The following is a 72,089-nucleotide window of genomic DNA, read 5'->3' as shown; positions in this document are numbered from 1 at the left end:
ATATACCTAGTGAGGATATTTTTGAGACTATTATTCCTATTGATGTGTGATGCATTTGTGGTTAATGCTACTCTAGAACTTGCTTAATTCTTTTGAGATCACATTATCATAGGTTTGCATGATTTTTATGAAGGCTATCTCACTTTCTTTTATTCATTCATTTTGTTATCACATGTTTTTTGAATAAAATCCATGTCATTTATCATATTATTCTTTTCTCTCTTCATTTATTTCCCTCTATTCTTCTTCTTTTGGATGTGGATATCTTGGATGTTACATGATGAGTGTTTTGCCCGAGATGGAAAAATATTTAAGTGTGGGGGAGAGAAATAGCTTAGTAGAATTTAGGGGAAGCATAGGTGAACCATGCTTGATCACCATAGATAAACCATGCTTTGTATCTTTTTATTTGAGCTATTGATGATGTTGTATAGTGATGCACAACATGTTGAAAAAAAACAAAAGAAAAAAAAAGTGAAATCATAAAAAAAAAAAAAAAATTAGAGCAAATGAAAAAAATGGAAACCAGAAACGTAAAAACAAGGGAAAAAAAAGAAAATATATATATATAGAAAAAAGAAAAATACTTTTAACATGTTGTGTTATTTTATATTCCTTTGTGATAAAATTTTTGGGAGAGAATCTTTATTGTAGCAATATTTTGATTCTATTGTATATTATGAGTGATATTTTCATTGAAAAGTTGTAGTAGAGGTTGTCTACATGTTTATTAGATTTGTGAAAAACTTTGACATGTGATATTTTGTATTCATTTATGGTAGAATTTTTATGAGTGACAATTTTTACTTTAGCGATATTGAGATATTATTGTATATCATGTGTAGATTTTTAGTGTGAAATGCTAGAGTAGGAGTTATTCACATTTCTATTGTATTGGTGAAAGGTGGTAGAACTTTTTGTTAGTGACAATCTTTATTGTAGAAAAATTTAGATTTTTATTGTATATCATGAGTGGATGTTTATTGTAAAAGCTATAATAGAGTTTGTTCATATTTTTATTGAGTTGTGGAGAGCTAGCTTAGAAATTTGGATGGAATATCTTTTTGGGCATTGTTTACTTGTACTCATCTATGCAGCATTTCATTATGTCCATCTCTTCTACATTACTTTGCTTTATCTTCTTCATTTCTTCTCTTACACTATTATTTACTTGATTTATGTTTCTCTTACATTTCAAATAATGCCTTCATTATTTTATTGTGCACTCTTGTGTTTATAGTGGTGGAGATTAGAAGCAAAGCAAGCATATGGTAGTGTATAAATCATGAGTAGCTTGAGTGAGCTCCACTATTACATGTATATGAGAGGAGAGCCACCATTCCTTACCTTGTGAGGTTATTTTGTTATCATCCTCAGTTTATCTATTATGGATTGAAGTTATCATGCTTGTTAATTAGTGTATGAATTGAATCCATGAATGCTTTGGTCATTTGAATTGGACAATCCTAGGTAACTTTCCTTTCACTATTTTCTATGTATGATTGAGAATTTCTAGAGAATGCATCTTTAGTTATCTTTCTTATTTTATTTACTTGCTCGAGACGAACAAGAATAAGTGTAGGGGAGTTGATAACTAACAATTTTATCGATTATTTTGGCTCTTAGACTTAGCATTTTTTTTTGCCTTCTCACATGCTTAATATTGTGTTTATGTTATGTTTTGTGAGTAGGATTTATTTTGGACTTAAATATAAATTTCCTATTATTGTGGAATTTAATTACATGTTTTTAAAGTGCTTTTGTAGGAAATTCAAAGAGCCATAGATTAGGATCGAGCTAGATCAAATTTGGCTTGATTTGGAGGTCAAATGGAGGAGATCAAGCTGAATTAATATGAACCGTTGATCAAGATCCAATGAGATCCTGCCCCTTCAGTCAAATCAAGTGATCCAGCCCTTTATCCTAATTTAAAGCGATCTGGACCATTCATAGAGATCATCCTCATCCAAAGAAGTCAAGCTCCAATTTAAAACCAATCCAATGGCCCATTCCTCAAGCCTACACTTCTAAGCCCAATTCTAAAAGCCTAATTCATTAACCCAATTTCAATCCTTATTGATTATTGGATCAGGATCTCACTCAAACTTCTCAACCCAAAATCCAAGATCCGAAACCCATTAAGAAACCTTACCCCTCTTCCTCACGCGCACAGGATCCTCTTCTGAGTTCGCGTTCTCTTCCTCGCGACAGGGCTAGGGCATGGACAGATCTGCCTCTCCTTTCTTCCTCTTCTCTCTGATCGACGACCCTACTTCTTCCCTTACCTTTATTGTCACCGGCCGGCAATCCACAGCCCACCACTTCTCCTTCTCAGATTCCAATTGGTGACGGTAGAAGCATCACTCTAGGCGGGGCAGCGAGCAACGACGACGATTCCTATCATCTTCACCTCACCAGAGGGGTTCTCCGGTGTGTCCTCCACCTTCCGGCAACCTTCTGGCAGCTCTTCAGTCTGGGGTTCAGACGGTGGAGCAAGGAGACAGCCGACAGTCCAATTTTTCTAGCAAGTTCCATCCGAGGGGGTTCTTCGTTGGAAGATTGTATTCATCTCATGTGTCGAAGCAAGGAACAAGTCCGACAGTGAGCTACTGTTCACCGTCTTTGGGGGTTCCGAAGTCGGGTGCTCATGTGACGACGAAGGATAGTCGTTGGTAATTTGGAGGTTGACGTGTGAATTGTGGATGGATTAGTTTAGTTTAATTCTGTTAATTTTGTCAATTTACTTGTGTTGATTCTTTTGATTGAATGTTTGTATCAAACTTGATTCCCCATGTTTAAATTGCACATATTATGCTTAATTAGTTTAACTCATACAAAGTGTTCGATGAATTGCTTCAACCAATAGTTAGGTTTATTTTGATGTATTTTAGTTTGGTTAATTCTTGCTTTGTCTTGTTCTTTTAATTTCTTTAATTTCTAGCTTTGATTTAATGCAATTAGGTTATGTTAAATTAGATTTCTTTAATGCTTTAGGGTTCGTTAAATGCTTTGCTTTACTTTACTTTATGTTACCATTTATTTTCTACAATTGTAGTTAGGTTAGGCTTAGCTTTATTACTCGCATTGTCTTTCATTTATTAGATTGAGTTTCATTTAATGTTTTGTTATTTCAGTCCTTAGTTTAATTGTGTTGATAATTAATCCATAGTGTAGTGTGACAATGAGTTGTGGATTAATTATTCACACTTAGTTAAATTTCATTCTAGCACTAGATTAATTTCCTACTTGCTTTGCTTTTCATTTGTTAAATTTAGAATCAAAATCCAAAACCCCCATTTCCATATTAAAACCCCCAAAAAATAGAAATAACATACAATCATAAGTTTACCATCCTATCGTTGCTTTCGTTGGCGGACGACCCAAGTCATTTCTATGCTACATTAGCATAGGAGGGGTTTGATACTTCATTGTTTAATGCCCAATTCACGACAAATTGGGCTATAATCATGGTGATCCATCTATTCTCTGTGCAAGCACTACTCCTATAGCAAAATTTGAAGCGTCACACATTAGCTCAAAAGGTAGGTTCTAATCTGGTGGCCTGATGATAGGTGTTAAAATCAAAGCCTCCTTTAACCTCTAGAAAGCTTCCTTGCACCTCTGATCAAAATAAAAATCCAAATCTTTCTGAAGCAACTGAGATAATAGAAGAGCAATCTAATTGAAGTCTCTAATAAATCTCTTATAGAATCCTGCATGTCCAAGAAAAGCTCAAACATTCCGCATGCATGCGGGGTAAGATAAAGAAGATATATCACTAACTTTAGCATGATCTACCTCAATACCTCTCCTAGAGATTATATGACCCAAAACATTACCATGCTGAACTATAAAATGATATTTTTCAAAATCAAGTACCAAATTCGTCTCAATGCATCTATCTAAAACCCTAGATAAATTTTCTAAACATACATCAAATAATGAACCATATACTGAAAAGTCATCCATGAACACTTCCATGTAATGCTCTAATAAATCATCAAAAATACTTACCATGCATCGCTGAAAAGTCCCTGGAGCATTACAAAGTCCAAATGACATACGTCTATAAGCAAAGGTACCGAAAGGGCATGTGAAGGTGGTCTTCTCATGAACCTCTAGGTCTATGCAAATCTAAAAATATCCTGGATATCCATCAAGGAAGCAATAATGTGACTTACCCGCCAGCCTCTCTAACATCTGATCAATAAAAGGTAATGGGTAGTGGTCCTTCCTAGTTGCTTGGTTTAGCTTCCTATAGTCCACACAAACTTTCCAAGAATTCTGAACTCTGGTGGGCACCAACTCATTCTCTTCATTAGCTACCACTGTCACTCCAGATTTTTTTGGAACCACATGGATGGGACTTACCCACTTACTATCAGAAATAGGGTAGATGATACCTACCTATAGAAGTTTAGTCACTTCATTCTTTACTACATCAAGGATCAGTAGGTTAAGTCTCCTCTGTGGCTGTCTCACTAGTTCACATCCTCCTCCAAATAAATCCTATACATGCAAATGGAAGGACTAATCCTAGGAATGTCAGCAAGTGTCCATCCAATGACTCTCTTGTGTTGCCTCAAAATTTCTAATAATCTCTTCTCCTGCTCTGGCTCTAAATTCTGGGCTATAATGACTGGTAGCTACTAATTTTCCTCCAAATAAGCATACTTCAAATGTTGAGGCAATGACTTCAACTCATCCTGTGATTGATCAATAGATGGTGATCCTGGGGGTAGTAATACTGTTGTGCAATCCCCTATACATAAGTCTTCTCTTTTGGGCGACCCTAGGGGTAGTGCTTCTCCTAAACAATCCCCTATAGATAAGTCTTCTTCCTCAACCGAAAATAATCCATATGAAATAACATCCACTCCCATGTCTGAAGTCTCCTCTAAAGCTACAGAGTATTCCTCACTATCTCCAAAATCAGTAAAATTCGAATCTAATTTAGTTTTTGAAAAGAAATCCATGTTGTCCAGCTCCTCTAAGATATCCATACTAAGAATAGAATGATCCTCTCTATGATGCCTCATAGCATCAAAAATACTAAACTAGACCACTAGATCTCCTATCTCCATAGAAAGTGTACCCGCATGAACATCAATCTTTGTCCTTGCTGTCTTCAGGAATGGTGTTCCCAGAATAAGTAGGAACCTATTGGCCAGATAGTCTCCCTTCATATCTAGGATATAGAAATCTGGAGGAAAAATAAGTTCTCTCACCTTAACTAAAACATCTTCAATAACTCCAGCTGGGTGAGTCTGACTGCAGTCAGCTAACTAAATTACAACTCCTGTAGGTTGTAATGGTCCAATCCCTAAAGTCTGAAAAACTGATCTTAGCATGACATTAATTGAAGCTTCCAAATCTAACATAGCATCCTCAAATAAATTGCTCCTAATATCACAAAGTATAGTGAACACTCTAGGATCTTCACACATCTGAGGTACTGGTTGAATAATGTTGATACATTCTTACCCATGCTAATCCTTTAACTTCTTTTTGTGTACATAAAGATCCTTTAAAAATTTTGCATACTTGGGAATTTTCTTAATCATTGTAAGCAAGGGACCATTGACTTCCACTTTCCTAAATAGGTTCACTAGCTCTTGAAATTCCTTAGCCTTCTCCTCCTCTACATTCTGTTGGTGCGGAAAGCATCCGACGATCAAACCGTTGTTTTGATAATGGCAAAGGAATTCAGAGTTAAGCTTATTTGTGATCTAACAGTTTGATTGAGTATTTCAGGAAAGACCTAGCTGCGGTTAGGCAGGTTGAAAACCCTAGGGGGTGGTAACCCTAGGTCATAGGGGGCGGTAACTCTATGGGGAAAGTCTTGGCGGGTCGAGTGCTTCAGGCAAAAATCCTAGGGGGTGGTAACCCTAGGTGGAAAGCCCTGGTGTCGCAAACCAGATGAAAGACTGGACGGGTTGGGAAGCGGGCGTCCAGCAGAAAGTCCGGAGGCATCGAGCGCTGAGCAAAAGTCCAGTCGATCGGGAGGATCGCACTGGCAACAGGTAAATCTCCTGAGTGGAGTAGGTGAGGACGCGTTCCCCGTAGAGGGAATAGTAGACGTCGGGTCGACCTAGGATTTTCGGTCGGAAACCCGAAGTCAGACCCGGACAGTCCGAAGGCTATCAGTTTATTTGTTTACATATTATCTATTGTGTTCTAACTCTATTTTGCAGGAGACTAACATTTTGTGTAGAGTTAGAAGTAACCTATAACGACCCAAAATTCCTCATTATGAGTCCTAATAGTAGTTAAAAAATATTTAGAAATACTTTAGAAATATTCTAGAGATTTTTAGAGTATTTTTATGTAATTTTTGGAGGTCGTTTGGTATTTTTACTAAACGAAAGAAGTTTCGACAAAAATATGTCCAAGCAGAGATTTGAACCCGAGACCTCCGGCCGAACCAAGCTTTAAGCGAGTCCAGCTGACCAAGTGTGCAAGCAGTCGTTGCTAATTAAAAGAAGCATGAAATATATTTAAGTAGTAGAAGTTGATAATAGGAAATAATAAGAAGAAAAAGGTTGCAACCGAGATTTGAACCCACGAGCCAAGCTTTAAGCAACACGCAGCTGACCAACTGTTCTAGCGGGCATTACAGTTAAAAGACGGAGAAAATTCTATTTAAGCAGTAGTTAAAGAATAAGAGATAAATTGGAATAAAAAGGGTTCGGCTGAGGAATCAAACCCACGACCCCTGATTTTAGCAAAACACGGCTGACCAAGTGTTCCAGCGAGCGATGCTGATTAAAAGAAGGAACAAAATTTATTTAAGTAGTAATTAATAAAAAGGAAATAAATAGGAGAAAAAGGTTTCGGCTGAGGAATCGAACCTGCAACCTCTGACTAGGGGCAAATCCAGCGGACCAAGAATGCAAACGGACAAATCTGTTTAGAAAAGTTTGAAAAATTTATTTAAGGAGTTAACAAAAATATTAAGTTATAAAAAGAGATAAGTTGATGCTCTGTTTTCCCGTGACTTAAACCATTCTCTCCTTCTCTTCTGCGTGCGACGGCGGAGCTCAGGCAGAAAACAAAAGGGAGTTAGGACATCGTCTCCGGCGGCCGGCCAAGGTCCTAGAAGCCCTTCTTGTTTGGTTATGAGTCCAAGAAGCAAGGTAAGTGCTTCTCACCTGCAGTAGGAGTAGTTTCGGACCTTTGTTCTTCTTGAATTCGAAGCATGAGAAGCGCTTATAGTGCAGATTTTTAATTAAGCCTATAGTGCAGATTTTAATTAAGCTTATAGTACAGATTTTTATGTAGACTTATAGTACAGATTTTAATTAAGCTTGTAGTGCAGATTTTTAATTAAGCATATAGTGCAGATTTTTAATTAAGCTTATAGTACAGATTTTTATATAGGCTTATAGTGCAGATTTTAATTAAGCTTATAATGCAGATTTTTATGTAAGCTTATAGTGCAGATTTTAATTAAGCTTATAGTGCAGACTTTTAATTAAGCTTATACTGCAGATTTTAATTAAGCTTATAGTACAGATTTTTATGTAAGCTTATAGTGCAGATTTTAATTAAGCTTGTAGTGCAGATTTTAATTAAGCTTATAGTGCAGATTTTTGGTGGAATTTATAGTGCAGATTTTAATTAAGCCTATAGTGCAGATTTTAATTAAGCTTATAGTGCAGATTTTTATGTAAGCTTATAGTGCAGATTTTTATGTAAGCTTTAGTGCATATTTTAATTAAGCCTATAGTGCAGATTTTAATTAAGCTTATAGTGCAGATTTTTATGTAAGCTTATAGTGCAGATTTTAATTAAACTTGTAGTGCAGATTTCTTAGAGCTTAAAATGCAGATTTCTTTAGAGCAGATTTCCTTAGAGCTTGTAGTGCAGATTTCTTAAGAGCTTATGGTGCAGATTTCTTACTACAAATTTTTGGTGGAATTTATAGTGCAGATTTTTGGTGGAACTTGTAGTGCAGATTTTTGGTGAAACTTATAGTGCAGTTTTTAAAGAAAAAGATTATAGTGCAGTTTGGTTAAGTATTATAGTGAAGAATTTTTGTTTGCATAGTATGCAGAAATAGTGTAGCATAGAATGCAGAATCTTGATTAGTATAGTATGCAGAATTTTGATTAGCATAGTATGCAGATTTTTGTTTATGCATTTCAAAGTTAGAATTTGTTTAAACATTTCAGTTTTTAAAGAAGCATTCTTTTATTAGAGGTATTAACAAGTATAAGAAAGATAAAGAAAAGAAAGAAAAAGGCCAATGCCTTAAGTAGATCCCAAACTCAAGACTTTATGGATTTTGGCACACAAGGTGCTCGTTAAAATGCCAAGGCATTTAAAGAAGAAGTAATTAAGATAAATCAGCTTATAAATCAATATTTTAATTTTATCAGTGACACTGTGCTAGACTCTCATGTAACGACCCAATTTTCCCTATTTCGAGTTCTAAATGTCCTCAAAAATATCTAGAAATGCTTTTAAAATGTTCTAGAGATTTTTAGAAATTTTTAGAGTATTTTTACACAATTTTTGGAGGTCGTTTGATATTTTTACAAAACGAAAAAGTTTAGACAAAAATTGTGTAAGCCGAGATTCGACCCGTAGACCTCGGACAAGTCATAAGCCTTAAGCAAAGCGAGGCAACCAAGTGAGCGGCGGGTCTTTTGTGAATTTATAGGGAACGAAATGTATATTTATTCAGTAGTTGGAACATTTAAAATAAATCGAAATAAAAAGGGTGTGGCAGAGGGATTGAAGCAAAGACCCTGGACTCGGTTAAAACCCAGCCAACCAACTGTGCTAGCGGGCGTTTCTTATTAAAGAAGGAGAAATATTCTAGTTAAGCAGTAGTTAATGATTACGGAATAAATAGGAAGAAAAATGGTTGCAGCCGAGACTCGAACCCGTGAGCTGCGCCTTAAGTAAAACGCAACCAACCAACTGTGCCAACGGCTGTTGTTAATTAAGGAAAGAACGGATTATATTTAAGGTATAGTTAGTAGCCGAATATCCTAGTTATAAAGGGAGTTTTATTTTCTCCCGTGACCTAACTTTCTTCTCTTCTTTCTCTTCACGCGCGACGGCGTTCCTGTGCTCGGGCGGAAACAACACCGAGCCTAGGGCATCGATTTCGACGGTCGGCCGAGCACCTTCTTTGTGAGATCTTCACATGGTGGTGGTCACCTCGTCGAGGAGAGCACACGGGTGTCAAGGGCTTGCCGAAATAGCCACACCTCCGAAGCCCTAGAGGTAGTCTCCGTCGGTTGTAAGTCCAAGAACATTCGGTGAGTTGCTACTCACCTGCAGTAGGAGTGGTTTTCGGATTTTGTTTCTCCTTGTTTTTGAATTGTGTAGTAAAGGTTGTTGTTTGGATCTTGCTGCCGTGTACTTCAAAGAGGGGAACTAATGGTATGAATTAGGCATGTTTGTTCTTTTTGATATAGGGCAACTGATCTGGAACAGGGGAAGAGCTGTGGTTTCGGGTTGCTTGTAGTGGTTGCTGCCATAACCATTAAATCCGAATTTGCTAGGTTGATTATGGGATCATCTTATTGTTGTGTAATTCGGATTTGGGTTTGTGCCATGCAATGGGTGTGGATAACTTTAATTTGGGAGTTCTGTTGAATTTTTAATGGCTTGGTTTCTTTGCTTCAGTTTTGTATAACATTAGGATGAATAAAAAGGTAAGAGTAGTAAGTGTTTCTTGTTGTCTTGCTTCCGGATTTCCTTCCTGAACAACATTAGGATAGCTTGGAATTAAAAGAGTAGTTTAAGGAATTATTTTGCATTGAATTATGTTTTGGTTCCTTATATGCTCTAATGTTCATGTATCAACTTTTGATAGCAGCAGCATTCTTTTTAGTAGATAACAATATTAAAGCCTTAATCAGAGTTAAAAGAGGTTGATGAGATGGTGATACTGTGCTCAGAATGCTCATGTTTCCTTTACAAGTTTTATCAGTTTTGGATTGGTTTTAATAAACAATGAACATAAGATAGCTTGATTAAATTTTGAGCATGTAGTTAGTTTTCTTTATTGCTGTTAGATTTAAGTTTGAACAGCCCTTATAGTTAGCATTTCAGATAGAGATTTCCTGATTTAGATTTCCTTGTTATGCTGCCATGAACCTCAATTTTAGATTTCTGTTAAGCATTAGTGCAGATTTATGTTTATTGTAGCATGCTAAAAGAAGTTTGATTTGCTTTCCTTTGCTTGAGTCTGTCGATACATGATTAAAGAATTCTGTTGCTCTATAAAAACTTTAGAATCTGCCTGTAGGTGGAAAAAAAAAAGAGTTCTAACAAATTCTTTAGAGGGTTATAAGAAGTTATAAGAAAGAGAGACCAAGGTCTTAATAGAATCCCTAAGTTTAAGAATTGGGGTCAGTGGCACATCAAGTGCTCAAAGAAATGCCAAGACATTTTTATTATAAGAGAACTAAAGAATAACAAGTATAAGGAAGCTATAGTTAAAAAGAAAATAAGTATTTTACTTTTAAATGGCATGTACCGGACACAAGGTCCATTGGGTGGGCTCCTAGATCGCCCCTAGGCACAAGATCGCCTAGAAGTAACTTAGTAGTTTCGGGATTAGCTACCTCGACTCTTATTAAGGATGCGCGTAAATTGGTACAATGTCGGGCCCAAGAGAAGTTTATTATTATTTTGAAGTATAAAAGTATTAAAGTATAAGTATTAAACAAGTGAAACAAGCTTCACATATATGTTTAGAATCAGTAAGTTTAGTTCTTCTTATTTCGAGCATGCAGTATTAGTTTGTATGTTTCCTTTATTGGTTTATGAGCATGATTAGCTATACATGTTTAGTATTTCAGTTAGTATGATTCCTTTATTGGTTTATGAGCATGATTAGATATACATGTTTAGTATTTCAGTTAGTATGATTCCTTTGCTATTTATGATCATGAGTAGCGTTATATGTTAGCATTCAGTTTTAGCATGTTTTTATTTATATACATGCATATCGAGTTTTTGTGAGTTAGATAGCGCTCACTAAGCTTTATGCTTATAGTTTGCATTTCCTCCTACTGCAGATAAAGGAAAAGCTAAAGTTTGAAAGGAAGGCTACAAGGTGGTGGTGATGAAGGTGTGTGATGGTTGGACTATGGGGAGATCAAGAGTTTGCTAAGGAATTGTCAAGACCTTTCTGTTTAGAGTTCTTTTTGGTTTTCCTTAAACGCTATTATGAAGTTGGGACTGTAATTGAGTTTATTCCGTACTTGTAGCTTGTTATGTCTTATCGTTGGAGTTCTATCTGTTTACTATTGCTAGAATAGTTTCCTTTGAGTTATTGTGTTATTATTACTGTGTGGTTGTGAAAAAAAAATGTGTTCCAGCCGCCTGTGGCTGAGTATATATTATTTGTATTGTTGTTTTGGACACTGGTACAGGGGAGACTTTGTCGAAATTTTTTGGTAGGGATTTCTCGTAGTTAAGTAGCGTACCGGTTAAGTAGAGTTAGTAGATAAGTAACGGTCATCCTTAGAGAGTAGTAGTAGTAAGAAGGGTGGTCGTTACAGTTGGTATCAGAGCAGTTTCCATTCTCCAGCATCACACACACATCAGCATCAGCCTTGCCGTCTCCAAGTAAGAAAGTATTTAAATTCTTTCTTTATTCTGCTTTCCTTATTATTAATTGCAGTATATAGTATTTGTTTTTGAATGCTTAAGTAAGATAGAAGATTTTGTTTCCCTTTTCTATATTCATATATAAGTATGATTAGAAGGGTTGGAGAAGCTATCAAGCCTTTTCCTCTGCATAATTAGATGCCAAGAAGAGGACGTCCCCGTACCGTTCATACTGAGGACCGAGTTCAGGAGAACGAAGAGCCTAGAATCCCTGGGCCTATTCTCTCTGAAGTTGTTGTCCAACTTCAGAGACAAGTAGCGAGTAGCAGCAAGTGATTGCCAATCTAATGGCCAATCAGAAGCCAGCTCCTCCCACTCCCCCAACCATTAATGTGGAGACCCCAGTGGTGACTGAAGTCCTATCGGTTGTCCTAGAAGTCGCCACAACACCTAGAAGACAAGAAGCATACCTCATCCAGTGGCTGAAGCTGAAACCAGAAAGATTCTCAGGCACGATTGAGCCCTGGGATGCCTAGGCTTGGTTCAAGACACTTGAGAGCACAATGGAGATTCTTGACTGACCAGAAGTCGAGAAGGGTAAGTGTGCCTTTTTCTGCCTATCTGGAGATGCTTGTATGTGGTGGGAGTGAGTTAAGAGTAAGAGAGCAGTCAACCAGATGAGCTGGGTTGACTTCGAGATAGAGTATTACGAAGAGTTCTTCCGCCAACGGATCACCAATAAATATTATGAGGAGTTTATAGAATTTAGACCAGGTGATCTACCAGTAGAAGAAGTGGTCAAAGGATTCGACAGGCTAGCTCACCTTTGCTATAGTTAGTAAGTACTGTGAAAGAACGAGTCAGACTGATGCTCCTAATGCTGAGACCAGAAATAACACCTAATGTGAGTAGTGAAGCTCACCGACCATAGATTGGTGAAGAGCTGGTCAGCATGGCATTAGTGAGCACTATCTGAACAGCAACAAGGCACAACAAACGCAACACAAGCCAGTCAAGATAGAAGACAAGATAGTGGGGAAACATAGACCCCAGTCAAGTAATCAGAACTGGAAGGACAAAGATAACAAGAAAGACCCAAGCAGGAAGATGTTCGGGTAGTCTGTGAATATCCAAAGGTATTTTTAGAAGAGCTACCTAGACTATCTCCCAACAGAGAAGTAGAGTTTGAAATTGAATTGGTTCCTGACACCAACCCAATTCCAAAAGCTCCGTACCAAATTTCTCTAGTAGAGCTAAAAGAGTTACAAGAACAATTTCAGGAGCTACTTGACAAGGGTTTCATCTGCCCTAGTCATTCACCCCGGGGAGCTCCAGAGTTGTTCGTTAAGAAGAAGGACGGATCTATGCGAATGTGCATAAATTACAGAGCTCTGAATCAAGTGACCATCAAGAACAAGTACCCTCTTCCCAGGATCGACGACTTATTTGATTAGCTGAGAGGGGCAACAGTATTCTCGAAAATAGACCTATGCTCTGGGTACCATCAGCTGAAGGTGAAAGAAAGAGACATACCCAGAACAGCTTTCAGAACCAGATACGGACACTACGAGTTTGTAGTCATACCTTTTGGTGTGACTAAGCACTAGCGGTCTTCATAGACCTGATGAACAGAGTGTTCAGAGAATACCTTGACAAATTTGTCATCGTATTCATCGATGACATTCTAGTCTATTCAAGAACTCCAAAGGAGCATGACACGTACTTGAGGATAGTACTGCAGACCCTTCAGCAAAAGTAGCTTTATGCTAAATTCTCAAAGTGCGAGTTGTGGTTGGAGCAGGTGGCGTTTCTAGGTCACATAATTTCTAAAGAAGGCATCCAAGTGGATCCAGCCAAAATAGAAGCAGTCAACAACTGGAGCAGACCCAAGAACGCCAGGGAGATCAGAAGCATCCTTGGTTTAGTTGGGTACTACAGGAAATTCGTGGAGGACTTTTCCAGGATAGCCTCTCCACTAACAGCTCTCACTAGAAAGAACAAGAGGTTTGAATGGTCAGACAAATGTGAGCAGAGTTTCCAAGAGCTGAAGAGGAGACTGACCAGTGCTCCCATTCTGACTGTTTCAGCTAGTGACAAGAGTTTTGACATCTACAGTGGTGCTTCCAAGATGGGCTTAGGAGCTGTACTCATGCAAGAAGGAAAAGTTATAGCTTATGCTTCCAGACAACTCAAAGACTACGAGAAGAACTATCCCACTCACGATCTTGAGCTGGCAGCTGTGGTTTTTGCATTGAAACTCTGGCGACATTAATTGTATGGAGTTCAGTGTAGAATCTTCACAGATCATCAGAGTCTTAAGTACTTCTTCACTCAGAAGGACTTAAACATGAGACAACGCAGGTGGCTGGAGTGGGTCAAAGATTACGACTGTGAAATCCTCTACCACCCAGGCAAAGCTAATAAAGTGGCAGATGCACTAAGCAGAAAGTCCAGTGCAACCCTGATGTCTCTGTCATCATTATCCCTGCCACTGCAGAAGGAGTTGTCAAATTTTGGACTTGAAATTATTTATGGACAGCTCTTCGCATTGACCTTAGAGTCTACCTTGCTTGAGGACATATAGAGAAAGCAAAGTGAAGATCCAGACATTCAGAAGATCAAGCAAGAGATACAGAAAGAAGACAAATCATAGTTTCGAATAACAGATAGCGGGATTCTTTATCAGGGAAGTCGCATTTGTGTGCCCAATGATGAAGAACTGAGAAAGAAGATTTTAGAGGAAGCTCATAACACACCATACTCCATGCATCCTGGTTCTACCAAGATGTACCAAGATGTGAAACAGAGGTTCTGGTGGTTAGGATTCAAAAGAGACGTTGCTAAATTTGTCAGTACCTGCCTGACATGTCAGAGAGTCAAAGCAGAACACCAGAGACCAGGAGGAGTTCTTCAGCCTCTCCCAATATCAGAATGGAAGTGGGAAGACATATCCATGGACTTCATAACAGGTCTTCCAAGAACTACAAAGGGATATGACGCAATATGGGTAATAGTAGACCGATTGACTAAGTCTGCCCATTTCCTAACTATCAAGGTGTCCCACTCCATAGAGCAGTTGACACAACTATATGTTAAGGAGGTGATCAGACTTCATGGAGTTCCTAAATCTATCATTTCTGATAGAGATGGGCGCTTCACCTCACACTTTTGGGAGTGCGTTCAGAATGCACTAGGCACCAAACTCAAGTTCAGCACAGCTTTCCATCCTCAGACTGATGGACAGACAGAGCGAGTAAATCAGATTCTAGAAGATATACTCAGAGCTTGTGCACTAGATTTCAAAGGAAGTTGGTGCAAGTATCTATGCTTAGATGAATTTGCCTACAACAATAGCTATCAGGCCACCATCAAGATGACATCTTATGAGGCACTGTATGGCAGGAGGTGCAGATCACCCATTTACTGGCAAGAAGTAGGTGAGAGAAAAGAAATGGAAGTAGAATTGGGCATTCAGAAAGAACTGATAGATGAGACTGCTCAGGCTATCCAGAAGATCAGACAGAGGATTGAGACTGCCCAGAGTAGACAGAAGAGTTATGCTGACACACGCCGTAGGCCACTTGAATTCCAAGTAGGGGATTCAGTCTTTCTCAAGGTCGCTCCTATGAAGGGAGTGATGAGATTTGGCAAGAAGGGCAAATTAAGTCCTCGTTATGTAGGACCTTACCTGATCACAGAAAGGATTGGGAAAGTAGCTTACAGGCTGGACTTACCACAGGACATGTCACCAATACATAATGTATTTCATGTCTCCCTGTTAAAGAAGTGTCTTCACGACCCTAGCCAAGTGATTCAACCTCAGTCAGTGCAGATCCAAGAGGATCTTAGTTATGAGAGCAGACCTACACAGATAGTGGACAGAGCAGTTAAGAGACTAAGAAATAAAGAAATACCACTAGTGAAAGTCATCTGGCAGAACCAGAAGCACGAGGAAGTCACTTGGGAGCGGGAGGACAGTATGAGACAGAAGTATCCATAGCTATTCTAAGTTCGAGGACGAACTTTTTATAAGGTATAGGGGATTGTAACGACCCAATTTTCCCTATTTCGAGTTCTAAATGTCCTCAAAAATATCTGGAAATGCTTTTAAAATGTTCTAGAGATTTTTAGAGTATTTTTACATAATTTTTGGAGGTCGTTTGGTATTTTTACAAAACGAAGAAGTTTAGACAAAAATTGTATAAGCCGAGATTCGACCCGTAGACCTCGGACAAGTCATAAGCCTTAAGCAAAGCGAGGCAACCAAGTGAGCGGCGAGTCTTTTGTGAATATATAGGGAACGAAATGTATATATATGTAGTAGTTGGAACATTTAAAATAAATCGAAATAAAAAGGGTGTGGCTGAGGGATTGAAGCCGAGACCCTGGGCTCGGTTAAAACCCAGCCAACCAACTGTGCTAGCGGGCGTTTCTTATTAAAGAAGGAGAAATATTCTAGTTAAGCAGTAGTTAATGATTACGGAATAAATAGAAAGAAAAATGGTTGCAGCCGAGACTCGAACCCGTGAGCTGCGCCTTAAGCAAAACGCAGCCAACCAACTGTGCCAACGGCTGTTGTTAATTAAGGAAAGAACGGATTATATTTAAGGTATAGTTAGTAGCTGAATATCCTAGTTATAAAGGGAGTTTTATTTTCTCCCGTGACCTAACTTTCTTCTCTTCTTTCTCTTCACGCGCGACGGCACTCCTGTGCTCGGGCGGAAACAACGCCGAGCCTAGGGCATCGATTTCGATGGCCGGCCGAGCACCTTCTTCGTGAGATCTTCACACGGTGGTGGTCACCTCGTCGAGGAGAGAACACGGGTGTCAAGGGCTCGCCGAAACAGCTACACCTCCGAAGCCCTAGAGGTCGTCTCCGTCGGTTGTAAGTACAAGAACGCTCGGTGAGTTGCTACTCACCTGCAGTAGGAGTGGTTTTCGGATTTTGTTTCTCCTTGTTTTTGAATTGAGTTGTAAAGGTTGTTGTTTGGATCTTGCTGCCGTGTACTTCAAAGAGGGGAACTAATGGTATGAATTAGGCATGTTTGTTCTTTTTGATATAGGGCAATTGATCTGGAACAGGGGAAGAGCTGTGGTTTCGGGTTGCTTGTAGTGGTTGCTGCCATGACCATTAAATCCGAATTTGCTAGGTTGATTATGGGATCATCTTATTGTTGTGTAATTTGGATTTGGGTTTGTGCCATGCAATGGGTGTGGATAACTTTAATTTGGGAGTTCTGTTGGATTTTTAATGGCTTGGTTTCTTTGCTTCAGTTTTGTATAACATTAGGATGAATAGAAAGGTAAGAGTAGTAAGTGTTTCTTGTTGTCTTGCTTCTGGATTTCCTTCCTGAACAACATTAGGATAGCTTGGAATTAAAAGAGTAGTTTAAGGAATTATTTTGCATTGAATTATGTTTTGGTTCCTTATATGCTCTAATGTTCATGCATCAACTTTTGATAGCAGCAGCATTCTTTTTAGTAGATAACAATATTAAAGCCTTAATCAGAGTTAAAAGAGGTTGATGAGATGGTGATACTGTGCTCAAAATGCTCATGTTTCCTTTACAAGTTTTATCAGTTTTGGATTGGTTTTAATAAGCAATGAACATAAGATAGCTTGATTAAATTTTGAGCATGTAGTTAGTTTTCTTTATTGATGTTAGATTTAAGTTTGAACAGCCCTTATAGTTAGCATTTCAGATAGAGATTTCCTGATTTAGATTTCCTTGTTATGCTGCCATGAACCTCAATTTTAGATTTCTGTTAAGCATTAGTGCAGATTTATGTTTATTGTAGCATGCTAAAAGAAGTTTGATTTGCTTTCCTTTGCTTGAGTCTGTCGATACATGATTAAAGAATTCTGTTGCTCTATAAAAACTTTAGAATCTGCCTGTAGGAGGAAAAAAAAAAGAGTTCTAACAAATTCTTTAGAGGGTTATAAGAAGTTATAAGAAAGAGAGACCAAGGTCTTAATAGAATCCCTAAGTTTAAGAATTGGGATCAGTGGCACATCAAGTGCTCAAAGAAATGCCAAGACATTTTTATTATAAGAGAATTAAAGAATAACAAGTATAAGGAAGCTATAGTTAAAAAGAAAATAAGTATTTTACTTTTAAATGGCATGTACCGGACACAAGATCCATTGGGTGGGCTCCTAGATCGCCCCTAGGCACAAGATCGCCTAGAAGTACCTTAGTAGTTTCGGGATTAGCTACCTCGACTCTTATTAAGGATGCGCGCAAATTGGTACAATGTCGGGCCCAAGAGAAGTTTATTATTATTTTGAAGTATAAAAGTATTAAAGTATAAGTATTAAACAAGTGAAACAAGCTTCACATATATGTTTAGAATCAGTAAGTTTAGTTCTTCTTATTTCGAGCATGCAGTATTAGTTTGTATGTTTCCTTTATTGGTTTATGAGCATGATTAGCTATACATGTTTAGTATTTCAGTTAGTATGATTCCTTTATTGGTTTATGAGCATGATTAGCTATACATGTTTAGTATTTCAGTTAGTATGATTCCTTTGCTATTTATGAGCATGAGTAGGTTTATATGTTAGCATTCAGTTTTAGCATGTTTTTATTTATATACATGCATATCGAGTTTTTGTGAGTTAGATAGCGCTCACTAAGCTTTATGCTTATAGTTTGCATTTCCTCCTACTGCAGATAAAGGAAAAGCTAAAGTATGAAAGGAAGGCGACAAGGTGGTGGTGATGAAGGTGTGTGATGGTTGGACTATGGGGAGATCAAGAGTTTGCTAAGGAATTGTCAAGACCTTTCTGTTTAGAGTTTTTTTTTGTTTTCCTTAAACGCTATTATGAAGTTGGGACTGTAATTGAGTTTATTCCGTACTTGTAGCTTGTTATGTCTTATCGTTGGAGTTCTATCTGTTTACTATTGCTAGAATAGTTTCCTTTGAGTTATTGTGTTATTATTACTGCGTGGTTGTGAAAAAAAATGTGTTCCAGCCGCCTGTAGCTGAGTATATATTATTTGTATTGTTTTTTTGGTCACTGGTACAGGGGAGACTCTGTCGAAATTTTTCGGTAGGGATTTCTCGTAGTTAAGTAGCGTACCGGTTAAGTAGAGTTAGTAGATAAGTAACGGTCATCCTTAGAGAGTAGTAGTAGTAAGAAGGGTGGTCGTTACATCTCAGTTGTCCTTGGGTTGGGCTCCCATAGTCGTCCCTAGGTTTAGATAACCTAGTAAACCCTACTAGATTCGGGACTAGCTAACTCGGGTCTAATTAGGGATGCGCGTATAACAAGTGTTGGTGCAATTTCCAGTAGGTCAAGGTTGACCTAGTTGACCAAGCGTAAACCTTGGTCATGGTTTCGATGTTTGACAATATAGAAATACATGTAGACATGGACAATGCAGGTGCAGTTGTCCATACGGAGAGATACTGATCAAGGTCTGATCAGGTTGAATGAAGAAGAGTCAAGTAGGTCAAGGTTGACCGGATACTTGACTGGGAAGTCCTAACTGGGATGTTAGGCAGTTCGTAAAGTCCTGGTGAGTGAAGCCAGGCAGTTCGGAAAGTCCTGGTGAGTGAAGCCAGGCAGTCAGGAAATCCTGGTGAGTGAAGCCAGGTGAAAATCCTAGTGAGTGAAGCTAGGTGAAAGTGAAAGTCCTGGTGAGTGAAGCCAGGCAGTTGGAGAAAGTCCTGGTGAGTGAAGCTAGGCAGTTGGGAAGACCTGGTGAGTGAAGCCAGGCAGTGGGAAAGTCCTGGTTAGTGAAGCCAGGCAGTTGGAAAGTCCTGGTGAGTGAAGCCGGGCAGATTGGAAAACCTGGTGAGTGAAGCCAGGTGAAAACCCTAGTGAGTGAAGCTAGGTGAAAGTCCTGGTGAGTGAAGCCGGGCAAGGGAAAATCCAGATGGATCAAGGGTGATAAGACATCTTGTATTGTGAAGGTCAAGTAGGTCAAGGGAGTGACCGGATACTTGGCACGAAGAGAAAAGTCCAAGTGGGTCAAAGGGATTGACCGGACACTTGGTGGGGAGTCTTAGCAGGTCAAGGGAGTGACCGGATGCTAAGCATGATGTATCAATAGGTCAAGGTTGACCGGATGTTGGTTTGAAAGGTTTGAGACTTGGTTTGGGCAAAAACCAAGCTCTGGATCGATCAGTGGATCGATCCAGTGATACACTGGGTATCTGGATCGGTCTGGTGATCGATCAGTAATCAAATAGTAGCCTATTGAGTGTTATCTGATCGGTCTGCAGACCGATCAGGAAACAATGATCAGAAGGCAAAAAGTTCGGGAGAAAAGGAAGGGAATGCATGCTGATCGGTCCCTGGACCGATCAGAGGAAGCTTTGATTGGTCCCCAGGACCGATCAGAGGTATCCTGCACCGATCAGGCTTCAGCCTGATCGGTCCAGAACTATCCGTTGTGAGCCAACGGTCTTCTGTCTTCTGGCTTCTTCTTCGCAGGTGGATGCAGGTATAAGAGGGCTGAGGGCTTCTACAGTGCGATAACTCTCTCACTCTTCTTCTGGTCCGAAGCTTCTGCTTCTTCACTGCTGTGCTCTTGAGCTTTGCTGAGCTTCGAAGCTTCGGGTGAGCTTCTTCGACTGAGTTGCTTGTTGGCATTTGTCCGTGAAGTTGGTGCTTCATCCGGGACTTCAGTCAACGAGAAGGCAAGCGAGTATTTGTACATTCATTGTGTATTTTGTTCTTGCTCTTCTTTGTATTTCCATATTGCTGTTGCAAGTTATTGTGGCGAGGTTTCTCCACCCACAAGGAGTACTTATTAGCCGGTTCTCCGGGGACTTATCCACCGACGGATTGATAGGGCTCGTCCACCTTACGGACACGCCGAGGAGTAGGAGTATCACCTCCGAACCTCGTTACATCCATCGAGTTTGAGGTTTGTTTTCTTCCTTTTCGTTTCTACGTTTCATTTCCGCTGCGCTAACCCTAATCGTAGGAAGAAACCAGAAGGATTTGGGGTCGGCTATTCACACCCCTTCTCTAGCCGCGACCATCGATCCTAACAAGTGGTATCAGAGCGAGGTTGCTCTTCGCCGGATTAACACCCGAGGGAGCACAAGCTAGAGATGGATCAACTCGGAGAAGACATCACCATTCCACCTTTCTATGATCGCGACGACTTCGCGTTTTGGAAGGTAAGAATGAAGTACTTTCTTATGACTAACCTTGAAAATTGGAGTTGTGTTCAATTAGGTTTCAAGCCTCCGATGGACAAGAAAGGAGAAACCCTAGAGAAGAAGGAGTGGACCAAGGAACAAGTCCATCAATCCCTAGTCAACGATGAGGTATTGAAAATTTTTGAATTTTCTTTACCTAATGATGTTTTGTGTAGGATAGGTGGATATAACGATGCCAAGGAGTTGTGGAACAACTTGGCAAAGTTCCATGAGGAGAACTCCACTTCAAGCCATGAAGAGGAGTCAAGCGAGCCAAGGAGTTCACATCATGGAGGGATGGATTTAGAAGTTGAGGGCTACTCAATATCTAAAGAAGAAGAGGAGGAGAGTTCTTTTTCAAGTTCGGAGCAAGAAGAAGAAGCGTCTACCTCCGGAAGGGATGAAGGAGAGAGCGTTCATCCATCCTCAACTCTAGGTAACTCAAGCCATTTAGTTTCTAGCAAATTACACATAATGTGATTTGAGTGTAGGGAATTTGGACATTACAAGAGTAAATGTCCAAAGAGGGTTAGAAAGACTCCACCGGCGCCAAAGGTCAAGGAAGCCGGAGTCCCAACACGCAAGGGCAAGGAGCACGTGGTGTGCTTCCAATGCAAGCGAAGGGGACACTATAGGAGCCAATGTCCGAGGGGGAGGCAATCTCACAAGGATAAGAGACCGAGCACATCGATAGGGGGAGCTAAGGCAAACCCTAAGGTAATCTCTAAGGCACATTATTACAATACTAGTAAGATGCATGCTAGTAGTTTGATTGCAATTGACAATAATGATAAGCATGATAATTATAGAAATCGATACACATGCTTAGGTGCCAAACATGTGAGCCTAGATAATGATAACACTAGGAAATCCAACCCTAGGATCAACTCATCTAAGGTTAAGGGAAACCTAGATAGGAATCCCAAAACTACTAGACACATGCCTAGGAATACCTCAAAGAAAAATGAAAAATTAAAAATTGAGGTATTAGAGAAGGAGAATCAAGTCTTGAGGTCAAGACTTGATACTTTGGAAAAGGCTCTTAAGAACTTGGAGAAGTCATCTCTAGGGTTTAAGGGTCAAAAACCAATGTCCAAGGACAAGAAATGTTTGGGTCACAAACCTAAGTCCCAAGTGGTCAAGCCCACTTATCACAATGTTCCATTCGATTATGGAACAAGATCTAGGGCTAGAAAGACCATCACCAAGGTCACAAGGAGAGTCACCCCTAGAGTGGATCTTGATGAGTCCCAAATGACCAAGACTTTAAAGCCTAGGAGGGTCATTAGGAGGGTTGCTAGGGAAGTCATCCCTAGTAAATATTTAGTGAACCCAATGAGCTCCAATAGGTATTGGGTTCCTAGGAGCGTGATTTCATCACGCTAGATTAGTTAGGGTGTGTCAACCTTACTTGAATAGGTAGTTAACCTAATCATGACAAAAGGTGGCACTTTAGGATTTTTCAAGGTATAATCAAGCCTTGAAAATGAAATTAAGAATTATTCCTAAGGTGATTAGAATGTGCCAATCAAATTTGAGGAGTTTTCTAGAGTCAATCTAATTGGCACATAGTGATCTAAAAATCTTTGGTATAAGATGCTAGGTCTATTACACTTAGGAATATAGAACCTATGGTAAAATGATCAAAATTATCAAAAATGGCAACTAAGGCTAGAATTAGGTATTTTCTATACCTCTATGTGCTATTTGCCATATATTGTTTGTCATATGCCATGTCATGACATCATATTTATTTTATGATCATTTAAAATGTCATGATAATGCTTAGGTTAGTTAAATGTCATGTTTTATTTAAATTTCATACTTTATGCCATGACATCATGACATTGACACATGTTTTCATTTATGATACTATTTTATGCCATGTCATCATCTTTTGCATTTATAATCAATTAATTTGATTTAAGGACAAAAACATAATTTGATATGGAAATCAAATTGTTATTTAGAAAAATGCATGAGAACTTAGATTAAGCTAACCTAAACTCATATCTCACATCAAAATTGACTTGGATGTGTTTGATACACCTTAGATGTGTGTGAGATATTAGGATTGTGAGTTAGGATCAAGGTGCATAGTTCTTGTACCTAGATGAGCCTAATTCTAATTGGGGATCGTAGGGAAAGCTTGTGTACAAGTCATGTACATTTAGCCCTAAGATTGTGGTCCCAAATTAAAGGGTTTAAAATCATTTTAAAATTGATTTGAAAAACCTTGATGAAGCTTTTCTAGTGATAGCATTCATCATTGAGCAAAGTGATACAAAGGTTGAGTTAAACTTGAACTATCTCAAAGTTTTTCGAACTTTGTATCAAGTTTTGAAAATGGAAGTTATTTTCATAGAAAACTATTTTTCCATGATAGTATATGGTATGAGGAATGTATCCTCAAAATTTCACAATTTTTGGAATTTTCTGTAATTTTCTAAAGGTTTCTGAATTTCGTGGAGAGAAATCAGAACTTATCAGACCTTTATCAGGTTTGTGGACCGATCAGAAGGGTTTCTGATCGGTCCAGGGGAGCCTGGATCGGTCACTGTGACCGATCCAGAGGGAGCCTGATCGGTCTGGTAACCGATCAGGGCGTGCCAACCTGCTGAATTTCGACTGTTTGTCTGAAATTGCAGCTATGGAAGTGGTGTTTTAGAGTTCTAAAGGTTTGAAACTCTCCAAGACATTGTTGGTGCAATGGTCAAGGGGGAGTTTTACCTATTAGTCAAGGAGGAGTTGACTTTTAGGGGGAGTTTTTACTCGTCGAAATTTTTGAGGATGAGTGATATGGGATTATCACTAAGTTGATTGTTGAATTTAGTATCAAGGGGGAAATTAAGGGTTTCAATGAAAGGTATGGGACTTTCATTAGGAAGAAACTCTTGACCTTGATTCACTCCTTTTGATGTGTGTCAAAAAGGGGAAGAATGTCTAGAGAATGTTCAAGGAAGAACATTGGAGTTAGTGGGAGAGTTTGTTGATCACGACGAGTGAAGTTGTGAACAACGATAACTTACTCTTCAGGGGGAGAGTTTGTTGATGTGTGCCAATAGGGGGAGAATGAAGGGTTTAAGTTAGATCTTCATTATCTAAGAAGGAGGTTGCCTTCTTAGAAGGAGAATGTAAGGTTGTAACTTATGTTTCATTACCTAGTGGCATGAGGAAAGTTGAGGCTATTGGATTAGCCTAACTTAAAGGTATTGTCAAACATCAAAAAGGGGGAGATTGTTGGTGCAATTTCCAGTAGGTCAAGGTTGACCTAGTTGACCAAGCGTAAACCTTGGTCATGGTTTCGATGTTTGACAATACAGAAATACATGTAGACATGGACAATGCAGGTGCAGTTGTCCATACGGAGAGATACTGATCAAGGTCTGATCAGGTTGAATGAAGAAGAGTCAAGTAGGTCAAGGTTGACCGGATACTTGACTGAGAAGTCCTAACTGGGATGTTAGGCAGTTCGTAAAGTCCTGGTGAGTGAAGTCAGGCAGTTCGGAAAGTCCTGGTAAGTGAAGCCAGGCAGTCAGGAAATCCTGGTGAGTGAAGCCAGATGAAAATCCTAGTGAGTAGGCAATAGAGACTCTCATTTATGGATTTGATTCCATGATAATCAAATAAGTCCAAGTGCAATAATTCTAGTATTGAATTGTTATCACTTCGTTATTCTTTGATTGTGGATGGTCGAAAAGAACTGTTAAAATGACTTAACACACTGTTCCAATGTAGTTTCTGGCCAAAATCAACTACAACCTACAATTTTTACAAATTTAATTTATTAACAACAAAATTAAAACTGGTGGAATATTTTCCAAATCGAGCTTCACATCGTTCTGGAGGGCCTGATATGGTAAAATATTAGGTCCATGTTGGCCCTGATATTATCTCATATCAGAACCAACGTGATGATCCCATATCAGGCGCTTTCTGGATATCTTCTATGATTTTTGATATATCCTATGTGTTGAACAAGTTCATGATACTTACCTTTGCTGTCGCACCTTCTTGTTTCATTCTGAAAGGAGAGTATTTAGGTGAACAAAACCCTAAACACTTAAATGGACAGACCTTTGTGTGAATTTCGTTGAAGACCCTTAACATCCGTCGCCTTAGATGTGCAGATTTCGTTTGAAACTCTTGGCGTCGCATTAGAGGGGCACACTGTGTGGGTTCCATCAAAAACCCTGGACGCTGGGACACACGAAGGCAAGATTTCGCTGGGGACGATGACTATGGATTTCCATGAGTTAAGAAAGAGGGGAATGAATCTCGTATGTATCCGAACTATTTTATTAATTTTATATTTAAAACTAAACAAATGTAGCTCGGATGTATTGGAAAACGACATCCAGAGGAAGGGGATTTAGACGGTTGACGGGAGGGATAGGAAGGGAATGTCACTATTTTTAATATATTTTTTTTGATAAATTTAAAACTAAGATGCTTATTGTAATAAATAAGAAAACCTGACTACTTCTTTTAATAAAAAAACTGCTAATCTTTCTCTTCTTTTCCAGCTTTCTTAAAAAAACAATCTTTTCTGCCTGGATCCGCACCTCAGCGTAAACAAAGCACCTTCAGATTGAAAGGGGTACAATTTGTTTGTTGATTTGAACAACTCAGGTGTAACTGAAGGGTTTCAATGGCTCTTTAGTTGGGCCAGAAAGGCACATATGAACCTTTAGTTGGGCCTTCAGTCGAGATCGAAGACTTCTGCTCGCGGAGAATACTCTCCCGGTCCCGACCGATGCCGCTTCCTTCCCCCGTCCGCCGACGGCGCATCCTCCTCCTCCTGTAGCTGGTCGCAGGTATTTCCTTTCTTTTCCACTCCGTTTAATCGTCGTTGGTATTCTTCCATTCTTTGCGGCTGTTAGTCGCCCATCGGCAGGCGAGGGTTTTGTTGCCAGCTTAATCATCAACATGAATCAATGTATTTTCGATTTTTTTTAATTTTTTGTTGTTTATGTGTTTCTGCTCATCTGGAAATCTTTTGTTTCTGAATAGATTGAGTGCGAGTCATGGATATTATCTCTCAGCTACAAGAGCAAGTGAACGCCATGGGCTTGCTTATCTTGAATACCTTTGGAACCCTGCAGAGAGATGCTCCCCCTGTCCGTCTGTCACCTAACTATCCTGAGCCAGCAGCTAATGCTTCAGAAGAGACCATTGACATTATGGAGCATCCAAAGACAATGAGTGCCGCTCTAGTTGAAGCTGCAAAGAAGGTCCTTTTTCCCCCTCTTTCTGATCTTACTGGATTGCTGTGAATTTCCCAGAAATCGTGCACTTTAAATGTCCTAAGAAGTGGAAAATTTAGTGATTGTTATGGATTTGTCTTAGTTTCTTGTGTGGAAAATGAGAGATTAAAACTAGTTGATGAAAACCAGCAGATGAAATTTTCATTCTAACTTTTAGTGATCAATGTTGGACAATCTGTTGTCGGAGATATTGGGGAAATTACAGAGTTGAAATTACTCAAAATCAATTCTAACTTATTTATTAAGATGACCTGAGCGGATAATCTCAGGCTGCCAGCTGGGCTAGTTTTGTCAAGCTTTCAGTGGTCCGAGTTGCAAAGCTGATGCAGTGTGTAGCAGATTTGGGAATCGATCGTCGAATCGGGAAGAAAATTCGTTGATTAAGATATCGAGGCTTTGTTCAATGCAGTTTTCTTGAAACAAATTCGTTCCACCTCCGGCTGTGCTTTGAGATTCTCTTGGATTGTCTGTTCCCAGGATACAACGGCAAAACCACGCATGCAACCAAGCACTGGTTGTTCGTGGCGAACTGAGAATGCACCCAAGTGCTATCACGAGTAGTTCAGTCGAACGAATGCACGACTGAGAGAAAAGAATCGGCGAACGAAGGTGGAGGAATTCTTTTGTTTTTGCTTTCGTTTTTGCTCTCGCTCTTGCTCTTGCTCTTGCTCTGCTCAAGATCTAGTCTCCTTATATAGATCTCACCTTCCGTGCAATGAATGATCAAATTATGGTCATTTAATATTGGGTTTAATGTTACCATTAATGAGTTTAATGTAATGTCGAGACATTACGGAATCATTATTAATGAGTTTAATGACATCATTAATGCCGAGACGTTATGAAGTCATCATTAATGAGTTTAATATCAAAATTAATGTCAAGATATTACGGAATTTTCATTAATTTTATATTAATACTTCCGTTACACTCTTGAGCAGGTAGTAAAAAGAGATTCAAGTGGCAAAATGATGGTTTATTCACTTGGGCAAATCGTGCCTTGACCGGCCCGACATTCAACATGCACAGGTCGTGCTCGTACACGAGTCAACCTTGGTTCAGTATAATCCGAGCCATGAATTTACACCCACTCCTGCGCACCCACGCGTGAGAGGGTCTCTCCCCATGCATATGTTTACAACATCAATGCATATGCCATAATTTAAACTAACAATAAAGCCAAAAGACTTCTAATGTCCGACTAACGATCCATGCACAATAGAGTCTCTTCATCTCTATCTTTTTATTCCATTCACATTTCCAATAATCCCCTATATGAATGGAATACATGGTATGTAATAGCATTCAATAGTTAAGTATAGGATAGGTAGATTTTACCCAGTCTTCCCTTTTGAAGATCTGTTTGCTAACTGGCTAACAATAGATATGATGTCCTTGAACTGTTGTGTCGTCTGTGTAAGCATTGACAAATCTCACCAAGACTCTCCCTGATACAGTTCAGTTCTCATAAGTATTTTCGTTCTTAACCATGAACACACTTGATTTTGTGAGAAACTCTAAATATTGTGCCTCGAATTCTTTTCGAAGCGGCTCCACTTATTTTTTATATAGGTGATCTATCGAGAGTAACCTTCTACTCTTCTTGATTATTAAAAGTCCATCAACTTACCCTAGTCTGGTCACTGTTTTATTGGATTATCCCCCACAATGTGTCTAGTCAGTGCAAATTAGTTGTCCCTTTGAACCTAGTTCTTGGGATCTCCAGTCAGTATAGGTTGGGTGTCCTCTGTATTGATTGCTGACAATGACATCAAACTCATTTCTCGTGATGAGCTTGCAACTAATTCTCGATTTAACCCTTTGGTTAACGGATCCGCTAGGTTATCCTTTGGCTTCACATAGTCAACAGTTGAGAGTAGTTGTCTGATGGTATTATGTCTACGACGTATATGCCTAGACTTACCATTATACAGATAGCTCTGTGCCTGACCAATTGCTGATTGACTATCGCAATGTATGCAAATTGCTGGCACAAGTTTCGGCCATCTTGGAATATCTTCTAAGAATTGTCGTAGCCATTCAACCTTTTCACCACATTTGTCAAGAGCTGCAAACTCAGATTCCATCATGGATCTAGTTATTACCGTTTGCTTAGAAGATTTTCAGAAAATGACTGCATCTCCTAGAGTGAATACATATCTACTTGTAGTCTTAGAGTCTTTTATATCAGACATTCAACTCGCATCGTTGTATCATTCGATCACAGCAGGATATCTCGTATAATGCAGTCCATATTCATGAGTATACCTCAAGTACCTCAGTACTTTTGTTATCCCTTTTCGGTACTCAACACCGGGATTACTCGTATATGTATTCAGTTTACTTACTGCGTAGGTCAAGTCTGGTCGTATATAACTTATCAGGTATATCAGACTTCCAATCACTCGAGAATACTCTATCTGAGAGATACTTTTACCTCGATTTTTCGATAGATGTTGATTCGTATCTATCAGCGTTCGTGCCAACGCAGTATCACCCTTAGTGAATTTCTCAAGAATTTTGTCCACGTAATGGGACTGACTAAGAACAAGTCCTTCTGTCGTTCTAAGAATTTTGATTCCTAGAATCACATTAGCTAAGCTCATGTCTTTCATATCAAATCTTGAGTTCAACATATCTTTAGTGGATTTGATTATCTTATCATTACTCCCAATGACAAGTATGTCAATTTATATATAGGCACAAGATGACGTAGTCATTCTCTATGGCTTTCATGTAGACACATTTATTACACTTATTGATCTTGAATCTACATTCTTTCATGACATTATCAAATTTCTCATGTTACTACTTTGATGATTGTTTTAAGCCATATAATGGCTACCAATCTACAAACCTTGTTTTCCTGTCCTGACATAGAAAATCCTGCATTTTGCTCCATGTAGATTTTCTCTTCTAAATTTCCGTTTAAAAAAGCTATTTTATATCCATCTGATATATTTCGTGATTCTACAAAGTGGCTATAGCTAACAATACTCTAATAGAAGTTATTCTCGACACCAGAGAATACGTATCAAAGTAATCAAGGCATTTTCGTTGTCGGTATCCTTTGATTATCAATCTGGTCTTATACTTATCAATTGTGTCATCTGACTTCATTTTCTTCTTGAAGATCCACTTGCAACCTAGTGGTTTACTTCTTGGAGGAAGATCCACAAGTTCCCAAGTGTGATTTTGCAAGATAGATTTTATCTTATATACAATTGTCTCTTTCTAGTGAGATCCGTCAGAAGAGCTTACGACTTCAGAATAACTTCGGGGCTCACTTTCCAATATGAAAGTGATAAAATTTGATCCGTAAGATTTTTTCACCCGAGCTCTTTTGCTCCATCTAAGCTCAACCTCGACTGATTTATCATCATCTTCTTCGTCTTGTGTTTCATATGCCCATTTTGAAGAGCTAACATGCTCTTGGGTTTTATACGGAAATACATGCTCGAAGAACGAGACATTTCTCGATTTTATTATCGAGTTCTTATGTATATCTGACATTTGTGACTCATACATAAAAAATCGATACGCACTGCTATTATGTGCATATCCAATAAATATGCAATCAACTGTCTTTGGTTCTATTTTAATCCTTTTCGGATCAGACACCAACATTTTGGTAAGACGCCCCCACATTCGTAAATATTTATAGGACGGTTGTCTTTCATTTCACAATTCATCAGCGCTCTTATCTATCTTATTCTGGGGCACCTTATTTAAAAGGTAATTAGTTGTTAACACAACTTCCTCCCACATGAACTCTAGCTGTTTAGAGCTCAATAGAAGAGCTTTCATCATCTCCTTTAGAGTTTGATTCTTCCGCTCAGCAACTCCATTTTGCTTAGGAATTATAAAGAGCTGTTATTTCGTATCTGATCTCATGTTCAGTACACAACTCAGCGAACGGTGATACATATTCACCGCTTCGGTGGCTTTGAAACACCTCAATCTTCTTATTAAGTTGATTTTTAACTTCATTCTTATATAGAGCAAGTTTCCCTATAGCTTCATCCTTACTTTTGAGAAGATACACATAATAATATTTTATGTTATCATTTATAAAAGTGATGAAGTATTTATTTCCATCACGTGTTGGCGTACCTTTGAGGTCGCACACGTCGGTGTGAATTAGCCCAAGTGGTTCGTTGCTTCTCTCAACATGTTGAAAGGATGACCTTGTCATTTTTGTTTCAACACAAATCTCACACTTGTATTTTAGGTCAAGGTGGAATGTAGGTATGCTTCGCATATTTATTAATTTATGTAACACATCGTAGTTAACATGTCCTAGTTTACCATGCTACAAACATGAAACTCAAGCATATAAGTGAAAGAGCTTTCATCTTTATTTATCTTAGGCCTAATGGTCATTACATTGAGCTTGAACGACCCATCAGATACATAATCCCTTTCTACAAACATTCCATTATTTGACAGTACAATTCTGACTCAAAAACAATGCGAAAGTCATGCTTGCTTAACAGTGATCCGGACATTAGATTCTTCCGAATCTTCGAAACATACAACACATTATTTAAAGTAAGGTGTCATTTTCAACACCACTTTTCCTTGGCTAATGATGTCCGAGGTTGCTGAGTTCCCCATGAACAGCTTGTTTCCATTGACTTCTTCAAAGTTGTAGAGCAGCTCCTTATTGTAGCAGACATGTCTGGTGCCTCCAGTATCGATCCACCATTGTCGTGGGTTTGAACTGACCAGGTTTAGTTCAGAGACCACTACGCAGAGGTCGTCCATTTCTAGTCTCTCGTTCAGGTTAGTCTCCTGTTTCTTCTTCGGCTTTCTGCATTCCGAAGATTTATGACCAGTTCGACCACAATTGAAGCACTTCCTAGAGAATTTCTTAATAACTCCTCTGGGTCCTATCTTGGAAGTCTTTGGGTTCTTTCGCTTCGAGTTTTGACCGTGCTCGACCACGTTGGCTTTCGTATCTTGAGAGAATAGCTTTCTCCCTGAATTCTTGTTGTCTTCTTCAATGCGAAATCTAACAATGAGTTCTTCCACATTCATCTCCTTTCGCTTGTGTTTCAAGTTGTTCTTGAAGTCCTTCAAGTCTAGAGGCAATTTCTCAATAATAGCAGCCACGTAGAAGATTTCACTCATAACCATCCCTTTTGAGTGGATCTCGTGCAAGATCACCTAAAGCTCTTGGACTTGGCTGATCACCGTCTTGGAGTCAACCTTTTGTAGTCCAGGAATCAACCCATGATAAACTTCTTGGCCCCTGCATCCTCCGTCTTGTACTTCTTGTCCAGGGACTCCCACAACTCCTTAGTCGTTCTCTTCATGCTATACACAACATACAGTGAGTCGGTAAAGCAGTTGAGGATGTAGTTTCGGCAAAGGAATTCAAAATGAGTTCATGCCTCCACTGCACTGATGGCCTGCACGTCAGTATCCTCAGCACGCTTGGGAGGGTCCTCGGTCAAGAATTGAGTCAGATTGAGCGTGGTCAAGTAGAAAAATATCTTCTGCTGTCGCCTTTTGAAATTCACTCTAGTGAACTTCTTTGGTTTCCCCATGGTTGATTGACATAGTTTCAATCGGGGCGGAGAGGGCCTTAAGATGTTGAGTCTGTTGCACCTTAATACTTTGTTCTGTGACCATGTCAATAGAACTCAATCTATTTCAAGATTGTTGGACAACATGTTGTCGGAGATATTGGGGAAATTACAGAATTGAAATAACACAAAATCAATTCTAATTTATCTGTTGAGATGACCTGAGCGGATAATTTCACGCTGCCAGCGAGACTGGTTCTGCCAAGCTTCCGGTGGTCCGAGTTGCAAAGTTGATACGGTGTGTAGTAGAATCGGGAGTTGATCGCCGAATCGGGAAGAAAATTCACTAAGATACCGAGGCCTCGTTCAACGTAATTTCCTTAAAACATATTCGTCCCACCTCTGGCTGTGCTTCGAGGTTCTCTCGGGTCGTCTGTTCCCAAAATAAAACGGCAAAACCACGCACGCAACCAAGTACTGGTTGTTCATGGCGAATTGAGAATGCACTCGAATGCTATCATGAGTGGTTCAGCCAAACAGATGCATGGCTGAGAGAAAAGAATCGGGGAACGAAGATGGAGGAATTATTTTGCTTTCGCTTTCGCTTTTGCTCTTGTTGTTGCTCTTACTTTTGCTCAAGATCCAGCCTCCTTATATGGGAGCTCTCACCTTGCCTGCAATGAATGACCAAATTATGGTCATTTAATGTTGGGTTTAATGTCGTCATTAATATAATGTCGAGATGTTACGGAATCATTATTAATGGGTTTAATGACGTCATCAATGCCGAGACATTACGAAGTCACCATTAATGAGTTTAATATCATCATTAATGTCGAGACGTTAAGGAATTGCCATTAATTTTATATTAATGCTTCCGTTACACTCTGCTCAGCAGAAAGAGATGGCAAAATGTTGGTTTATTCACTTAGGCAAATCTTACCTTAACCGGTCCGGCATTCAACGTGCGCAGGTCGTGCTCGCACACGAATCAACCTTGGTTCAGTATAATCCAGGTCTTGGATTTGCACTCACCCCTACGCACCCACACGTGAGAGAGTCTCTCCCCATGTATATGTTTACAATATCAATGCATGTATCATAATTTAAACCAACAATAAAGTCAAGAGATTTCTAATGTGGGATTAACAATTCATGCACAATAGAGTCTCTTCGTCTTCACCTCTTTATTCCATTCACATTTCCAACAATCAATGTCATACTTTTTTTGTTCATTGATATATTTTCTCGTGCCACTCTGTAGCCTTATCCGGTGTTTTAAAAATACTGATTATACTTTCAAGTTCTAACCTGAAGAAATATTTTGTTTTCTATGTCATTACTGTATCCTCTTTATTTCTACTAAGCAGAGTGCTTCTTTCATAGCAGTTTGATGTCCTTGTTACTGCCTTGCCCTTATCAGGGGAAGAGGCTCAGCTCAAAAGAATTGCAGAACTCCAGGTAAATGGATAATTTGGCTTAGTCTTCACAGTTCTGGAAATGACCTCTTGTAAAAAGCAGGGTAAGACTGCGTACAATGGATCCTTCCCCAAGATCCTGCAAGGCGGGAGCTTCATGCACCAGGCTGCCCTTTTTAGTCTTCACAGTTCACATTGAAATGAACTGGAGTTTTGGAAGGAAAAACAACATATCTCTATGTTACTACTACTTTTGTGAGCTCAAACTGTTTGTTTGTCACTTGATTTTCAGGCAGAGAATGAAGCAGTGCGTTTGGAGCTTCAAAAACAACTAGAGGCCACAGGCATGTTGTGTTCCTACCATTCTAGAATGGAGTTTTTCAGTTTTCTTGTTTGTAATGGGACTACATCAAATCATATTATTTTTTATATGATGGTTTATTTGATCCAAAGCCATACACTGTGTTTTATGAAATCTGGACCAAAGTTTGAGAAACTAGCATTAGCTCGCTTTTGTATGAAAAACACGATACAATAAAGGTGGTTTATCCTTTGATATTTCATTTTAATGAAAGATCATAAAGATAGACAATACTTGTTTCCATATTCTCATTGCAACTACAAATTTATTCGCTGAACAAAATGAAAGAAGATTCCAGTTACCTTTTTCTCTTCATGCCTTAGGTAACATTATGCCTTATTTTCACAGCCTACTTTCGTCTTGTTGATTCAGATATATTAATACTTGGGAAGTCAAAGAATACAGAAAACTGATGTTTCTCTAATGCACTCTTTGGTAAAAGAAGCATACCAAAGATACGGAAAATGCTTCCTAGTGTTATTTTTTTTGTTTTTGTATATTAATTATCGTTTACCAAAGTGTCCAATGTAAAGTAATTCTTCCTACAATTTACTATTCTAACTTGTTTAGCTTTTCTAATGTAAGGTACTAGATAGGTGAATTATTATAGATAACATGATATATGTTTAGCTTGCAAATGGTATATAATGGTGTTAAATTGTGGAGTCTCATGAATTTAATTCTTTTTGGACAATTTATTTTAACACAGAGAAAGAGTTGAAGCAGGTTCAGGAGCTCTTCGATGAAGCGGCAGATAACTGTTTGAACCTTAAAAAACCTGTTTAATCAAAGTGCCAGTAAGTTAATATGTTAATTTTTGATGGCCACTCCATTTCCTTATTGCAACTTTATTTACCATGCTGTTTGATTTTACATTTTGGAGATGTGTTTAGATGGAATTCATTTAGTATTGCAGAAAATATTTTTAAGGGTATTAAAATAATTAGGATGGTTTATTATAGAATAATTTCAATTTGAAGAATTTTTTGCTTCTTCCACTTCTCAGTCCATCCATCTTGTATTATTTGTTCCTTAATATATTAGCCGAACCCTTCTCTATTAGACATGACAGTTGCCATCCATATGTTCCAATTATTTAGGTTGGCTATGTTTCACCATTGAGCCATATCAATCTTATTGCGAATATTGTTGTGACGTAGTTTTTCATTGCTCATTAAATCCTTCATCTTTTCCTTCCAAACTTGTTAATAATATTGGGTGTCGATTAATTCCTTCAATTGACTTGTCTTATATACAGAAAAGTAATTGATAGTATATAGCATCTTGAATCTTCCCCTTGGCCTTCTAAATTTTTCTTTTTTATTTGACCAGAAACAATCAATCATAGTTGTTGGGTCACGATGGTCAGTTAACTGTTTTTGTTCACCATCAAAGCAAAAACATAACTAAGATATTAAAACTCCTACTTAATACTATATAATTATAGTCTCAAGACAAAAACTATAGTATTCTTACTTAATTTGGGTACTTTGAACTAGGTATCCGCATCCTACCCAAGATCCAAGTACGCTATATTTTTGGGATTTGTAAACCCACTCAAAACCTAAATATTCCAAATTTCTTGATCAAAGTAGACAAATCCATTTGATCAAATTTTTTGCCCACCCTTATATGTATGATTGAATGCCATATATGATATGAAATGTATCAATAATTCAAATTTGCAACATTCATAAAAAATGTCATCATAGTCAATGTTGGACAGTTTCTTTTTTTTTCAATTATACATTTTGCAATAATTACAAAAGAGTAAGAGATGAGTTTATTGTTGTTAAAAAGATTATGATATTATGTGCCATTTTTGAAATATCTTCATTTGATTTATTTTGTTGATGGCACAAAAATGATACTCTTGTTTGTTGAAATTGGCTTTCATAGCCAATTGGTCGAATAGGAACATGGATGACTATTTTGCAAGGAGGCTTTCATAAATTAATTTCTTGTATGAATGAGAAATTAATGTACAAAATTCTTCAAGTAATAAAGGGTTGGTCTAATTTTATCGGATGAAGATCTTGGCTTGAGTGTAATTCATAGATATGAATGTATGGGTGCTAACTTAAATACGAGCAAGTGTTAATTCTCATGAAATCAATATATGATGCTAAATTGTTTGAAAATAATGGAATTGATAAATCCCAAATTTGGCTTACAAACAGAAGGTTGAAAATTGGGTCACAAACAGAAGAATGGATTTAATAAAGCAGGGGTACTTTAATTAATTCCTAAATTAAATCAATGCTTACTTTCATGTTTGTGCCCACCACTACTTGTGGCACGTCCGTAGGTGCTCGACTACTACTCCCAATGAAAGTTCATTGTGCCTACACCTCAAATTTAGAGGAGCACGTTCTACCCATCAGTCATTAACTTATCGATGAACTACCCTAAACTAGTTGGATCAACTTCGACATATCTCATCTAACATTGCTTATTATTGGGTTAAATACTCAATTTATTATGAAAATTTGATGTTTTATTGAGTTGAACGAACTTTCAATTTTAATAAATCTATGCATGTACTTTTAATTTTATAACAAATTTATTCCATTATTAATTTAACACATTATAAAAGGCAGTCCAATGCACGAAGCAACCGTCAATATGGGGTTCCGAGGAAGAGTTTATTGTTCTCAACTTTCCCTGCATTCTAAGAAACTATTTTCGTGACTTGAATATATGACCTTTAGGTCATGGGTAACAATTTTATCGTCATGCCAAAACTCCCTTTTTAATTTAACACATTATATTTGATAAAATGATATTGTTGTTATATATGCATTGAAATATCAAAAATTCCTGCCATTTTTAGCAATTATTCCTTTATCATTATCATGGTGGCAAAAGGTGAATATGCTCGTCCCAACGCCCCTGCCAACCCGTCCCGGACCAATACGGAGGAGATAAATCGCGGACGGTTATTAACCTTTGGAATAATGACTAATACATAAGGGAGACATTATCACTTATATCACAAAATTGTCATGTTTTGGACTAGTTTGTGGCACTCCCAAGTTTAGGCACATATCATGGGTTAGTGAGGAAAGTTACTTGACTTTGATAAAGTAAAACAATTTAAATGGAGTTATCAAGTTCAAATTGAAAAAACAAACAAATCAAACAAATGACAGTTTATACACTAAATAGGTATGCTTTGGTTGGGTTGATAGAAGTAACATAAAAATTAGTTTTGGTTTTGGTTGGAGTAACTGTGAAGTAGCACAACAAGATAATTTAATCTAACATATTGATTATATAACAAAATTTTGAGTCATAAAGTTGTAATTTTATAAACTAAAATAAAGATCATGATGTTTGAATGCAAATTTGGTTCAAACTGAACCTAACTTGTACCAAACCAACAATTTTGGTTATCTTTCAATTTGATTTACATATTAATTTGCTTTTGTTTTATTTAAAAAATTAACATTACAATTTTTGGTTCAATCCAATTGGTTCAATTTGGTGTCGTTGGAACCGAATGAAAACTCATGATTGAAGTCAATTTTTAGCTTTAAAATGTAATGGTTAGTTCTTTCATTGGTTGATTTGTGATTTTCATGGTAAGGTGAGTGTTTTGGAAAGAGTTAGTTGTGTGATGGCAGTGCCACCATCAGAACCTCACTCGTCACCCATCAGGTGATTTTGGATTTGGTTGGATTGTATAACTCGATGAAAGGCATCGAACCTTAACTCTTAAATGAAGGAGATTACGATCATCCAGAGAATTGTGTCCTGATAGAGTTTTTAAAGTTATAATCCAGTGGTTAATTTTAAACTATGAATTAATTGACAACATTGTGATACTTTAGATTTAATCCCACATTTGAAGTAATGGACAAAACGAGGAGTTTATAGGTTTTGATGAGTTAACAATATTCAAAATCTTCATCTACCTTCTCTGCACTTGTATCTGTAACTTACACTGACGCTAACATTTGGAATAATGAAGACTTAATATTTCTATTGATCTCGCATAAAATATCTTAAAATAGCATTAGCAATGAACTACCATTGATTGGTATGTAATTGTATTCAAAAGTGTATGTTGCTAAGTCTAAATTGTTGTAGTGCAAGAATATGTTGGTGTTGTTATAAAATAACTTTTAAGAAATGATAATTGTAGTTCCAGATCAATTCATTTCTTCTCTCACCGAGCTGATTACATTTTTTTTCCTCCAAAATGCAGAGCACACATGGTACTAGAGATCCCTTCTTATGATGTGGGGGTTGAGCAGCAGCAGAGACATTCTTTGAGCTGTGGGTCTTTGTATATTGAGTTTTTGGGAACCTGAAGTTCCAAATTATGCGTGATTTGTAGTGCCATTCGATAGTTTCAACGTAAAAAATAGCTTTCAGCATAAGATTTGTTTGGATGTTAAATTATTTGTCCTTTCGCCAGATTTCCCATCACATTTAACAGCATGTTGCAAATAATAATAATAATAATAATAATAATAATAATAATAATAATGTGGTGTGGGAATTGGTCTAAAAACGTAGGGCATTGGGATGAGTTTTTATGAGTATTTTTTGATTAATTTAGGTGTTTGGTGAAAATTTTTCATAGGACTGGATGATTGTTTTTAGGATTAGTTAATAGGAAGAATTAGATATTTAGATTATTAAATAATAATAATAATAGAAAAAAATTCTGTTGCTAAGTGGTTTGTAAAAAGAAAATAATGATAAGATGCTTATATATGAATTTGTAATCGTGCTACAAAGATTATTCAATACACGTTCATACTCGGGATATACATAGGGATGTAAATGAATCAAACGGTTCGCGAGTTATTCGTAGTTCGATTCGATAAAAAACTCGTTCGAGTTCGTTTGTTTATTTTATCGAGCGGAGCTTGATCTTAAGGATATTCGGCTCGTGAACAGGTTCGTTTATAGACTCGCGAGCCAAAAAAATGAGTCTTAAATCGAGCCAAAAAAACGAGCTCTAAAATGAGCTAAAAAAACGAGCTCTAAAACGAGCCAAAAAATGAGCCAAAAAATGAGCTCTAAAACGAGCCAAAAACGAACCCTAAATGAGTCCGAGCTCACTTAACGAGTTAAGCTCGTTAACTTTGATAATCGAGCTAATAACGAGCTGAGCTCGAATTGTTCGCGAGCTTGATAATTCTAAAACGAGCCGAGTTCGAGCCTTGTGATAAAAGCTCGATTCGAGCTCGAGCCGAGCTTGAGCCCGAATATAACTTAAACAAGCCGAGCTCGAGCTTAATATTGTTCGACTCGATTCAGCTCGTTTACATCCCTAGATATACAACTCCAACGTAGCTAAAGCATATACCCGATCAAGAGGAGGCTACCTAATCCTAATGTTCCAGTTAAGAGAGGTTATATGATAAAACATTGTTATCAATCAAGTGCATTAAGGCTCGTGATATCTAAATGGGGCGTTCAATCATGAGATGCCAGAATTATAAGTCGTCCATCGTGAGCGCTTTCCGATTTATCTTGATGGGACCGGACCAGTCGTCCCAGGTTCAATGTTGTTGGAACCCCAAGGTTGTTTTGGTGTGATCAACAAGTTAAGTTAGGTCCTGTGCTGTTTTAACCTTGTGTTTAAGTGTGCAGAAGCTTAGGAACACAGGTAGTCGAGCGGAAGACGCAGCTAGCGAGAAGGACGACAGTCTGAGGGACGAGGTGTTATGGAAGAGTACACCGACGGACGAGAAGGAAGCGTGCGGTGATTCCGAGGGACGAAAGCCGGAGCGGAAGATTGCTCGGGGAGCAAGAGACGCAGCTAGCGAGAAGGATGACACGCGGTGCGTCTGAGGGACGAAGACTGCGGATGAGTACGCCGGTGGACGAGAAGGAAACACACGGCGATTCCGAGGGACGAGAAGCCGGAGGGAAGCCTGCTCGAGAAGACTGGAACTTGGGTTCGGGTGAGCCCTTTTCCGGATTGCCGAGATCACCCAAGCGAGCGGATCCGGAGCGGAAGAACCGGACCGAGGCAGGACTGAATCAGAGAAGAGGTCCCAGACGAAAAAGTCAACGCCTGTTGACTTTGGGCTCCGGGGCGCCCGGAGCCCTCCGGGGCACCCGGAACCCCTTCCAAGCGCCCGGACCTTGAATATTGACCAGAACGCGTCTAATGCATTCTGGACGTTGGGGGATAAAGTTTTATCCCCCCCAGGGCCCTCGGAACCCTTCCAAGCGCCCCGACCAAGGCTATAAATATAGTCTTGGTCCAGAAGCTTTTCAACGAACTCTGAATTGTAATTCCAACGCTTGTAAGCTTTAGTCTAGAGTTGAGCTTCTGTTTTCTGCACTTCAACGCTGTACAAGGCTTCTTCGCCTGAAGGAATTTTTAGTGAGCTTAATCTTCCTTGGATTAATAACCACATTGGTTGTAATCAAATAAACCTTTTGTGCCTCGCTTTTTCTTTATGCTTTTAATTTATCAGCTTACTTTATTATTTATGCAAGTGTTAGCTTAAAAAGTTCGAGAAGGGTTGTTTTGTTTTTTATTTTGCAGGACTAACCAACAACCCCCTTCTAACCGACCCAACAGTCCTACAGATGCTACCTGGTTCATTATATATGATATCTAAAATATAATATATCCTACCCCATGGGTACAATGCAATGATAATACATTCAAGTTTGTTTATATTTTATAATCGACTATCTAACGACTAATGTTTTGTATACTTGGGAGAACGGTAAATAAAATTAGGGAAAAGTTTTCATCGTTTACTTTATTAAAATTTTAAGAGTGAAGAGATGTGCAATCCATCAACGGATACTTTTTGAGCTAAAATAGATCATCTCAAAATCAAGTGGAAAGCAACGGATAGAAAAAAAATAATGTATGTACCTGATGCGGTGATAAGAAGGGGCCCACCTTGGGAAAAGTCTTCCCCACAATGGAGGTCAAAGTCAAGGTAGTCAACGCCCCACTATCACTGACTGGGTGGGCAAGTGGTTCGCTGACCAAGATATAAAAGGCCCGATCCGACATCACTACTAGCTCGCCCACCAGCTGAGCTAAGACGCTCAAGACAGGAATGAACGCCAAGTGTCTGCAGAAGCAGGCCGAGCAGCTACTCCGCTCGACCTTAGATCAATGCTCAGATCAGTAGAGTAGAGTCACGCCCGAGTGAACCACACACGGACAACGCTATTACAGCCGAGCGACTATCCCGTTCAATCAAGGTACACGTGCAACAACCAGACAACGAAAGTATCGACCAAGCGGCTACCTCACTCGGTAAGTAGTCACTCATCAGCAAGATAACGGACTCTAGGCGAGCGACCATCCCGCTCGGTCCAGCTATGGACGACACATGAACAGGGGACTTTCAGCCGAGCGACTATTTTGTTCGGCTGGGCAACAGACACAGTAGGATATCCTTCAACATCCTTTTGGGAGTAAGTGCCACCGATGGGCGGCATGGTCAGACAGAGGATTGTACGACGGAAACTTCCACTGTATATGTTCGGTCTGTTAAGGTACTATGTCAGGGATACTTTACTGACATGTCTCTTCAAGGAAAACTTGGATTTACGTGCCCGCTTTAAGAAGCGTGCACACACGCTACAGGAGCCTTATATAAAGGGGGTCCAGACATCAACGGAGGTATGCTTTTCTCGCAATTTCTACAGTTGCGCTATAGCTTTCTTTGCTTCCTACTTCGTTTGAGACTGACTTGAGTGTCGGAGGGCGATCGTCGGGGACCCCTTCCCCAGCTCAGCACTGACGCTGCTTGTGTCGCAAGCGTGAGTGAAGTCCCTCGGAGGTCAGCAGGAGCGCCACGTCCCCAACATCCACCTCCTCGACTTTCGGACAGAATCAGTACCCTTTTTCATTTACAAAATTACATTGTATATATATAAATGACACATGTATCTTTTTAACCCATAAAATTACATTATATACTTAAAAAAAAAATGATGCATGTATTCTTTTTCAATTATAAAAATTATATCATATATAGCCACTTTCCTCAATGTAAACAAACATCTAGAAAAAGAAATTTCTTTTCGTTTTTGTTATCTTCCAATACTCCTAGATTTATTTAATTTCATTTATTTATCATCCACTCCTTTAAATAAATAGGGTATAAGAGTTGGAGGAGTTTTTATCGGTCGATTATATTTCTATTCTATTATAATAAATTTATTATCCAATTGATCACAATTGCATCCTTGGACAAGTGGATAATGATTTTTAATGAGGATGCATAATCATTAAAAAAAAAATGAAACAATTTATTAAATTTAAGAAAACCTCGTATTGGTCATTTTCTTTATATTCATCGAGGATAATAAATCTGGTCAGGTCGGCTCATTTTCAGGAAGTCGGTCTAAGTCGGTAATTCAAACACGAAAATTCATTCATCTCTCTGTCTCTCTCATCTCAATCTTTCTCTCTCATCTCTTCTCGTTCGCCTAATTCGTTTCAGCTTGATGGAAAAGGATACGAAACGGTCGCCGAGCTCATTACGTCCCTCAGAAATCTCCGTCTTGCTCTGGAATCCCTCATCAGTGAACAAAACGACCTGCGAAAATACTTTCGTGATTCTTTCTGTAAGATTATCTTCCTATCCTTGATTTGCCTCTCTTTGGTTGTATTGGATTATTTTGTTTCTAGCTATGAGGGTTTTGTTGGACCTGATATGTTCGAGTGGTAATACCTGTACGAATTGTCAGTATTTTTTTTTTTTTGGTGCGTTTTGCATGAATGATAACTATGGTGTTGGAGGAATTCTAGGCCGCTTTATTACTAATAGGTTTTATGCACTGATTTGTGAGAATTATTGGGAAAGAAAACCATTCATGTTCTACTATTGAGCTATTCTATTAAGGACTTAGTGTAGGAAATGGGGAACGTGGGCAAGCCCACGTTACCCACTACTCTTAAGGAAAAAAGTCCCTTTTATGGGGTAATTCCCATATAAAGGGTGCGTCCAAAGGTAGTTCAAGAAGGGGTGTGGAAAAACGAGAGGAAGAAGAACATCCGAGGCTGCGGGATTTGGTCCGTGAAATTACGGAGAACTTTCCGTTTTTGTGATCGTTCTTCTGACAACAAATCCTGCCATCGCCAATTGCAGATTTACGAGAGATCGCTATAAGTTTTTATAGGATTTTATCATGCTATAGAATTGCTAAATTGGTATCAGAGCTGTGTTAGTTTTAAATGCAAATAAATCCCTAAATCCTTACCGCGGCATTGAATCCATTTTATGGTTTAGTTCTGTTCGTTTTGTATGCTGGGCAAAATCGCGACTGAGTCGTGATTAGCGACTGTTGCCAGACCCCAACGGAGTTTGTCTCCGTCTTGTTTTACCGTAACCAAGCAAGATTGCGTCCATGTTGCAATCTGCCAAAGTCGCCGACGCCTAAAGCAGCCATGATCAGTGGTTGTAATAAGGCCTCGAGGGAACACCTACGGAGTTTGTCTCCGATCGTGGCCGGCGGCGTGCTCATGGCCGCCTCTCACAGTTTTTGTGTAACATGGCACTGACGAACCACGTTTGTCGCGGGTGAGGCGGGTGAGGTGGTGTGCGGCATGGGCTCGTGGCGAAGAAATGAGCGGCGGCGAAAAACGTGGAGTTGAAAAAACGTAGCTAGTTTCTGTAGAGTTTTTTTTTTAACCATTAAGTTTTTTTACTCTTAGCATTAAACTCTGATTAATTAATGCATTAAAAAAAAAGTGTGAGATTTGATTCTCACGATTCATGCATGCAAATATTAAATCATTTGCAAAAAAGTAGGTTTTAAAAACATGTTTTTTTTAATCGATTAAGTCCAAATCAAAATGGGATTGAACCAGATAAGTCCAATCAGACCCAGATTTGATTTTAAATCAGTGATTGATTTAATTGGACTTAGACTAGATATGATCAAATGATCAGATTTGTTCTAATGGGTCAGATTTGATCAAATGATTAGATTTATTCTAATAGGTCAGACTTAATCCAATGGGCATTGGTTTGATCAAACGTACCTGAGTTTGATCAATAAGTCTGAAATTGACTGAAATGAGCTTAGATCAAACAGTAACAAAACATAGGTACAGAAAATCCTTGTCCAATTAGATTTATTCTAATTGAGGACAATGAACCAAGCTTAGGATCTCGATTCCCGACCGATCCGATGGGTCAGTAGACCTAGACTCCTGAAAATCGAGAAGATTTATTTTTCTTGATTTATTATGTTAGTTCTATGCCTGTATAAATTGAATTAAGCCGGTTTTATATTGGTTAATTGGTTTTGTACTAACTTACTTAATTTCAATTTTTTCAGATGGCTAGTCGCGATATACGACAACATGAGCTTTGGGAGGAGATTAAGGAGCTTGATTATGACCCGATTTACGGAGTCGTATGACTTATTGGTCGGCTCGATCGGTTGTTTTGGAAACTTAAGCGAGAAGAATTTCTAGGCCAAGACACACACAAAAGATGAGCTTTGGTTTATTCACTGTCGGAACAAATTAGACAGATAGCACTCCAACTTTAGGATGATTCTGAAGGACACATCTCATATTCAGAGATGTACAGACATTTACTTCATTTAGCTTGGGTCCTGAAGAATCAGAAGAGGGTCCAGATGAATCTAAAGAGGGTTCAAAAGAAGATCCTGAAGAATTAGAGGAGGATCCAGACGAGTGTGTGGAGGATCCAGAAGAGGATTCGATTGTAGATCCGATAGAGAATCCTGAAGTTGTCTCACCTGTGATTACGCTAAATGAGTCCAGGATGAAAGGAATTATGTTGGCCACTGCACTAGTGTCTGTCCTAGTGGGAGTGGTGGTAGCCTATCTAGTTTATTAGAGTTCTGTTATTGTTATTATGTATGAACAATATTAGTCCATTTTGTTTATGTTAGTTTGTTATATGTTAACAATATGAAGCATATTTATATTAATGATATGTTCATTCATATGTTTGTTTATGCTGTTTACTTTACATGATGTATGATACTATTTGATTAGTTCATTATGAGTATAATAAATAATGATTAGTTCATTAGTTAGAATGTGTGTAATAGTATTGATCAATATTGATTTGATTGATCATACGAATGATGAGTAAAAACATAGTTATAATTTGATTTTGTAAACCAACTCAAATTAATATTTAGTCAATCATAAATTGCATACATATGAATTAGAATACTTAATAATGTGTTTATTTACGATAGATTATGGCAACCAAAAACATTATAACTGAACTCAACAAGGGTGGAAAATTTAATGGGGATAACTATAAGATCTGGCACCTCAGGATACAGTATGTACTTGAGGAACAAAAAGTTCTGGAAACTATAAATCAAGTTATGATAAAACCTGTAGATTATCCCACTACACAACACAGACAAGATCTTGATGCCTATAAGGCATGGAAGAAAAAGGACTCCACTACGGGCATATTGATTAGTTCAATAATAGATGACTTAGCTTTTGAGTATGAGTCATATCTTTCGGGTCATGCAGTCTGGGTAGCCCTTAAGGAGAAATAAAGTGGAGTAAGTCTGAGCAAGTTTCGAAGCTGACGATCAAGTTTGACAACTACAAGAAGCATCCGAATGTGTTAATGGTTCAACACCTCAAAGAGATGTCGAATATGATTTGGGAGCTTTGCTGGTCATGAGTTGACCGATGAATAATAGGTTTAAGCAGTTGTTCGTTCCCTTCCAGATTCTTTGGAAACCATGAAGCGGACCCTAACTCACAGTCTGACTTTCACTAATGTCTCATGTCATGTAGAATTAGAGGCGGAGAGACTTGAATCCGCAAGGATTTCTGGACTAGCCTATGTGGTCATGTGTATTTGATTTCTCATAAATACACATTATGACTTTTGTGACACATTATAACTCGTTTGACTTGAATCCATTTATTGATGATTTTCGGTCATGTGTATTTGATTTCTCATAAATCTGAAGCATTGAATTACTTCATTCGTTATATGAACGAAGTTGAGAATCAAACAGAATGTAAAGTTAAGACTTTATGTACTGACTATGGAGGGGAATATTTGTCTGATATGTTCAAAATAATATGTAATAATAGAGGAATTATTAGACAGTTGACAATCCCTGAAACTCCACAACAAAATGGGGTAATTGAAAGAAGAAATAAGACTTTTCTTGAAATGATTAGGTCTATGATAACACAGGCTAATTTACCTATCTCCTATTGGGGAGATTAATTATTAACTGCGACCTATATACTTAACAAAGTGCTTTCAAAATTAGTTTCATCTACCCCATATGAACGTTGGACAGACAGAAAACCAGATTTAAGTAATCTGAGATCCTGGGTCAGCTGCTTATGTTCATGATAGTTCTCACAAGTATGGAAAACTGGGACCTAGGGTAAGAAATGTATCTTTATTAGATATCATGAAACCTCTAAAAGTTATGTTTTCATAGGTGAGCAACAAGATAGAACCATCTTCGAAATAGATTCAAAAGATGCAAGTCATGCGACTTTTCTCGAAACAAAGTTCTCAACCAGAGGTAATGTTGATAAAAATGTTCCTTTATTTGAGGAGGATGAGATATTATCAACAAGAGAGGTGTCAAAAGGGATGCCTGTCTAGTCAACCAAGTGGGAGTGATATGCCAAGTCATGAGTTGACTTCTCAATAGCCCAACTTACGAAGAAGTGTTCGTAAAATCAAACCTAAGAAGAGATTTGATATTGAGAATGAGGCATTGATAACACTTCCAGTTGACGATGACGAACCTCAATCCATTGAGGAAACATTAGAATGTAAAGTTAGAGAAAAGTGGAAAGCTGCAATGGTTGAAGAAATGGAGCCTATGATTCAGAATCATGTTTGGAACTTAGTCGATCTTCCTCCGGCCGAAAGACTATTGGGAATAAGTGGATTCTCAAGATAAAGAGGAAAGTTGATGGATCGATTAATAGATATAAAGCTCGTCTGGTTGTAAAATGATATACTCAAATGGAGGGTATTGATTTTGAAGAGACATTTTCTCCCGTAGTAAAATTTATATCAATACGAGTTATATTTGGCTTTTGTGACACATTATGACTTGGAATTACATCAAATGGATGTAAAAATTGCTTTCCTTAACGATGAGCTTGATGAGAAAATCTATATGGTTCAGCCAAAAGGTTTCATTGCCGAAGGCCAAGAGGAGAAAGTATATAGACTTAAAAAGTCTATATATGGACTAAAGGAATCGTCAAGACAATAAAACATAAGATTTAACGAAATCATTTTATCTTATGGTTTCAAAATGATCAATGAAGATCACTGTGTTTTCCTAAAGAGGGAAAAAGGAAAGTATGTCATTTTATCATTATATGTTGATGATATGCTGATAGCTGGAAATGACATAAGGTATGTGAATGAAGTCAAGAAGTGACTGTCATCGTAATTGAAACTGAGTACATTTTAGGGGTGAAGATCATTAAAGATCGTCCTAAAAGACTTTTGGCTCTGCCACAAGAGTCTTATATAAATAAGATGTTACATTATTTCAGCATGTCTAATTGCAACATAGAACATACACCTATAGTGAAAGGTGCTGTTTTGAGCAAAAGTATGCGCCCCAAAACTCTAGAGGAAATAGCTGAAATAAATAAAAAATCATATGCTAGTGCTATTGGTAATTTGATGTACACTATATTGAGTACACGTTCCGAGATGAGCTATGCTGTTGGCTTAGTCAGTCGCTTCCAATCAAACCTAAGACTGAGACACTGGAAGGCAGTGGAAAGGATATTCAGATATCTGAAGGCGACAACAGATTATTGTCTCTGTTTCTAAGGATTAGATATGAGTCTGAAAAGTTATTCAGATGCAGATTGGGTTGGAGATCTGGATGATAGAAAATCCACATCAGGCTATGCATTCTTGTTGAATGGTGGCGTATCTCATGGAACAACAAGAAACAAGCTTATGTAGCTTTGTCAACTATAGAAGCTCAATATGTGGCATGTTCAGCCGTTGTGCAAGAAGCAGTCTGGTTGAGAATGTTCTTGAAGCATCTGAAGATTGCTGAGGCAGTGGGAGTTCAGTAACTGTCTACTGTGACAGTCAAGGTGCAATAGCTTTTTCCAAGGATCCCAAATATCACAGCAAAGGCGACAATAAAGGTAGTAGGAGAATAGATCCATGTTTCTCTATTATGTAAGACCTTTGAGATTACAAGTTAATCTCAGTTTTGCTCTTAGTAACTATTTAGTTGTTTACTTGAAGTTTTAATCGGTATTTGCTACTTTAAAATGCATCCTATGACTATGGATGATTCGGTCTGTGGAACATAACTAGGAAAGCGACTGATTAAAATAAATAGATTCTAGCAAAAAAGGAAGATTAAATAGATTTACATCTTTTTATGTTATTCACTGGTCGACCCATTTTTGTTATGTATAGCAATGATTATAAATATTAAATATAGAACATGCTCTTGACATAATAAGTCATAATAAGGGATTAGAAATGTTCATATTGATGTAAATGAATATTATTTAATCTAGATAATAGCAAGATATGGATATCTCCAAGATAATGGTTGCGTGCCACTAGGAGATTGGATGTATCCCGGATAAAGGCTATGTGCCACCAAGATAGAGAGGCTATGTGCCATTATGAGAATATCTCTGATTCATTTGGAATAGTGGCTAAATAAAGTGTAACAACTTTGTTAGCATTGATTACTCAAAGAGTGACTTTGTAAGGTGTAACCATTTTCTTAGCATCTATTGCTCAGTGTGCTTGCTATCGCACAAACCATTTTCTCTAAGTATGGATTGGATGTTCTGATATGGTCTTTGTGACTAAACTCTTATATAATGTATGTAACCTATTTAGTCTTTGTGACTAACTGGTCTTAATGACTTACCTAGATGAACTAGTCTTAGTGACTTACCTTGAACGAGTGGGAGATGTAGGAAATGAGGAACATGGGCAAGCAGCTTGCCCACTACTCTTAAGGGAAAAAGTCCCTTTTACCCTTGGGATAATTCTCATATAAAGAGTGCGTCCAAGGGTAGTTCAAGAAGGGGGTGTGGAAGAACGAGAGGAAGAAGAACATCTGAGGCTGCGGATTTGGTTCGTGGAATTGCGGAGAGCTTTCCGATTCTGTGATCGTTCTTCCGACAACAAGTTCTGCCATAGCCGATTGTAGATATGTGGGAGATCGTTATAAGTTTTTACAGGACACTTAGAAGAGTATCGTTTCTGGAAAAAGAGTTTTCACTTTGTTTGCCTTCTTTGTTTAATAATCTGCTTGTTTCTAGTTCCCTTTTCTATTGCTCTTTTAACTTTTATTTTCAACTTGCTGATGCCGATCTGGCCTGAATGGATGATGAGAAATTTTAAAATAAATTTCATACAAAGTTTCATGGGTATGTTTCATTTTTCTGACAAAATTGTTAAGAAAGTGTCATGCCACAAGCCAGGATATGAGTAGATATTCTATATCTACTATGAACACATATATACACAAGACATCAGTAGCACATTGTCATAATACTTTCAAAATTTGCATTTGTGACTGATGAATCAAGAGATAATAGTAATATCAGATCATGTGGAGCCATACTATACCAAGATACGCCGGCCTCTGACATTTGAAAAGTTTTGAAGACTATATAATGAGTATATTTTTTTTACCCATATCTGTATAAGCTACTTATTAACATGGGTTGAGCATGAGACAACCCTCATAACTCTTCAATATGGTTACTAGTCTTACTGACCTTTTATAACATTAAGTTTATCAAACTTCAACAGCTATTAATCACAACTGAAAAAAATGAAATTTAAATGCTAAACAATGAAGTTATTTTTCATCTATCTTATATATCTTAAATTCAGGATTCCAATGAAACAATACCCTACAGAAATCACAGTTTTGGTTAAAACATATCAGTGCTTATCTATTATGTTCGTCTGAATCAGAATGTTAAATATCAGATAACTAATTGTGTAAATCAATTCTTTCCAAAATGCAATTCCAAATATCATTTAGTTATCAGTATATCTACCAGAATGGCTATGATTATAATTAATCCAGTATTGCAGATCAGTATAGGATAGTTCTGTTAACCTAGTGGTTTAATTCAGTATATGATACTTAACCTTAGTGACTCAGGTCTGTGAGAGCATATAGCTTGAACATGACTAGTTTCTTGCTAACAGTGCATGTTGGCCTGACCAATGTGTCACACCCATTTTAGATATCACAGAATCAATTTATCCTTTTGAAAGTGTTTCATATTCAGAGTATGACTTTTGAACTTATACTGAACCAAACAAAATTCAATAAATAAACAAACATTTTTATTCATAACCCCAATTAATTTAAAAGTTTAATATATCAGAGTATCTTTGAATTTCTTTTTACTTTTATAAATCAGAAAATGCAGCATTTTAATATATCATATTCTACAACCAATCCATACTCACATTAACTTTCATATCGCATTCTTATCTAATTTCATGTAATAGACATATATTGCACCATGTATATGAAGAACTTGTGAAAATCACATTTTAAGATAAACATATATATTCAATGTAAAAAATGACAACAATAATTAACTTTTACGCAACTAGAATAAGTGTCAAAGCTAACATATAAAATTTTTAGAGCAATTATTTCATATGTAATACATAATCGATTAACATTTTTATTTAGAACACTTACCTGATTGAACCAATTGGATATAAATAATTATGTGACTTCTGCACTTATCTCCAGTCCGCGAATGGTGTTTCTTTTTTCTCCTGCTTTTTTTCTCCACCTTTCATCTTCTTCTCTAGTACAATCCATCTATTTTTTTTTTTTCTCTTCTTTCATTTCCAGCAGATATTCTCTTCCAGCTATCCTAACCCCTCATACAAGTTTAGTTCTCGGACTCTCTACTCTTCTTCTTCTTTTGTTAATTTTCTCCTTACTCTTTTCTCTCTCCACAGCCCATTTCTTCTTCTTTTCTTTCCTTCTTTCTCTCTTTCTTCTCCTCTCTCTTTCTCTTTCTCTTTCTCTTCTTTTCCCTTCACAACACTTCCATCTCCTTCTTTCTGGCCAAAATGACACATCCTCTCAAGAAGATGAAATTACCTCCCCTATCACCTTCCTCATCTCTCGATTCTTCTTCACTCCCTTATTGAGTTAAGGGGATAATAGATCATGTTAGAAAATGAGTCTGGTCCAAATACTGATTTAGAACAGTCATAGAAAGGCTCTCTTGTGCATAATTATGTATCTCGATATCTCAAGTATTTCTTACTAGTCTTTATCATGTTCCACCACTTAGATTTACTTATTTCAATTTAATTATCTGTAGCTTTACCATTGAAGAAAACTAAGCCTCCAAGTCTAGTCAGCTTGTGCCTTGGAATTCTTGGTCAAAATTTGGAGGATATCATTGCTGATATTTCAAAGATAGCAGCAGTATTTCCATCAGATATCAAGGTATGTCATTGGAATTATATTGAAGTCTCATCATCATTGTTTAGGCTCCTGTTTTCATTTCTCCCCTTCTATTAAATTACTTAATCGGGTTTGAACTTCGAGACATAACATTTGTTGTTTCATATATCTAGATTTTTCTTCTTCTTTATGAATAATGATTGTTTAATTGTTAGACTCCACACTCTATTGTACATATAAAGCAAATGATATGAAAACCATTGTGATGCAACACCAAATGCATACTATTGAACCACACAAAAACTTTGATCAAATTTATGAAGCAAAAAAATTAACTATCTTACTAAGAGAGAAGAAACTTAGACAAAGATTGAAAAGTGGAATATTTCATTAATTAAAGCTTAAGAAAATACATAGACACAAAAGCTTGACTCTAAAAAACTAGAAAATAAATAATGGGAATTGGAAAATATAATTATCCCATTAAACTCCTAGTGATTTTAAAGATACCAATTAAATTGCTTCTGAATTTTAATGTACTCCTACCAAAGAAAGAGAGCAAATTACATGATACCCAAAATACCAAATTGCCAAAATTTAATTTGAAAATCAATATTCATTCTATTCCTTTCCGTATTTGCTTTACATTGCCTATACAACACTAGATATGAGAGGCATACAATTAAAAACTTCCAGTTTGTTAGGCATATATTAATCAAAAAGGTTTCATGATGATTAGACATTATTTGGTAGGTTTGGCTGGCATACTTCTTGACCAAAAATAAACCATCATGAAAGGATACACCAAGATACTTCTCATAACTTATGATCAGTAGTTGCAGTAATATAATTAGTAACCACAACAGATTCAAGATAGTCAGCCCCACTGGATATTTTGAATAAACTGTTTTTGTTCAACCATAATATCAACTTTATTTAAGTTTGCTGAACAACATTTGTGATTAGGCAGTCGGGTGAACATATGATCGCAAAAAAAAATCTACTAAAGGATTTAACTATTAGGTCTGAAGAATCTCACTATTAGGACAACTGTAGTCCAGATGCAGGAGGAGCTGCAAAATATAGTACACAGAATAGAGAATAAAAATAAACATATTTTAATTAATAATAACATATTATTTTTTTAGAATATTAATTAATAAAATTTATTTAATTTATTTTAATTTAAAATATATTTTTAAATATTTTATTAGGATAATTTAATTAGGGTTTATAAAAGCCTTTTCGAAATATCATACATCCTTCTTGGAAAATGTTTAAATTAATTAAAAAAAAAAATAATTATTAAAAAAGAAAAAAATCACGTACTTGCGTACACGAGATCGCGCCCGCGATGATCACAGGCGATTCCGCGGGGGGCGTCCAGCGACACCGGAAGGGTCGTCGGAAGCGTCCGGCGACCCTACCGGACGCTTTCGGCGTCGCAGAAGGCCTCACACACGACGCCTTCGGCACTATAGAAGGCGTTGCGCACGACGCTTTCGGTGCCGAAGGCGTCACGGGACGTCGTTGGAGGCGCCGTGCGTCTCCTCCGACGCCGACGAATACATCCCGCGTCTCCTCCGGCACCGCCGAGACGGGGACGCCTCCCGTGTCGGTTTCGACCGGCCGACGGAATGGTAAAAACCGTCCGTGCCGGACGTCACGGAACGACATTTCAAACCCTGGTTCTCGGTATGCTAAAATGCTTCAAAAGACAGTCAAATGACAATAAAAAAAAGCAAATATAGCAAGCAAAGCAAAGAAAAATGCAAGACATAAGCAAAAAGAAACTAAATGCAAGCAAAGAAAAAAATTTGCAGAAAATTTCAGGTTGCATACACCCAGACTTAAACTTTTTATCGTCCCGATAAAATCAATATTGGTGGTAGGGGAGGGAGTTCGGGGAATTCGAGAAAGGGAAAGGGAAAAATATCAATGAACCATCGTACCTCGTCCCTAAAATATTTATGATATTCAAACAATTTGTCTAAGTCATCTTGCAAATATCTCATAAAGCCTCGAAAATCTTCATTAAACTGCATTTGAGCTCTATAAAAGTTTATTAATTCAGAAATTGTGATACATAACTCTTTTTCGCTTTTGAAACACTGTTGCAGTTTCTTAAATTGTCCATCCTTCATGCAATCTTCCTTCGTAAGTAATTTATTAGTTAAATCCAAATCATTATGAATGTTGTTTAAAACAGAATGAAGCTCATGGAAGTTGAATTTCAGAATATCACGATTAACTGGATGAACATCTCTTGTAACTTTATTTGATAGGGCTCTAGAATGTTGATTTGCTAAGGTTAAACACCAATTCTCCTTAATACGAACAGCAGTTAAATCAAGATTTGGCAATTGCAAAGGAAAATTATTTTTGACAAGGAGGCTATATCCATGTTTCTCGCGTCTTACCATCCAGATTGCTAAACATGAATTCAAATCCAATCCATAAGTTTCCTCAACCATCTCTAAACCATCTAGATCACATCCTAGCACTAGCGCCATTTGAGTTAGCAACCCACCTAAGATAATAGGCGTGGTAGATTCTGCCTTCCCTAATTTCACTAAATGCTTAAGGAAGAAATAATCAGAGTTTATTGAAACATTTTCAGCCATTGCCCATAGGCAATATAAATCAGTAAGTTTTACTATTCCTTCCTTGTCCTCCCGTCTAAAGATAGTGTTTTTCATAACTAAATGAATGTATCTAAAGACGGGATTAATGATATTAGAGGCTTTGGATGTGTGAGGGTTAAAGTGAGATTGCCCAGAGATTAATTGCCAAAAGTGTGAATTTTCAAATTCAGGTAGAATCATACATGCACCATCCTTAGGAAAATCATAACAAGTAGAAAAATCATTTAATGTTCATTCATAATCATTATTCAATAATCGGAATTTGAGTTTCCCCCCACCTTGCACATTGTCAACCGTGATAGAATTTAAAATTTCCAAAACAATTCTAGGGTAAGTTGGATATTTCATGTTCATCAATTTTTCCCAACCTATTCTTTCAAAAAGCCAATCAATATCACCTCTAAACCTAAAGCCTCTAAGGTTGCATAATCTAAACTTATTGCTCAAGATGGAATGTTTACATAAGGAAAGATAACGATGTTTTTGTTCATCACTAGAAAAAATGATGTCAAAGTTGTTAGAGATACCTTTGAAACATGAATTCCTTCCTTTTGAAGCAAACATCTTTTCTTTTCCTCTTCTTGTTGATCGAATTTCTTTGATTAGCCTTGACATTGTAGAAGTTAGAGAGGTTTGGCTTTAAGGGAAATGGGTGAAGAGATTGGAAGGGGGTGATTTAGGGTCTTTGGAGAAGAGAAAGGGATAGGAAAAGGAGAGAAATAGGAAGCATGCGGTGGACACGGCCGTGTGGCTCTCACACCCTATGCCCTAATCTTTAAAACCTGGGTTGGGTCGTGCCGTGCCAAGTCCTTTCTTCCTTCACACGGTCGTGTCCAAGACACGACCTGTTCTACCTCATCCTTGGGTTTTTCTGCGCGGCCGTGTCAATTGGCACGATCAAAAACTTTTCTTCCTCGGGTGAACTCACACGGGTAGTGTGAGTCACACGGCCTAGACTTTTTCTTTCACTATTAGCCTTGCACGCCCGTGTAGCACACACAGCCAACTCCTTCTCTCCTCTGGAATTTTCACACGGCTATGCGAAATCGCACGGCCTTGACCTTCTTCTTCTCAGGTGAACTTACATGGGCAGTGTGAGTCACATGGCTTACTGCTCTTCCCTCCCTGTAAGTGCGACACAGTCGTGTATGGTACATGGCCGGATTCTATCAGGACCAAAAAATTGTTACACTTCCTCCTTTCCGACTTCTCCAATGCCTCCATGCCCATGAAATAATCATGACCAGCTCATGGAACCTACGTTCAACCTGAAAACAAAAATAGCATCGGATTAAAACACTAAATAATGAAAAAGAAAAACTCAAATTAAATCTAATAAAAGAACCCTTGGGTTATTTCCCAAGAAGCGCTTGTTTAAGGTCATTAGCTCGATCGGTTGGTTCAGTAAAGTATAATTTTTGTTTTTCTTCTAATTGCATACCATGTACATATCCTTTTAAACGTTGGCCATTCACTTTAATAATTCCGAGCTCTTCATTTCAAATGTCCACTGCTCCGAAAGGATAAACCTTTTTAACTTTGAACGGACCTGTCCATCGTGATTTTAGCTTTCTTGGAAAAAGTTTTAACCTTAAATTAAACAATAAGACTAGGTCTCCTTCTTTGAAATCCATGCGTAGTATATGTTGATCATGTCATTTCTTTGTCCTTTCCTTATAAGATCTGGCATGTTCGTAAGCATCCATCCTTAATTCATCTAGTTCATTTTGTTGGATCCTGTGGTTGTTTTGATGTGATCAACCAAGTTAAGTTAGATCCTGTTTGGTTTTGATCCCTGTGTCCATAGAAAGTCGAGCGGAAGACGCGGCTGGCGAGAAGGACGACACGGGAAGAGAGCCGACGGGCTCGGTGCGTCCGAGGGACGAAAGAGCTGCGGAAGAGTACACCGGTGGACGAGAAGAACATATGCGACATTTGAGGGACGAGAAGCCGGAGCGGAAGCCTGCTTGAGAAGGTCGGAAATTGGGTTCGGGTGAGCCCTATTTCGGTTGGCCGCAATCACCCAAGCGATCGAAGCTTCGGAAGAAGAAAAGGAGCGAAAAGAAGCTAGAGTTATTTATACGCTGCAGCATTGAGGGTGCCTTCTATGACGTTGAGGGCGCCTTCTATGGCGTTGAGGGCGCCTCCACATTGAGGATGCCCTCCATGGCATTGAGGGCGCCCTCAACCTAGTCAAAGTGACCGTTTCGCATTTGGATACAATTTTATCCAAATGTCACGCTGGAGGCGCCTTCAAGCCGAAGATAGAGTTTACAGACCCTATAAAAAGTGCCCTGGAGGTCGGAAATTAATAATCAACTCTTGTACTAACTTCCTAGCAACTACTTAAACTTTTATTGTGTAAAAGGCTTCTCCGCCTTCAAAGGAGATTCTGACTAAGCTTTTCAACCGCCTTGGATTAACAATCACCTAGGTTGTAACCAAGTCAATCCCTGAGTCTCTTCTTTAATTCTGTTCTTTTATTTTTAATTATTATTATTGCACCTTAAGAGTTGAAAGAACGAGAAGGATATTTTTTTTTAGACAATTCACCCCTCCCCTCTTGCCGACCCCCTGCACCAACAAGTGGTATCAAAGCTCAACAGCCTCAGAAGGACTAACCGTCGTCTGAAGCAACAAAGATCAAGACAATGACCGGTGCAAGTATTCACCCCCCCAAAATTCGACGGAGACTTCGTTACATGGAAACACCGAATGAAGGTATTTTTTAAAACGGATTTCGATATTCTATTAACAATGAAATACGATTTTGTAGCATCTATGGATCAGAAAGGAGTCGAGAAAGAAGAATATTAGTGGACGAAGAAAGAGCAAGCCGATTTCGTGGCGAACGGAAAAGCAGAATTCCATCTGCTCAGCGTCCTTCCGTCCCAGGAGGTCAACCGAATCGACAGCTACGACTCCGCTAAAGATCTCTGGGAGAAGTTCCTGGAGCTCCACGAAGGTACTTCAGAAGCGAAGTTAGCAAGACGGGACATCCTCCGAACTCAACTAACAAATCTCCGGATGAACAATGGAGAAAAGATAGCGCAACTCCAAGCACGAATCAAGGAGCTGATAACTCAACTAAACAATCTTGGAGAATCGGTAACAAATTGAGATTTGATTCGGTATGTGCTCAACGCCTTCCCAAGAACATCAGAATGAGTGTCCTTAGTAGATGCATACTACATCTCTAAAGACTTTGAGGTAAATACGCTAGAAAATCTATTTTCTACCTTCAAACTTCATGAATCTCGAATTACAGATTCAAAAAACATAGAAAAGACTAACCTCAATGTAGCCCTAAAGGCAAGGACGGAAGATCAAGAGTCCGAGACATCCATCGATGAAGACGAAACGACTTTACTGGTAAAAAGGTTCAATAAATTTATTAAGTCTAATAAGTTTAAATCGCATTCAAAAATGCATCATCGAAATAAAATAACTGTCCGATGCTACAACTGCAATGAAAAAGGGCACATCAAGGATAACTGCCCAAAATTGAAGGAAAAGGACAAGCACAAAAAATCAACTTCCTCCAAATATAAAACTATGAAAGCCACTCGGGATGATTTTTTATCCTTTGATTCCGAGGTAGCAACCTTCTCGGGACTAGTGCTAATGACCAACCATCAATCGGAAGAAGAAACCAACTCAGAGATGAGCATAGATGAAGGGGGAGGATCAGAAGAAGAAAGCTACGATGAAGGGGGGGCATCAGAAATAGAGGTAGGTGAGGTACGTTCTCTAACCCCTAAACAGTCTTTTTGTTTTATCAAAGTTCTTACAAGAGACTTAGTAAAATCAAAAAAACAGATTGTTGAATTAAATAGAATGTTAGATAATTTGAACTCAGAAAATGAAAAGTTAGAATTGCAAATTGAAAATTTGAAATCAGATACATGTAGTCAAAAACCCAAACATTTTTCAAAAGTCTAACCTTAAGATTTATGGAAAATTAAACTGATACATTAAAAAACATCAAGGACAACTTAGAAGAATACCTAAAGAATATGTACCCCCTAGATATCTAACTAACCCAGTAGGAAGGAACCTCTATTAGGTTCCAAAATTCCATCTAGATTAAAACCTTATGTTAATCAAGGCTTTCAGAAGAAATTAAATGTTTCAATTCCTTAAAAGGCTTTGTCTAGAAGTGGTTGATGATCCAATAACCAAGAAAGCCTAGTGTCTCGTCATAGCTTGGAAGCTAATTATCGAATTAAATGTTTAATTGACAAACTGACAAGCAATTAAGATAATGCTTTTAAATTCTTGTCAACTATTTAAGCGTTTCAAGTTTTTTTTGGAAATTTCTAACTTGGAAATTTTTTCAAATTTTTTCTAACTTGGAAAATTTGAAAATTTACAACTTGAAAATTTTTATTTTTCGATTTTTTTTTTATCTGTACCTTGTTTTTTTTATATGTGTACCCTATTTTTTGTTATGATCAAAGGGGGAGAGATAGGTACAAGTTTAGGGGGAGTTAAATTTTTTTTCTTTTTATAAATCAATTTAAATTTAATTGTTGCAATGTTTCTTATTGCAAATTCGTGCTTAACTTTATTTTGCATTTACTATTTGTTTGTATTTACCCTAACTTGAACTGGGGTTGATGCACATCAAAAAGGGGGAGATTGTTGGACCCCGTGGTTGTTTTGATGTGATTAACCAAGTTAAGTTAGGTCTTGTTTGGTTTTGATCCCTGTGTCTAAGTGTACAGGAGCTTAGGAGCACAGGAAGTCGAGCGGAAAACGCAGCAGGTGAGAAGGATGACACGGGAAGGGAGCCGACAGACTCAGTGCATCCGAAGGACGAAAGAGCTGCGGAAGAGTACACCGTTGGACGAGAAGAACGTAAGCGGCATTCGAGGGACGAGAAGCCGAAGCGGAAACCTGCTCGAGGAGAAGGCCGGAAATTGAGTTCGGGTGAGTCCTATTTCAGTTGGCCGCAATCACCCAAGCGATTGGTGCTTCGGAAGAAGAAAAGGAGCGAAAAAAAGCTGGTGCTATTTATACGCTGCAGCATTGAGGGCACCCTCCACATTGAGGGCGCCCTCTATGGCGTTGAAGGTGCCCTTCACATTGAGGGCACCCTCAATGGCGTTGAGGGCGCCCTCAACTCAGTCAAAGTGACCGTTTCGCATTTGGATAAAAATGTCACACTGGAGGCGCCCTTCATGTTTATGGGAAGCGCCCTCAAGCCTAAGATAGAGTTTCCGGACCCTATAAAAAGGGCGAGTTATGAAATTAATAATCAACTCTTGTACTAATTTCTTAGCAACTACTTAAGCTTTTATTATGTAAAAGGCTTCTCCGCCTTCAGAGAAGGAGATTCTGATTGGGCTTTTCAACCGCCTTGGATTAACAACCACCTAGGTTGTAACCAAGTCAATCCCTGAGTCTTTTCTTTAATTCTGTTCTTTTATTTTTATTTATTATTGTTGCACCTTAAGAGTTGAAAGAACGAGGAGAGTATTTTTTTTGTTTCAAGCAATTCACCCCTCCCCTCTTGTCGGCCCGCTGCACCAACACATTTAGCTGGAGCTTTCTTTTTTCTCCTGTTGCCTTGAGATCCATATTAAGTTTTGTAATTGCCTAGTAAGCTTTTATACTCCAATTCAACCGGAAGATGACATGACTTCCCATAAACTAGCCAGAATGGGGTCATACCAATGGGAGTTTTTTTAAGCAATTCGATATGCCCATAAAACATCATCTAACTTCAATGACCAATCTTTGCGTGAAGTAGAGATCGTTTTCTCTAATATGGCTTTAATTTCACGATTAGAGATCTCAACTTATCCATTAGTTTGTGGATGGTATGGTGTTGTTATTGGTTGCTACTCGGAATATCGTACTGGTTCCCCTGTACAAAAAATTTGTACAAGTCCCGAACCTTTGCTAACAATCTATTGTGTTCTTTAGAAATTAAATTTGGAATCGCAAACAAAACTTAACATTATTAATTCTAAATTTGACTTATCTGTTCTTAGATGTTTAGACTTGGATCGCAAACGATGCTTAACATTATTAATCCAAATCCACCCATGTTACAAATTTGATTAAATATTTATTTCAGAGATCGGCTTCCAAGTTAAACATGGCGAGGCACTAGGCCTTCTTGGGTATAGGATCATCCACCACTTCCTGTACAAAGTCTTTCAACGGAATTCAATATTTAATCTCCTTACGGTAACCCTAGGTTTAACCATTAAGAACAATCGAATCACAAGATCGAAAAACAAAAGAAACACAAAATCGAATCATAAATCCGAAACCAAGAATCGTTAGCCTCTTGTGTTTGGTATTTCAAAATCTATACAAAAGATAAACTAGTTATGATGCGGAAACAAAACTAGTTATACCTTTTGTAGCTTATAGACCTCACGATCTTCTGTCGTATTCCTCTTCTTATCTCGGACGTCGTGTGAGCGACGATCTACCAAGATGAGAATTCACCCAAGCCTCCTTCTCCTTGCAAGTTTCGGCCACCAACAATCTCCTAGAGATGAAGAACTTCGGCCACTAACCAAGCTCCAAGGGATGCTAAGAAACAATGTCTCCTATCTCTCCTTCCTCGAACAAGATCCGGCCACCAACAACTCCTAGAGATGAGATGCCGCCGGCCACCAAGAAAGAAGAATAGGGAAAGAAGAGGGTCGACTACCACCAAGGAAGAAAGGAGAGGAATAATAGATGTGTTATCCCATGGGGCAACCCCTCCCTCTCTTTTATAATCCTTGGTCATGGCAAATAAGGAAAGTTTAAAACTTCCTTATTTTCCTTGCCAATGACTAAAAAGGAAAATTTTATTAAAACTTCCTTTTAATCTTTCAATGGCCGACCACATTATGTGTACTAAACAAGACAAATTTTAAACATAAAATTAAAACTTCCTTATTTGTTTCCGGAAATTTTTAAAATAAAAATTTCTCTTTTAAATTCCTTTCATAGTTGGTTATAAAAGAAAACTTTTATAAATTAAAATTTCTCTTTTAAAACATGTGGATGGTTACAAAAAAGGAAAGTTTTTTTCGAAATTAAAATCTTCCTTTTCAACTACAAATAAGGAAAGATATCAAATCTTTCTTTTAATCTTTTGTAGAAGACTATAAGAGGAAAGATTTAAATTTTTAACTCTCTTTTAAAACCATGGCTTCCACATAAGGAAAGATTTTAAAAAATTAAAATCCCCTTTTAATTTATTGTGGTCGGCCACCTAAGCTTGGGCTCCAAGCTAGGGCCGACCACCACTTGAAACCATCTAGCCTTGGTTTGGTCGGCCCTAGCTTGGGCTCCAAGCTTGGCTTGGCCGACCATCTTAAGGTGGGTAAGAAGTTAGGTTTGGGTGTATATAAGACTCTATAAATAAGAGGCTACGACAGGGACCGAGAGCAGAAATTTGTTTTGGTCTCCCGATGAACTTGAGCTTCCCGTGTTCGCCCCGAACATCCAACTCGAGTTCATCAATAATAACTCATTCCACTAAAGAGTTATTATTGAACTACCGCACCAATCCCATATTACTATATGGGCTCCTTCTTATCATGAGTGTGTTAATCTCCCTATGTTTAAGATATCGAATGCCCACTAATTAAATGAGTTACTGACAACTTAATTAGTATCTAACTCCAAGAGTAGTACCACTCAAATTTATTATCATGTCGGACTAAGTCCACCTGCAGGGTTTACATGACAATCCTCATGAGCTCCTCTTGGGGACATCAACAACCTAGATTACTTCGGACACAGTTTCCTTCTATAATTATCAACACACACTATAAATATTATTATTTCTCAACTTATCTCCCGATGAACTTGAGCTTCTCATGTTCGCCCCGAACACCTAACTCGAGTTCATCAATAATAACTCATTCCACTAAAGAGTTATTATTGAACTACCGCACCAATCCCATATTACTATATGGGCTCCTTCTTATCATGAGTGTGTTAATCTCCCTGTGTTTAAGATATCGAATGTCCACTAATTAAATGAGTTACTGACAACTCAATTAGTATCTAACTCCAAGAGTAGTACCACTCAACTTTATTGTCATGTCGGACTAAGTCCACCTGCAGGGTTTACATGACAATCCTCATGAGCTCCTCTTGGGGACATCAACAACCTAGATTGCTTAGGACATAGTTTTCTTCTATAATTATCAACACACACTATAAATATTATTATTTCTCAGCTTATCTCGCCTAATGATTTATCGAACTAAATCTCATCCACTGATAAATTAAAGAAATAAATACTAAATATATGTGCTTATTATTATATCGAAATTAAGAGCACACACTTCCATAATAACAGAGGTATTGTTCTTTTATTCAGTCAGTATAAAAAGAAACTACCTCAAATGATCCTGCTCAATACACTCAGAGTGTACTAGTGTAATTTTATAGTCAAGATAAACTAACACCAAATTACACTACGACTGTTCCTATCCATTTTAGTCGTGAGCTACTATTTATTACTTATAAAGAACTGATAACATGATCTTCTGTGTATGACACCACACATTATGTTATTTACAATATAAATTAATTGAACAACTACACTTAGCATATAAATGTAGACATTTGACCAATGTGATTCTTTATTTCAAAATAAATATTTATAAAAAGCTAGGCTTTTAGTATACATTCTAACAGTTGCCACTTTGTGACTTACTCCATATTTCTTTAGTAAGTTTTCAAACTGTTTTTCTATAAAATGCGACCCTCCATCACTAATGACTGCCTTAGGTATGTCGAATCGTAGAAAGATTATCTTTTTAAACAATTTGATGATTGTTTTTGCATCACTTGTAGGAAAAGTTATGGCCTCCACCCATTTTGATACATAGTCCACCGCCACTGAATAAAGTTATTGCCACATAAGGAAGGAAATGATCCCCTAAAATCTATTCCCTATATTTTAAACAATTCTACTTCAAGAATATAGTTTAGTGGCATTTCATTTCTCTTGGTGATATTTCCGGCCCTTTGGCATTGATCACAAGATTGCACAAATTCTCGTGTATCCTTGAATAAATTTGGCCAATAAAATCCTGCTTGTAAGATCTTTACAGTTGTTTTTAAACATCCTAAATGGCCATCGTATGATGAAAAATGACAATGGAACAAAATGTCCTTAACTTCTTCCCCAGGTACACATCTTCGATATATTACATCACTGCATTTCTTGTAAAGAAGTGGTTCATCCCAAATATAGTTCTTGACGTCTGAAAGAAATTTTTATTTTGTTGTCTAGAGAAATTTGGGGATATAACTCCACTTGCCAGATAATTAACAAAATCTGCATATCAAGGTGTCTTTACGTATGCTAGTGCCAAAAGGTGTTCATCCAAAAAAACATCATCAATAGATACATTATATTTTGCATCCTTTTCTCCATTTTGCCATACACGAGATAAATGATCAACCACTACATTCTCTACCCCTTTCTTGTCTCTGATCTCTAAGTCAAATTCCTGAAGAAGTAAGATCCACCTGATAAGCCGAGGTTTTGCATCTTTCTTACCCAATGAATATCGGATGGTAGCATGATCAGTATATACTATCACTTTTGAGTCCACTAAATAAAATCTGAATTTATCAATTGCAAAGACTACTGCTAGGAATTCTTTTTCGGTAGTGGAATAGTTACTTGGGTTGCATCCAATGTCTTACTTGCATAGTGAAATCTTGTTCTTCCTTTGCCCTAAAATTGCTCTTATTGTAAAGTCACTGCATCACACATACCTTTAAAGGGAGACTCCCAATCTGGCGCTTGGATTACGGGAGCTGAAGTAAGGGCACTTTTAATCTTTTTGAAAGCCTCCATGTAATCATCATCAAAATAGAATTCAACATCTTTATTCAGCAAGTTAGTTAAAGGCTTAGAGATTTTTGAAAAATCCTTGATAAAACGCCTATAGAACCCAGCATGCCCCAAGAAGCTCCTTACTCCTTTTACATTAATTGGCGGGGGTAACTTCTCTATTACTTCTACCTTGGCCTGATCCACCTCGATCCCTTGCTCTGATATCTTATGTCCCAAGACAACCCCTTCTTTAACCATGAAGTAACATTTCTCCCAATTTAATACTAAGTTTACATCTTCGCACCGTTGAAAAACTATAGAAAGATTTAGTAAACAAATGTTGAAGTCATTTCCATAAACTGAGAAATCATCCATGAATACTTCCATGATTTTCTCTATTAGATCTGAAAAAATTACCATCATGCATCTTTGAAACATAGCTGGGGCGTTACAAAGTCCAAATGGCATACGACGATAAGCGAAAGTTCTGTAGGGACATGTGAAAATAGTCTTCTCTTGATCTTGAGGATGAATTGGAATTTGGAAGAATCCCGAATAGTCATCTAAATAACAGAAATATGAGTGTTTTGCTAATTTTTCAAACATCTCATCAATAAATGGTAAAGGAAAATGATCATTCGTAGTTTCTTTATTCAACTTTTTGTAATCAATACACATCCGCCACCCTGTGATCGTTCGTGTTGAAACCAACTTATTATTCTCATTTCTGATTACAATCATTCCTCCTTTTTTTTGGAACCATATGCACTGGATTCACCCATTCACTATCTGAAATAGGATAAATGATCCCAACATCAAGAAGTTTAAGCACTTCTTTCTTTGCTACCTCTTTCAAATTTGGGTTCAATCTCCTTTGATGTTCAATTGAATTTTTGTGTCCTTCTTCATGTAAGATTCTATGCATGCAAAGAGAAAGAATAATTCCTTTAATATCATCAATAGTGTACCCAATTGCTTTTCTATGCAATCTTAACTCATTAATCAATTTTTGTGTTTCCAACTCAGTTAAGGTTGCTTTGATTATCATCGGGAAAGTGGAATTTAGTCCAAGGAATGCATATCTGAGGTTGGGTGGCAATGATTTTAACTCTAGCTGAGGTGGCATAATTTCTGACAAAGTTGGATCCTGCTCCAGCAACTTTATTTCTTCTTTTGAATATCCTTTTTCTAAATTCTCCTCGGTTTCCGATGTCATCTCTTCATAATCAAGGTTATCTTCTTCATAAGAAACATTCGGGCATTCCTCCCTTTCAATAGGTTTAGTTGAAGATATTCCTTCTCCAAACATTTTTGATAGAGACTGGGAATAAATCTTGAAGATCTTTTTGATTCACGGTGATGCCTTCTTCAACCTCCTTCTGAATTTTACCATTTGCAAGTTTTTGTTTATTTTCCTCCTCACTTTCTTTTTCTTTATCTTCGAATGCGCTACATGTGAGAGTCATTAGATTTTGTCATGACCAATCATTAAAATTTAATGCTATCCTGCATATTATTTCATATGCTTCATCCAAACTTCTCTTCATGAAAGATCCTCCAGATGCCACATCTAACTGACCCTTATTTTGGAAAGAAAATCCAATGTAGAATAAATGTACAATCAATCATTTCTCAATTCCATGATGCAGACATGAATACAGAAGAGATGAATATCTTTCCCAAGCTCGATGTAATTCCTCTTCGACAAGTTGCTTAAAATTCAGAATCTGATTTCTCAAATGTATGATTTTTTGTGGAGAAAAATATTTGTTCAGAAATCTCTGTTCTAACTCAGCCCAAGTTTTGATATTTCTCGATTGCAAGACATTAAACCATTTCTTTGCAGCAGTCTTAAGATTAAAAGGGAAAACCAATAGACGAATAACATCAGATGGAACGCCTTCATATCTCAGTGTATTACAATATCTGTGAAATTCCATGAAATGTGAATAAGGATTCTCCAACTCCAACCCCCCAAATTGATTCTGCTGAATTTTTTAGATAAAGGATGGTCTAAGCATAAAATTTCTTGCTTGAATCTCTGGCTGAACAATGAGCCCTAAGTCTTGGACAGACTTTGGAGCTCCATAATCGTTCAATGATCTGAATATCATATTTGAGTGTTCTTGTTCTTCTTGATTTCTTTGCAAAATCTTCCTTCTATGAAAAGTTCTATCAATCTCTGGACCAAGAGGTAATAGATTTCCTGCAAAGTTAGATCTACGCATACAAGAACAACATATCAAGTTTTTTCTTAGAATTTCTTTTACTTGAAAAATAAACTAAACTGAAATGTTGAAAATATGAAATGCAGAATTTGAATTGCAACAAGTCAAATTAGAGGAAAAGTAATCAAAAATAAAAGATAAGATTGAGAAAACAGAATTTCCAACACTAGTTACAACTATGTAATCGAAAAGAAAAGAAAAGTCTAGTCTAACTCAAATGATTATCTCTAACGTTATAGACGCAGTCCCTGGCAACAGCGCCAAAAACTTATTACGCAATCGCAAGTGTACGGTTTCATCGTCAGTAATAAAAAGATATCGATCCCACAGGACTGGTTATAAGCATTAGAGATGTCTCACAACGAATTAGCTAAACAATCGACAAAGGAAGCGAATATACTAAATAGCAACTAGAAATAGAAATAGAAAAGCAAACGTAAGAACTTGGGTTTTATGAGAGTTCTAGGAGTTCGGTTTCATTGTGATATTTATCAATGTAAGGTGATCTATCAATTTTTATCCTCAATTGCCATACATTTGCAGGAAGTTGCCGGTTTTCTCCTGCAGAAGTCAACCGGCAAGGAATTTTTATCTATACCTCTAGTAATTTAATAGTCATGATCCTTATGAAGTCTGTTAGCGGGGCAGTCTGTCATCGACATCCCTCGATCATACGACATAGAAACACATCACCATTCAATCCACATAAAGGCATAGGGGATAAATGCACTCAACTATTCCACCTCCTTGTAGAGACTAGCTTCACCTTTCAAGGTGATCCCCTAGATGTCCGTTAGCGGGGCAGCCTGTCACTAGTGTCCCTCGGTTATACGATCTAGGGGATCCCTCTATAAGATCCACAAGTATCACAAACATTCAATCGAGCATGGTAATTAAATCCAAACACAACAATCCATATAAGATCAAATAGATACAAAACATAACAACATCATTGAGATAGGAAATTGGCATATCCATGAGATTCTTACATCAAATCACACCACAAATACTCCCTTAGTTTTAGAATAATGGATCTACTCCATAATATAAAAATAGAGATCCGAAAACAAAGAATTCACAAACATTTCAATCCCAATCAAGAGAAGAGATTAGAAATACTTATCTAGTGACGAGGAGTGATCTTCGGAACCTATCCCTAGCTTCTGAAGTTGAATCGGAGATGGAAATGGCTTAGGAATGCTGGATCAAGGCTGAAGAAGGTGAAGAATGACCCCAAACTTGATCTCCCCAAAAGGGAGAGCCTCCTCCCCCTTGAAAGAGGAAGAATCTCTTTATATAGGGCAAGGCATGAGCACCACACGGCCCGTGCCACGGCCGTGTGGCACACATGGCCCTGACTGTTTTGCTCTCGGCCAAGGTCACACGATCGTGTGGCCTTCATACGGCCGTGCACTGTTCTTTCCCTGGTTTGCTTACACAACCGTGTGCCTCACACGACCGTGCCAATCTTGGCCTCTGGATCGTGTGGCACACACGGCCTGGCCTTGTCTCTTCTCTGGAAATGTTGCACGACCGTGTAGAGATGTTGCTTGGGCCGTGTAGATCTACACAACCCTGTTCTGGTCATGCTTGTTGAGGTGACACGATCGTGTCGATCTACACGACCGTGTCATTCTCCTTCTCTGGAAATGCTACACGGCCTGCCTGCTCTACACGGCCAAGGTCATTTTCCTCCCTTCTCCTTTTGTCACGCACCAGAGGAGTCCCTGCCAGACAAAAATCCGATAGCATCTCCCCTATATCGGTGACAATCTGAATCCTGAAATACATAGCCCTCAGGCCTCTCAATACTCGGCCAACACAGCCGGAACATATATGATAAAATAAGTAAACATTCCATGCAGTTTTATATAAAACCTACTCCACTAATAAAGAGATAAACACAACCCATAACGAAAAACCATCGCAACGGAAAAACATGGGCAGCGTACCAAAAACTCGATATAAAAGGCACGAGTGCAAGAACTACGCATCACAAGTATGTAGATCACATAACAAGGAACCAAAGTCCAAAAATAGAAAATCATCTCGACATAGAGTGGGGACTAGCAATTGGAACCTCCTGACGACTTCAACCTAAAATAGGAATAAATCAATGGGGTGAGTTCAAGAACTTAGCGGGTATCGATCAGACATGCATAGTAAAATATAACTATCAATAATAATCATACAGTACAGTATCCTGAACAATAACAGGTAATGCAAAACCGAACAACATAAGAAACTATACTCACCAGGACCTTCTATCCGAACATAAGGGTGTGAACCATACCAACAGGTGTAGGGTCGTCCCTGACCAAATACATAAGAACTCAGCGGGTATCGATCAGACATGCATAGTAAGATATAACTATCAGTAATAATCATGTAGTACAGTCTCCTGAACAATAACAGGTAATGCAAAATTGAACAACAGAAGAAACTGTACTCATCAGGACCTCCTATCTAAACATAAGGGTGTGAACCATACCAACAGATGCTGGGTCATCTGACCAAATACATAATGTCTCCTGTATGCATGTCAATTATATGCAACCACCAAAATGCAGCATCCAAAATGCAGCAATCACAAGTAATAAATGCAATCCATACATATGATGCAAATGACATGGTCACTTCTGACGCCAGTCAGCCACCTCACGCGATGGTGAGGTCGAGTGGGTAGAGCTATGACAACTGTGCACTCTGCCATGACTACTTCTGAGTGACCGAGTGGACAGAATGCTGTCGGAGTCCACCTATCCTCCTACCCCAACTAAATGGGGGAACTGAAGCTCTCATCTCCCTGTATCATAGTCAAGAGGAGGGATCCCTGTCCGCTACCATGCTATGTCACCACTACCCATGAGCGGCCGAGCGGATCCCAGACAGAGCAACTGCACACACCCTGCCTGATGTGCCACTAACCCATGAGTGCAGATCATGTAACTGGCGATGTGCTCAGCTACAAAGGAGCCGACAATCGCTCAGCATGCAATCATGCAAAATGGTGTATGACACTAAAATATGTAACTCCTGAAAATATCAACATCCAAATAATATGTATTAAAAGGAAAACCGAGTTGATAACCAAGAGCTAGGTATCATAAATCTAGGTACACATGCCAAGTAATAAATTTAGGTATACATGCCAGGTAATAAATCTAGGTACACATGGCAAGTATATCTAGTAGCTAGACCTGTACCCGGTAATGCGTTGTATGTCGTTATTTCTATGAACATAAGTACACGTGGCAAAAATCAAGAGGCATAAGCATAAATGCATAACAGATAACAATACGAGCATACTACGGATATCAAGTAGTGGCATACCAAGGCAGATATAAACATAATCATTACTACTAGCTATAATCTATTACGCATATCAGAATGACAATATCAAAAGAGATAAGTCAAAGGTACTCGCTTTAAATGTAGGTCGTGTTAGGTAACTCTCACGTTAACACGCCCGTCTCTAACCAAAGTCCTGTATCAACATATACAATTTAGCTAGGTTATATATAAACCAATTAGCTAACCCTAATTGGATCTATCATACGCATTTACATCATCATCAATTACTAACCACCAGATCTAATAATTAATCAAATTCATTACTCCAACTAGGGTTAACTCAAGCCATTTCCATTAACTACAAATCAGCACTGACACGGAGATTCTTCATGCACAAGGAGAGAGAAGTGGGGAGAGTAGAGATCTTCACGAATGAAGAAGAGGAAGATAGGTTAAAGTGGAGAGATCCTCTGTTGAAGGAAATAACAAAATCCATGCCATGCTTGAGAAGGAAAGCCATTGTAATTCGTAGAGAATCTGCTGAGTTCGTCGGACTTCAGCAGATCGTTGGAGATGCCCGAGTGGGAAGGCTGTGTTTGCAACTCGTGAACCAACACTCTCCCACCAAAAAAAATCACCGAGTCGTAGCTTTTTGTAAAAGTTTATGTCAGTTATGGGTACGTGTTATTTTTTAATGAGCTATTTTCCTTGCAGTCATTGTGACAAGATAACTGCTACCGGTGTGTCAGGCCTCATTTGTCACTGCCAATCTTTGGAAATCTTGAGATGGGGGTATGATGATTTTTTGCTATATTTTTGCAGTTTTTTTCTCTGCAAATAGTTAATCTTGTCTGTTAGTTAATTTTTCATGGAGCTGGATGATGTTTATGTGTAGTTTTTTATATACAAGGTAAAACCTTGCTGTTCTATATCCATTTTTTTCCTGAAAGATTAGTTCTGCCCATCTAAATTTTGAGGCATACTCAATTATTGGGGTAGAACCAAGAGTAGATGACATAACAGTTACTCTGCCCATCTAAATTTTGAAGCATACTTGAATACTGAGATAAATGCAGATGTAAAATCAAGATCAGCACATTGACATTTGGTCCAGTTGGTCAGCTAGTATGATTAAACTACTTGTACTTTATTGCATAAAGCAATGTACAAATGAGATCATTAAAGTTTTTATTTTGCGCTTCAGATATTTTATGGATTGTTGAGTTAGAGCTAATACTTCAGTGAATCAATATGTTAGTGACCAAGGAAGTTCATCTTATCTTGATTCTCACAGTCATTATTACTTCATCTTGAATTTCTTTGAACTTGTTAGGGTAAATATCAGCTCATCCTATTCTTGACTAAACTATCTCTGTGCCCCCATACTGTGGCAATGATTCAGAAATACTTATTCCGACATTCAAGAATGTGCATCAAGCTCTTCATCCATAGTTGATATGCCAAGAATTTCTGCAAGAAATCATTTGCTCATTGAATCCTTGTTTTGCTTCTTCATTGCTTTCTGCTCAATATCCAACATGGTCAATTGGGTCTCGAACTAAACTTTTCATGTTAATGCAGGGGGTCTCCCAGCAGTGATTCTACTGCCTTTAGATGTGTTGGTATCTTGAAACCTAAATTGAACAATGTGGAGGAAGAATCATGGGAGGAGCTTGAAAATGCTGACATCGGAAGTGGTGCCCCATCACTACGCTGGCTCGTATGGGTAAGGCATGCACTAATATTATATTCTGCTTTATTTATGTTTCATTCCGTCTACATTGGAATCTCGAATGCATGTTGGACTACTTTCTGGCAAAAATTGACTTCTGTATCTTGATATTTCTTGTGATGAAGAAAGAAACCAGCTTATAGGACGTCTACCCAAAATCAATTATTTGTCATTAAGCTTGTCTTGATTTTAAGGCTGTGGTACAATCTTTTTATTTTCATTTTAGCTCAAGCTACAATGATGCAAATCATTGTTTAACCACTGCTCACCAAGACATTTTCTTAAAGTTTGGTCTAACGCTTCACTCACAAAATTGGAAGAGCTATATTTACAACTCAAAAGATTTTCTTCTAACAATTCATTTTTCATTTCGCTATCAGCCAAACATAGATGAGGTTTCAAAGGCAATAATGGCTGCTGAATGTCCCCAAATCATTGTAAACCCACCCTTTGGCTTCCCAGAAGTTCCAAATGAAGCTCTGGACTTTGTAGCTCTGGACTATTCTATCATTGATGGCATTGATCCCAAAACCTGGGATGTTTCAGGCACTGCTAGAGGTAGTGCACCGAAGCTGACTGTTTCCAATGAGACATCTGAATTGTCTATAGCTGATTTTTTAGAGGGGCGTGCGACGTTGGTTCCTAAACAAGCAATATATGCAAGGCAAAACAAGCGGCGAGCAAAGAGGGAGCACTTAATGAGTAGTTCTAGCCCAAAGTCCATCATGCGTGCCTCCCAAGCTAGCAAATTCTTGCATCATAGGAGGTGATTGCAGTCATGTTTTGCACCTTGAAACTTGTATGTTTTCCTTCAGTACAAGATTGTGATGTACACATTGTAATTACTCTGAGACTTTTTTTATCATGTTCACGGCAAAATATTTCGTATGCTGGCAGTATTAACTACTGTATGCCTGCTTGATGTTAATAATGGCTGTCGGTGGAAGTCTTCTTGACTCGTATTAATCTTTAAGATGCCAGTCATTGTGTTCTTAGTGGCCTAGAGACATTGCCATTTTAGCAGATTTGTCGAAGGCGTACTCAGGTTGAGAAGGTCAGCACAAATGATGATACAATGGCACTTTGACACGTAATACTTGTTCATATCAATCTGGACAAAGTAGATAATTTGTTTGAAGGTTGTCAGTGAGATAATGCGCATCAGAGGTGATTGATCATCATTCTCTTCAAGATGATGGTCTCCTCCTGGACCTTATTTTGAATGAATTAGTGTGTGTCGTGTTCTCTAAATTTAAGAGTTCAAGACACCGATCAAAGGTTTATTAGAAAAGACAATAAAAAAGTTGAGTATTGATCACTGACAAGTTTAAAGAATAGAAGCCTAGAAGGCTGAAAGTGTACTTTTTCCAGTTTAAAGAATAGAAGCCTAGAAGGCTGAAAGTGTACTTTTTCCAGTTTAAAGAATAGAAGCGTACTTTATCCCAAAGCTCGCTCTGTGTATAGTAGGACAGCGTGACCCAATCGAAGCATGAAGAGCTTCGATGGGTCCTGTCCAGGTCGGCGGATATCTTATTCCGAAGGCCTCAAAAGGCCCATATGAACCTTTAATTGAGCCTTTAGTCGAGAATGAAGACTTCCGCTCGCTAAGAATACTCTCCCGGTCCCGACCAATCTGCTTCCTCCCCCGTCCGCC

The 72,089-nt window shown here is 38.0% G+C and overlaps 2 protein-coding genes across 3 annotated transcripts; both read left to right on the top strand.

The window, feature by feature from the left end:
* Positions 1-25,276: 25,276 nt before the first annotated feature.
* LOC122040962 (mediator of RNA polymerase II transcription subunit 21-like) lies at positions 25,277-37,717 on the top strand. 2 transcript variants are annotated; one of them, XM_042600460.1, is made up of 6 exons: positions 25,294-25,553; positions 25,750-25,970; positions 32,924-32,995; positions 33,245-33,296; positions 34,023-34,110; positions 37,524-37,717. In XM_042600460.1, exons 2-5 carry the CDS (start codon positions 25,764-25,766, stop codon positions 34,097-34,099), a joined length of 408 nt encoding a protein of 135 aa, XP_042456394.1. In that variant the 5' UTR covers positions 25,294-25,553; positions 25,750-25,763; the 3' UTR covers positions 34,100-34,110; positions 37,524-37,717. The 2 variants fall into 2 exon arrangements, 1 of the variants encoding a protein (XP_042456394.1); XR_006128754.1 differs by having other exon boundaries at positions 25,277-25,553; positions 33,245-34,110.
* A 20,536-nt stretch (positions 37,718-58,253) lies between these two features.
* On the top strand, positions 58,254-71,430 carry LOC122040961. The gene is made up of 4 exons (XM_042600459.1): positions 58,254-58,296; positions 69,418-69,495; positions 70,285-70,429; positions 70,816-71,430. The coding sequence occupies exon 4, from the start codon at positions 70,846-70,848 to the stop codon at positions 71,203-71,205; it is 360 nt and encodes a 119-aa protein (XP_042456393.1). The 5' UTR covers positions 58,254-58,296; positions 69,418-69,495; positions 70,285-70,429; positions 70,816-70,845; the 3' UTR covers positions 71,206-71,430.
* Positions 71,431-72,089: the final 659 nt, after the last annotated feature.

The sequence above is a fragment of the Zingiber officinale genome, chromosome 2A, assembly GCF_018446385.1.
Source record: "Zingiber officinale cultivar Zhangliang chromosome 2A, Zo_v1.1, whole genome shotgun sequence".
NCBI classification, from domain to species: domain Eukaryota; kingdom Viridiplantae; phylum Streptophyta; class Magnoliopsida; order Zingiberales; family Zingiberaceae; genus Zingiber; species Zingiber officinale.
The sequence above is the reverse complement of the archived record's forward strand: the minus strand, read 5'-3'. Positions and strand labels throughout refer to the sequence as shown.

Bases quoted from the DNA above. Each gene is read 5' to 3' on its own strand.
- LOC122040962 (XM_042600460.1), top strand. From the start codon at position 25,764: ATGGATATTATCTCTCAGCTACAAGAGCAAGTGAACGCCATGGGCTTG. The intron at 25,971-32,923 runs GTCCTTTTTCCC...CTTTCATAGCAG, and splicing joins TAGTTGAAGCTGCAAAGAAG to TTTGATGTCCTTGTTACTGC. The intron at 33,297-34,022 runs GCATGTTGTGTT...ATTTTAACACAG, and splicing joins AAAACAACTAGAGGCCACAG to AGAAAGAGTTGAAGCAGGTT.
- LOC122040961 (XM_042600459.1), top strand. From the start codon at position 70,846: ATGGCTGCTGAATGTCCCCAAATCATTGTAAACCCACCCTTTGGCTTC.